The sequence below is a fragment of the Aquarana catesbeiana genome, linkage group LG11 (genome assembly GCF_042186555.1).
Source record: "Aquarana catesbeiana isolate 2022-GZ linkage group LG11, ASM4218655v1, whole genome shotgun sequence".
Lineage (NCBI taxonomy): Eukaryota > Metazoa > Chordata > Amphibia > Anura > Ranidae > Aquarana > Aquarana catesbeiana.
In genome coordinates, this window is record NC_133334.1 from 16,724,998 (window position 1) to 16,797,086 (window position 72,089).

Below are 72,089 nucleotides of genomic sequence, written 5' to 3' on the forward strand. Positions count from 1 at the left end.
ACACTGAGGCGTTGTGCTGGTGGGGCATTGAGAAAAGTACTGCAAGCAGCATCTTTGGAGAAGCTTTTGGGCATTGAAAAGAGCGCTTCAAAAATGCCCCTCTCCTTTGAAATGAATTGAAAGTGCTGTAAAAACGTCTGAATAGCGCCTATAATCCGCCCTGAGCTGTAGAAAAGTCACATGATCTCGCAAAAAGGTAAACATGCAAGCAGAAAAGAGTGCATCTACATGAAGGGAGGTTGGGTTGTTCTTTGATGCCCATGCTTCAATAATGCTTGAAAAATGCTATTAAACCGCCCGCAGCGTTGTGGTAATTTTACCGCTAGCGCCCCAAAAATGCTGTAAAAACGCAGTAAAAACGCTAAGGTATTTTAGGGCGTTTTTGAAGCACCTCAGTGTGAAAAGGCTCTAAAGCACCCATTCCCATTGAAATGAATGGGCAGTGCCACCGAACTGCCGGCAAAGTGCCGCTGCAGCAGCACTTTGTGGGTTGTTTTAACCCTCTTTCGGCCACTAGCGGGGGTTAAAAGCGCCCCGGTAGTGGCTGAAAACCTCCACAAAAACGACAGTAAAGCGCCGCTAAAAATAGTGGCGCTTTACCGCCAATGCCCCAGTATGAAAGCAGCCTTAGTGACACTTTTTGGAGACCAGTGACACCAATACAGTGATCAGTGCTAAAAAAATGCACTGTACAAATGACACTGGCAGGGAAGTGATTAACATCAGGGGCAATCAAAGGGTTAAATGTGTTCCTAGAGGGAGCTTCCTAACTGTGGGGAAGGTCCATTTTCCCCTCTGGCGGAACGGCGGTCTGCCTTGTTTACATAGGCAGACCGCTATTCTGCCTCTCCTCAGAACAAGTGGACCTGCTGATTTGCTCCCATTGTGTCCAATCAAAGTGGGAGTGGGTCACCAGCGGCGTGCACGTGCGCCCCAGACCCTGTGCACAAAATCACATACAGGCACTGTCAAGGAAGGGGACGATCAATGGGGTTACATGTGTGTCTAAAATGTGCCTGGTTACTGGGAGGTGCTTGTACTATGGGAAAGCAGAGATTCAAGTTTCTGGAACACAAGATCATTACTTTGCCTACTGATAGAACGGCAGTCTGCCTTGTTAACATAGGTAGACCATCGCTCTGCTTCTGTTCCAAACGATTGTCAGAGTCCCCCGGACCCGCTGATTGGCTCCCACTGTGTCCAACAACAGAAGAAACAGGTCGTGCGTGCCCCAGGCCCGTACGTGATCCTGCACAGGAGAGCCGCATTGCCGCTGTATATATTTAGTTTACTTTCAACAAGCGGTTACAGTTTACGTTTCAGCTGAAACTTTTTATAATATTGCTTTAAAACAAAAATAGAAACAAGGGTGCAAACAAATTTACAGAAAAATAAATATTTTATATAGATTAAATGTGAAAAAGTACTGATGTAATAAGGTCATTAGCTGTCATGAATGACATTTAGTAATCTGGAATGGTTTTTCATAAATTAAGAGCAGTTGAGCTGCAGATACAGCCATCTTTAGCCATTTTTTCTTGTCCTTGAGATGGGCATATACAGAAATGAGGTAAGGAATTAAAGGGTCTAAGGAGTGTGCTGGTGCCAGGTCAGGGTGGTATATAGAGACAGGTCAGGGTGGTATATAGAGACAGGTTAGGGTGGTATATAGTGCCAGGTTAGGGTGGTATATAGTGCCAGGTCAGGGTGGTTTATAGTGCCAGATCAAGGTGGTATATAGAGCCAGGTTAGGGTGATATATAGAGCCAGGTCAGGGTGATATATAGAGACAAGTCAGGGTGGTATATAGAGACAGGTCAGGGTGGTATATAGTGCCAGGTCAGGGTGGTATATAGAGAAAGGTCAGGGTGGTATATAGGGTTAGGTAAGGGTGGTATATAGTGCCAGGTCAGGGTGGTATATAGTGCCAGGTTAGGGTGATAAATATAGCCAGGTTAGGGTGATATATAATGCCAGGTTAAGGTGATATATAGAGCCAGGTTAGGGTGATATATAGAGCCAGGTCAAGGTGGTATATAGTGCCAGGTTAGGGTGATATATAGAGCCAGGTTAGGGTGATATATAGAGCAAGGTCAAGGTCGTATATAGTGCCAGGTTAGGATGATATATAGAGCCAGGTTAGGGTGATATAAAGAGCCAGGTCAGGGTGGTATATAGTGCCAGGTTAGGGTGATATATAGAGCCAGGTCAGGGTGGTATATAGTGCCAGGTTAGGGTGATACATAGAGCCAGGTTAGGGTGATATATAGAGCCAGGTCAGGGTGGTATATAGTGCCAGGTTAGGGTGATATAAAGAGCCAGGTTAGGGTGATATATAGAGCCAGGTCAAGGTGGTATACAATGCCAGCTTAGGGTGATATATAGAGCCAGGTCAGGGTGGTATATAGTGCCAGGTTAGGGTGATATATAGATCCAGATCAGGGCGGTATATGGTGCCAGGTTAGGGTGATATATAGAGCCAGGTCAGGGTTGTATATAGTGCTAGGTTAGGGTGATATATAGAGCCAGGTTAGGGTGGTACATAGTGCCAGCTTAGGGTTGTATATAGAACCAGGTCAGGGTGGTATATAGTGCCAGCTTAGGGTGATATATAGAGCCAGGTCAGGATGGTATATGGTGCCAGGTTAGCGTGGTATTGTAGGGACAGATTAGGTCTGCATATAGTGACGGTGTGCATTGCTCAGTCACTTACAGCATGTCAGAAGATTCCCGGGCTGCTGTGGCGTGTGGTCTCTCCTCCTTTTTCTTCTTTAGCTGTGAGAGGGGGTCAGCCTGAGGGGAGGAGTCTGTAGGAGGAGTGGAAGAGGCAGCCACACCCCAACCCCGCCCACAACCTCCGGCTCCCTCAGGAAATAGTGAACAACCCCGAGGGACAGCCTAACTTGATGAGATGAAGGGGGAGTTACAGACAGCCTCCCCCCACACCGCTGGGCTTTCTGCTGATCCGATCAATGTTTTTGCAAAGCCGGAATGACAGTGAATGACAATGAAAGTGCAGGGGCCCCAGATACACCTGGGGTCCCTGGGCAGTGCCTGACCCCCCCAATGTGTGTCACCCGGCGGAGCCTGGCCTTAACAATCATCTACACAATGGGCATAGGCAACCTACTGATTGACTTGACTGTAAATAATTCCAATATTATTTGCATTGTTTTTTTGTCATCATAATGTAGTGAACTTTTAAGAGCATCAGGTGGCTTTCATCACATTTCATATTTTAATAGAAAATGCTTTAACTTTTTTATTAGAAAATCTTTTCAGGTAATGTCAGGCGATGAAAATACATAGACCTATTTTCCTCTTTAGTACAACCAAACAAACTCGACGTTCTAAATCTCTGCACTACTCATCTTTATAAAGAGAGCACAGAGGGATCCGACCTGCTGCACCATCAGACACGGCAGCTCACACCATGCAATGTGGTGTACAGATTTCTTGCTCGGCATTTGTTCAGATCTATGCTAACATTTCATTTATAAAACTATGTGGCTTATTTTATATCTGTGTTTAACATTATGCCCGCATTGTATTTGCAGTTTATCACCAGCTTGTCAGCTGCAGATTTTACCAGCATATGAGGATTATGAATATGTTCAGGATGGAGACATCATTATTGGAGGAGTCTTCACCGTCAACTGTCTCATGGCTGGGAGGAGGATCCTTGAGAAGCCGAATGTCATTAGCATGTTGTGTATAAAGTATGTAACTTGAACAAAAAAATAAAAGTCAATTGAGACTCATACCTGTAAGGCAGGGTTCCTCGAACAACAGCGCTGTGGGCCACATCAACCCCTCTACAAGAATTGATATGGCCTGCAGCTCGGGTCAGTGGCCTATCCCTGTACACAGACTGAGGATTCAGATGAGCTGAGATTGCCTATTGTCTCTGCTTTGACCCAATGTAAGGGGGAATGTGATGGGGGGTCTCTGATGTGAGAGGAACTCTGATGGGGATTCTGATGTAAGGAGAGACTTTGATGAGAAGTAGGGGAAGGGGTATAGGTTGTAAGTAAGAGGCCCTTGTCCTCAGCAACATGGGGACAGAGTGCTTTGCCCGTGGGTACTCATGTTGAGGGCATGTGACCTGGTATGGTTCAGGAAGGGAGGCTACCTGCCTCTCTCCCCTCTCTTTATTGGCCAGCCAGGCTGCATAATAGGATTAAGGGACTGGTATGGGTTTTTAGAGGAACCTCAACATATTTTTATTTTTTAATTTAATTTATTTTTTTTGTGTGCGTGGAGTCCCCTTAAAATCTATACCAAAATGAAAGTTTTTTTTTTTTTTTTAATTATTATTATTCTTGCTGTAGGAAGTGCTACAGTAAAAATTACATTTACAATGAAAAATATGATACAGTTTAAATTGCCTGCATTTAACATTCATTGCCAGATTGCCAGGGTGGCTGCAACCCTATCCTGGTCAAGCTCTCACAGACAGAGACAGCTATTCAAAATGGGTAAAAATCATGGACTGTAATTTGTGGGTCTTCCACATTTAGCGGGAAACTTATTTAAACCCCCCCTGCTCTTGTTGTGAGTTGTCAGGTACAAGAGGGGAAGGGCCGCCAGCAGAAAAACATTAAGCGTACAATCCTGTGGTCATACTGCCTGTCCTTCCCCAGAGTGAAACCTTTAAACTCAAGAGGAAAGCAAGCAGTGCCATCTAAGTGCAGCATCAATCATTTTATAAGGATAAAACAAAGGAGAGACACTCACAAGAAAATAAGTGCGCTACGCTTTTAAAAATCATAGAGGGTTCCTCCGCTACCAGGATCTGTGCCACTGCCGAGATGCAGCCGGTAGAGGTGTCGGCGCTGATGGCTCTCAGTGCTTCTGGGCTGTGCGCGCGGGTACACTCTGTCAGTGGAGATGGCGTGGCTGCTGGATCCGAGGCGTGGTGCACGTTGGGAGCATGCGTTCTCCTTCCTCAGGCTTGTCTGAGGGCCCTCTTGCTGTAGGGATTAGTAAGCACTGGTGGGGGCGGGCATGAGAGTCTTGTCCCTAACTCACCATAACAACACATTAGCGGCCATTATAAACCTATGTACACAGTGCTAATGAAAAAACTATTGCTTACTACAGGTAATGACATAAAAAGATTAAAAAAATTGATGTAATTACAATTTCAGAGCACCGGAAAGGTTTAGAGCTTAACAGTCCTACCTTAATAAATAAATAAAAAAAAACATATATTTGTATTAGTAAGCAATAAAAAATACATTAAAACAAACTATTTCATTCATAATATTCTAAAAAGAATAAAAAAAAGAAAATAAAGATAAGAACAGAGAAATCAAATCTAACATACACTCAACGGCCACTTTATTGGGTATACCTGTTCAATGGCTTGGTAACACAAATCAGCCAATCACATGGCAGCAACTCAATGCATTTACACATCGTGGTGAAGACAAATTTCTGAAGTTCAAACCGAGCATCAGAATGGGGAAGAAAGGGGATTTAAGTGACTTTGAACGTGGCATGGTTGTTGGTGCCAGACGGGCTGGTCTGAGTATTTCTGAGATTTTCAAACACAGTCATCTCTCAGGTTTACAGAGAATGGTGGGAAAAGAGAAAATATCCAGTGAGTGGCAGTTGTGTGGAGGAAAATGCCTTGTTGAAGTCAAAGGTCATAGAGGAATAGGCAGACTGGTTCCAGATGATAGAAAGGCAACAGTAACTCAAATAACCACTCGTTACACCCAAGGTATGCAGAATACCATCTCTGAATGCACAACACATCCAACCTTGAAGCAGATGGGCTACAGCAGCAGGAGACCACTCCCGTCAGCTAAGAACAAGAAACTGAGTCTACAATTCACACAGGCTTAAAAAAATTGGACAATAGAAGATTGGAAAAATGTTGCCTGGTCTGATGTGTCTCAATTTCAGCTGCGACATTCAGGTGGTGGTGTCAGAATTTGGTGTAAACAACATGAAAGCATGGATCCATCCTGCCTTGTATCAATGGTTCAGGCTGGTGGTGGTGGTGTAATGGTGTGGGGGATATTTTCTTGGCACACTTTGGGCCCCTTAGTACAAATTGAGCATGGTTTAAATGGCACGGCCTACCTGAGTATTTTTGTTGACCATGTCCATCCCCGTATGATTACAGTGTCCACATCTTCTGATGGCTCCTTCTAGCAGGATAATGCACCATGTCACAAAGCTCCAATCATCTCACCACTGGTTTCTCAAAACATGACAATGAGGTCACTGTACTCCAATGGCCTCCAAAGTCACCACATCTCATCCAATATAGCACCTTTGGGATGTGGTTATCAGAGCTGGGCTCACCCCTTCCTTCTCAAAGCTGGCTGCCAGAACCCCCACAAGTGCAAGGGTTGTGGGGATGAGGCCCATCTCCCCATCAACATGGTGACAAGGTGCTTTGGGGGGCTCTACCCCAAAGCACCCTCCCAATGTTGAGGGCATGTGGCCTGATATGGTTCAGGAGGGGGGGCGCTCTCACGTCCCCCCTCTTTTCCTGCAGTCTGCCAGGTTGCGTGCTCAGATAAGGGTCTGGTGTAGATTTTTGGGGGAACCCCACTCTATTTTTTCCATAATCCATACCTGAAGGGTCTGGTATGGATTTTTGGGGGGATCCCACGCCATTTAAAAAAAAAAAATTGGCACAGAGTTCCCTTTAATATCCATATCAGACCTGAAGGGCCTGGTAATGGAATTTTTGGTGACCCCCACGCATTTTTTTTTTCAATGACTTTTATGTGTATCGTTGGGACCCACAATTCATTAATAGCCGGCACTAGCGCTAGCACTTTTAAATGACTTTTCTTCCTTTAGAAATGTCAAACGTCGTGAGGGGGGCGGTGACCGGATGTTGGAGTGAGAGGCAGCGTGTGAGATCCTCCCCCAGCCCAATGCCTCCATGACCACTTGAACCAGCCTGAAGGATCCAGCCCGGATAGCCACACTTTGTCCCCCCGTAAGGTCTGGCGCTTGCTCAGCCGCCTGGCTCCCTCTCATCTGGCTCCCTCTCATCTAGCCCGTGCTCGCGCTGGACGCCGGAACACCGGCGTTGCCACTCGGACAGCGGGACGATTGGAGGAGGAAGACGCCGGGGGCTCCCCCTTTGGAGTGGTGAGCGGGACACTCGCTGTGCTAGGAGAGGTTGCTGGGGCAACGGCTCCGGCATCCGTGGAGAGAAGCAGTGGAAACCGAGCCTGTCAGTCCCTGTGCTGCCTAGGTAATCTGGCAGCATCAAGGTACAACCTCTGTCTTTTTTTATTTCTTGCTGTGTTTTTTTTCTCCCCCCCCCCTCTGCTGCTTAGGAAGTAGATTGCCTGTCCTCTCCCCTCAGGAGGCGAATTGCTGTAGTTTGAAGTAGTGAGGGGGAGATTCAGGTGACTGGACATACAGTAACATGGTGGCTTGCCCCCTGTGAGGGAGAGAGGATCCCACTGGTCTGTGGAGTTATACAAACAAGGTGCACGCGGCTCTATGGCAATAAAGTGAAACCCCAAACAGCATTGAAATATTTATCGTATTAGGTCGAGTGATAACCCCAATAGTAATTAAATATAAGGACACCATCGGGACTGCGATCATACGGAAGGCAAGGTAAACTTGTCGGTCAATCAAATCTTCTTATATAACCCCCTGGCCTACATAATAAACTATGACCAGAAAAAAGGGTGAGGAGTCGCAGCAGCAGGAGAATATCAGCTCCCAAACAACCCGCACATCTAAAGAGAAGGGGAACCAGGTAGCAGCAGCAGCAGCGGCTAAACTGGAAAAATTTGCGCACCCCTCTACCTCTTCGCCACTTAAAAACACCCAGCAACAGCAGGAGAAACCTTGCGTGGGGGGCCCCGGGGATAGGAAGAGCCTAGGAAAAGGACCGGCTGTAATGCATACCGCAAAAACTGCAAGCAGCAAAAGCTCGGTGGGTGAGTCCTCGGGGACAGTAACCAACAATGTCGCTGAGCAAAACGCACCAGTAACAGTCGAGCCCACACTGAAAGATGTTCTGTGCGCCGTTAACTCCTGCAAGGCCTCCCTAAGCGACCTGTGCGACCAACTGAAGGGACTAAAGGAAGAGCTAATAACAGTAAATCAAGACCTGCAAAGGACTATTGCTAGAACAAGCACACTGGAAGAGAGGTTGAGCCAGGTGGAGGACGATTTAGCCCCAATAAAGCTAGAGCTCAAAGCAATGAAAACGCAGATGGGCCTATATAAAACCAAAATGGAGGAAATGGAAAATAGGTCTCGCAGGAATAACGTGAGGGTGGTGGGCTTACCGGAGAGGTGTGAGGGCCCTCACCCCGAAGAGTTCTTGGAAAAGTGGCTTAGGGGAATATTTGGAACGGAATCTTTTTCTCATCTATTCTCTATTGAAAGAGCCCACAGAGTGCCAACTAAAGCTTCATCGTCAGGGGGGTATCCTAGGCCAATAATCATGAAATTCTTTAATTATAAAGACAAGGCTATCTTGATGCGCAGGGCCAGAGAGATGGGGGAGATTCTGCACAATGGTGCTAAAATCCTATTTTTTCCCGACTACTCTCCCGATCTTCAGAAACGAAGGGCCGAATTTAGGGACATCAAGCGTAACCTACGGAATTATAAGATTGAATATGCCCTGCTGTACCCGGCACGCCTGCGTGTTACTGCCCTGGGGGCTACCCATTTTTTTGATACAGTGACAGGGGCAACAAAATGGTTCGAAGATAATAAAATGGACCTGTAGAGCTATGGGTTGAATAAGGCTGGTTAGGGGTTCCTTTTTTTCTTTTTTTTTTTTTTTTTTCTCTTTTTTTGCTTTTTGGAGCACAAAAGTGGATGGCATGGGGGAAGGGGGGGGAGGGGTGCAACAGACGGAAGCACGGATGAGGGATGCGGTTGCACTAGTTATGTATGTTTTAAGTATTGTTTTGATGTCTTGGAACTGGGCAGTGGGAGGGGGGGAAGGGGGGAGGGGTCTGCAAGGTGGTGCCATGAAGCTTGGTAATAGGGTTGTGGAGGGGGGGGGAGGGGGGAGGAGTTTGGAAGTGTGTCACAAAGTATTTGCTCAGTGCACGAGCCGGGAGTTTTTTCTTGAATGGATGGGAGGGAAGGAAAAGGTCACAAGTAAAGCCCCTAGGGCTAGCCTAGTTAGGCAGGAGAGGGGGTCACATACAAGGGCGGGGAGAAAGGGGGTATATTTTGTTAAGAAATGTCAAACGTCATATAAACACGGGAAACATGCGTTACTACAGGCATACTATAGACACCCCCAGGTACAAAATTTAAAGGAATATTTCACTTTTATTGTTTCACTTTAAGCATTATTAAAATTACTGCTCCCAAAAAAATGGACGTTTTTAAAACTTTTTTTGCATTGATACATGTCCCCTGGGGCAGGACCCAGGTCCCCAAACCCTTTTATGACAATAACTTGCATATTAGCCTTTAAAATTAGTACTTTTGATTGTTCACGTTCTAGTCCCATAGACTTTAACGGTGTTCATGTGTTCTAACAAATTTTTTGCCAGTTCGCATGTTCTGGATGCGAAATGAACCGGGGGGTGGTGTTCTGCCCATCCCTAGCTGTGAGTGATGTAGTCTGATTCTCTTGTGCAATTATGTTTGAGATGACAAAACTGACTTTTGGGATTGTTGTTCACCCAATGGGGGTGATGGCATCTCCTATGATGCAAATAGCAGTTGCCGGTCATAGTCTCCTGTCATGCGAATCGGATGTGGAAAAACCTACATCCAATTCGCATAAGTGTGAACCCAGCCTTAAATTCAAAGCAGCACTCACCACCCTCCTTACCACCTTCCCAAGCCGGCGTGTTTGCTGGAGTGTAAAAATTGTGTTTTTTTCCCAATCCCCACATGCTCAACATCTATTTTCCAGCTTGGCACCTCCACTGGTTCAATATCTGCTGGTTAAAACAACCCTTTTTTTTTAGTTATAGGTTAGGGCATGTAAATTTACCTTGACGAACATGTCATGTCAGAGAGGACCTTCAAGAAAAGAGGGAAAGGGGGGATCTGTGACTAAAAGGATGACTTTTAATAAAATGAATGGGATCTGGATCACAGAGTGCTACTAATCACCTACAGCAGATGGTAATCAAATCAATACATTTATTTTATATATGACACTATATAAAACACCAACTTCAGCCAAGAACAATTAGCAAACATGTCCTTTGAACATAGTGCATATGGAGAGGGAAAGGTTGCAAGGAGGCTGCAGAGCATCAGAAGAGTAAGTCAAAAGGAACATGTTCCCTCTATGGTTTCCTGAGTCACTGGGGAAGCTATCCAATTGGACCTATCTTGGATGAGGCAGAGTCTATTTAAAGTGATACTAAACACACACTGTTTAATTTACATTCTCCCCTAGTGTAGGGCCAGGTCACCCATCTGGTAGAGACAGTGATAAGTGGTAGGGAGAGATTCCAGATGAGTAGGGAAAGCATAGCAACACACCATTCTTCCTGAAGACCTCCCCATTTGGATACAGACTGACCAGGATGCATTTCACCCCTCAAGACAGACACTGTTGGAACATCAGAGACCTGCTCTGCTACACACTGCTGGTACATTGTGTAAGTTTTCCCGGTCGAGCATCTTCCTGTCGGGCTTGTTGTGAATTATTGAACTTTGACATTAATACAAGTTCTGTTCTCTGCAACTGGACTCTAAATGTTTACTGCACCATGCTGCACTTCCCAGCAAACTTTAATATATTTATAAATATATTTATATATATTTAATAACTTTTAACTTTAATATACCATACAATATCTAGGCAGTTATCAGGAGCAGATGTGTCTACTTTTTTTTTTTTATGGGTCAGCAAGTGTAACTTATTATTGAAAAGGATCTACATAACTGGGCAATGGCATTGATGAATTACCATTGTGGGACATTTTTTGTTTTATTTTATTAATTTTGTTAGGTTGTCTTTTTTTTTTTTTGTAAGTGAGTAACCAGTGGTTCCATGTATCCATTACTTATTTACATATGGGTATCTAGGCCACCATTATTTTCAAGGGAGCTTCCAGATCCTGGTAAATTTTCCCCTTACGGACACCTCACAACCAAGAGCCAGGGTTGAAAAGAGGAGGTCTTTGTCCTCATCAACATGAAGACAAGGGTTATGTTCCCTAACAAAGTACCTTCCACATATTGAGGGCATGTGGCCTTGTTTGGTACAGGATGGGGCTCTTTGCCCTCCAATTCCTGGTCAGCCAGGCTGCAATCTCCAATAAGGGTCTGGTGTGGATTTTGTGGGAGACAGGAATGGAATATTCTTGTGTGGTATCTTTGTTAAAATCCATGCCAGGTTTTCATTGGGGCTACAATAGACTGGAATGTATTTTTCTTTTTTTGGTGGTGAACAGTTTTTTAAATGTTTTTATTTAAACTATAATAACCAATGACTGTTGGGCTTTACCCCCGCCCCTTCGCAAATTTCCCTCCCAATGTTGAGGTCAGCCTGGTTCAGGAGGTGGATTTACAGCAACAGAATTTTTGTTCTATAAAGGACATATCAAAATTTGTCTGTGCGTTTATTTACTATTTTTTTTTTTTAATGGGGGAGGCAGAATCTACGGGGTCCCCTTATTTTTACAAGGGATTCCATATTTTGATAAGCCCCCTATCTGCAGACCCCTACAACCACCAGTCTGCCTCAAAATCCATACCAAACCATTATTCAGGTAAGCAGCCTGGGTGACCAGGAAAGGGGTGGGGCAGCGGATCTTTGACATGGCAAAGATCATATGTAAGCAACTGGAATAAGCTCTTTTCATTTCCACTTTGTCACTAAACCTCTAGGTTTTAGGAATCTGATGACCTTCTATAGCCAATGTATTAATTCTCTTATATTAACAGACCTATGCATCATTACTACAAGAGACTTCAAATGTTCCTTTTTGCCATTGACCAAATGAATAGGAACTCAACAATCCTGCCTAATGTTACCCTAGGATATCATCTTTATGACTCGTGTTCTGATCCCGGAAAGGCCATTAAAAGTGTTTTACAGATTTTATCCGGACTTGGAGAGACTATTCCAAATTATTCCTGCCGAGACCACCAGAAATTAGCTGGTTTTATTGGAGACCAGAGTTCAACCACATCCCTGCCTATAGCCCAGATACTATCTATCTATAACCACGTGCAAGTGAGTATAATAGCATAAACTACGTCTCATGTCTTACGAATAAAAGGTACTCGCGCATAGATTTTGATAGGGGGTGTCAGAAACTATGAAATCAGGCCAAGACAGAAGTACAGTTAAATCACACTTGTTTAATAATAAAAGTAAAAAGAACAAACGTAGTCAAAACATAGCCAAAGTACAGTAAACGGAATGGATAGTCAGCCAAGCCAAAAGTCAGGGATCAATGTAGTGGAACAGCAAGCAGGATCTGGAGCTAGAAGGGATGTCAGCAAGGGATGTCTGAAAACAGCATAGTACCGTGGGGTTTGAGGATTCAGATTTTCCCCAACCTTATCAAAATCAATGATTCTCTTAAACAATCTTGGGAGCACAATCTCCAGATGTGCTCTTTTGAAATGATCTCAATTCTATGTAAACAGTATGAATCTGAACTCAATCAATTGGATCTACAGATTGGTAATTGGTACGATGAATATTGCCTTGCTACACCTTCTCCCAGATTTGTAAAACGCGATAAGGAGTTGCGGACACATCTGGAATAATACACTTTAGGGATTATAAACATAAAGGAGGGCAAATTTCTTAGTGACAAATCAGCTCACGAGAATGGTTTCGCCTACAAATGGAGTCAAACCAATCAGAATAGACTTTTCTCCAAACCTCACACTACAGAAGCCCCAAAATCAGACAATGAAGTACCCAATGCAAACTCTGTGACTTTTTCCCCCAGTTCCTCCACCACCTATCGTGAACTTTCTCAGGAAAGATTACCCAAAAAAAGAAAAGGGGACCGCACCACCACCTCCACTGCTTCTCTTCACCGCACGTTTGGCCCTATTTCTACACATCAGTCCTCCACGGTTCATACACATTCTTCCAAAACATTATCATCTACCCCTTTTCCGCTTGGTGGTAGACCTTTATCTACACCCCTATCTTCGAAAATGCCATCACATCTCCCACTACGCAATACCACTCCCATTCCCTCCACTTTGGCCTCCTCAGTCACTGGCCGTCGAGCCAGCGAACCTACCCTATCTTCACTGTTTCCCACCAGTGCCCTCTCCATTGATCCTAAAATGGCACCTATCTTTTTAGGAAAAACCCCGGATTTGACGAATCCACCTCACCCCCTTTAAATCATGGCTCCTTGGGATTGGAAATTGTTAATCTTTCATCTGTGAACTTTACAGATCAGTTTCATGTCTTGAAATTGGGTCTTACCTTCTGCCCCTCCATAGATTTTGACCGTTTTCAACTAATTAGGGCATACACCTATTTGCTAGACGTCTTTTATTTAAGGTGATCTATGATAAAATGCCTTCTTCCACACCTAGTGAACCCACTGTACCCATCTCCTCAGAATCCTCAGGGCCTGAACTTCAGGCCCTGGAGGATCTTATGTCTCTCTGGGTGGAGGGACACACTGATGATGATGAACCACCAATTCTGCCGTGTGGTGTAGTCATCCCCGGTGTTTCTTTCCCTCCACCCACATCCTTTAAACCTAAATCTCGTACCTTTCCATCACTTCAAACGAACCCCAATATATGGGCCTTTGTCCAGCAAACAACCTTTGAGATTGAAAATATGGACTTGCAAAAGGTCCACACACACAATCTATCTTTCCGACATCGGAAACCCCTTTTGAGAATTACAAGGCCATCCTGGCCTGGTCATCAAACCTCCTGATAAGGGTGGCAACGTCGTTGTCATGGACGTCCTCGCATATGAACGTATGTGTTTGGATGTCCTTGACAACGAACGTTGGTACCGCCCCATTTCTAAAACCTAGATCCAAAATTTCAACAGTGAATATTACAGTTTGATTTTTGAGGCTTACCAATCTGGTATCATTGACTCCAGCACTTGGAGCTATTTGAATGTAAAGGATCCAAAAATTCCAACTTTCTATTCCTTACCAAAGGTGCACAAATCTTTGCATAAGTCACATGGATGACCAATAGTCTCTGGTTGCCAAAGTTTAACAGAAAATGCTAGTGCTCTTGTGGATAAATATTTAACTCCTCATGTAACTGCCCTTTTTTCCTAGGTGCAGGATACTATTTATTTACTTCGCAAGGTAGATGGGATACAAGTGCCTCCTAATACATGGTTGGTTGCCTTAGACGTTGAAAGTTTATATAACTCAATCCCACACATTAAGGGTATTGATGTCATCCGCACTCACCTTCATTTGATAGCTATAGCCGGTTTGTCCTTCGGCTGGTAGAGTTCATCTTGACTAGAAACGTGTTTTTGTTCGGTTCCTCCCACTTCCTCAAGGTGCAGGGGGTGGCTATGAGGAACGAAATGTGCCCCCTCATTTGCCAACCTGTACCTGGGGGGGTTGGAGAGGGACCTTTTCTCCCAAGAATCCTTATCAGGACTACTTCAGCACATCGTAGCCTGGTATAGGTACATTGATGATGTTTTCATTTTATGGTCAGGTAGTCAAGATGAACTCTCTGGGCTGATGGACTCACTGGCTATAAGTGCCTACAACTTAAGCTTCACAATGGAATGTAGTCAATCAAAAATACGTTTTTTGGACTTGCAGATACATGTGGGTGAGGATTGCGTTCTGCACTCATCCTTGTACCGCAAGTCCTCTGCGGGCAACACTATTCTACATGCCACTAGTGCACACCCCCAGTCTTTACTAGACAGTATCCCTTATAGTCAATTTTTAAGACTTAGGAGGAACTGTACATTGGATTCGGACTTCCACCTGGCAGCTAACGATCTATATGAAAGACTTCTCCAGCGGGGATACAGTCGTTCCCTGCTGAAGAGGGCCTTCAATAGAGTTACTAAACGAAATAGACATGATCTTATCCATTCAAGCAAGCCTGTTAAGCTAAACCCTTCGGTTAGAATCATCACCCAGTTTTCTAAACAGCATAGCCAGATGAGAGGGATTTTACAAAAATATTGGCCACTTTTGACGGCAGACAACACTATCAAAAAATTTCTGAAACCGTATCCAGAAATTACATACAGACGCGCTCCGTCCATGACGGGCCGATTAGTTCACAGCCACCACATGGTTCGCGGCCCGATGGATCATCCCAGTGCTGGCACCTTTCCATGTGGGGCATGTGACATTTGTCCCTTCATTTCTAATTCTAGAGATGTTGTCCTCCCCAATGGCAGGATCCATCAGGCTAGACAAAGAGTTACTTGCAAGACAATTGGAGTAATATACTTGGCCCTTTGCTCATGTGGTTGTTTTTATGGGGGAGAAACTAAGCGTCTGTTCTTTAAACGTATTAAAGATCATATCGCACCCCTATACAAACATTTAACCACAACTGCTTAAATAGACACATTGCTAGAGAACATCATTATGATCCTGATGTAGTTCGCTTCGCTGCTCTTGAGCATGTACCATCATATGCCCAAGGCGGCAATATTAACACTACTTTGCTCCAAATGGAGACTAGATGGATACACCTGTTGGATGCGGTTAAATTCCCTGGGTTAAATGAGTATATTAGCTTTAAATCCTTTCTCTGAACTAGTTATAAATTAGATTTTTACTCACCCATGTCTGACTATCATATCTATTCTATGCCTCCTCATTGCTTGACTGCGTCTTGATCATTAGGCTCTCAGTATTCTGTTTCCATCTTGTCCTCATCTCTCTCCCCACTTAGTACCCACTGCAATTTTGTCCCTTTAACTAGAGACGTAATGTTTGAATTTCATGATGGATTGTATTATTTGTAACTCTAGTCACTTACATTATGTACGTATCATTACCGATTGTTAAAATACTCTGCTGAAATATGTTTTATCTGTTCATGCAACCTATAGAACTTGAACTTAACATATCTATGATGTATTTTTTAACATTGTTGTTTCTATTATACTTTATTATTTCTCTTCTCTCTCCCCCTCCCAATTCATTGTGAGCATCATGTTCGGAAGATCGCCATCTGGTGGTTTGTATTCCTATATGGCCGCCTTAGTGTTTGTCCTTCTTATTCCCCCCCGCTGTTCCCCTTCACTCCCTGTTCTCGCCTCCGATCTGCCCTGCTGACCCTGGTATAGTCAGGGCTGTGCTTCCGGGTTTCTTGGGGACTCAGTCCTTCCACAGCCTTTGGCTACATGGACACCCAAGGGCTGATTTGTATTTAGTCAGCCAGGGCCTTCACAGTTTAACCGCTGTCCCACTACATCGGCCTCTTTCTCCTCCCTCTTTGATTAGGCGGTGTGTGTTTATTCCTCCCCCTATTCACTGTTAGGCCCCACACCTGCATTGCGTCCCATTGACCATCCTCACTGGCAGCACCATGTGATACGGACGGTGCACGGTATTCTGGGTATTGTAGGCGCTTGACTCCGGCTACTGCACATGCGCCCGGGCCGCTTTTTGTCCACTCTCGATTGGCTAATTGATGACAGCCAGTCGGGTGGGGGACTCTTAAGGCTGCCAAAAACTTCTCACATTCACTTGTTGCTGGGAATGCGCTGTGGTTTGGTTGTGTCTGACTAAGGTAATACCAACATTTTCATCTATATGGAACGAGTGTTTATCTCCTTCCTTTTCATTCAGTTATATACCGCTGGGTGGCCTTTATGCTGACTATTCACACTGAATTTATATTTAGATAATCTTGCCTATTGGATTCATTGGGAGGTCTCTCCTTTATCAGGGGATTCTGTGTTCAGTTCCTTTGATGGCGGGACACTAGAGTATGTGCATCTTATTGTGAATTTTGGCATTTGCATTGTTCATGGTAAGCGCCTTTATTTATTTCTTCACACTTATTCCAAATCTGTGAATGTTATATAAAAAGATGCCCTTATTTTAAGCTCCATTAGCTCCTTAGTAATGCTACTTCTGTGCATTAAACTTCTGTTTCAGCTCCTTTGGCTACGATATAGAGTTTTTGGTCCAAACACAATCAAGCATCTATTTCAATCGACTCAGTGCATTTCCTAGCGCTTTTTATATATCTAACTATGGTACGTAATTGAGGCTTAGTAGCCCACTTGGATCAATGAATAATCATTTCTAGCTAAGCCAAATAATTTATATGTCAATTTTCAGTTCCTATAGGCACCCTTTTTGAGCCCTCTGTAGCCAAATACAGGGTTTGGATCGACTACCATCCCCAGCTGCTTGGTGGTGCTCGCTCTATGTTCTGGTAGTTTGGCACGGTATGTCTGTGATGTGGGAGCTGTGGGGGTTTTTGCTTGGGGGAGCTGGGGGGTTTTGGTTGGACAATACTGTGATTTTTCTGTAACATGATTGCTCGCTTGAATTAATTTAGGAGATTTGGGTTTGACAACTAATGTATTTTCTCTACTCTACTTCTCAACTAATATATTACATCCTAAAAAAGGAAGAATATAGATTAAAACATGATACCCCATTTTTGCAATCAAAATTTAATAAAAAAATTGAGTATTTAAAAAAAACGGAAACTTTGTAATCCATAAAATTTTGCCCAGGGCTATTTTATAATAAACTCTGCACTAGTGCAGGGAAGCATACATTATATTAAGCCGGCAATCACCGATCGCGCATTGCGCGATGTAGCGGTGGTAGCCAGGCAACAGGGATGCTGCATTGCCGGGGGCCGCCGATGCTGTGAAAATGCAGCGTGCCAATTGATTTCTCAATCATGCTATCATCAGTATTGTTCCCTAGCAACAGGCTCTCCCCTTATGGCTCAGCATCCACTTTTACATGACAAATACAGGTAATGTCAGTAGCTTTTTAACCCCTAATTTACATATGTTTGGTGATCTGTTCTAAACATGCTATACTTTTATTATGCACATTTTTGAGTCTTTTCTGGCGGGATTTGTGACGTCATACCCCTCTGGGGGTGAGGGGTTTTGCTTTTTCTTGATTTTTTCTTGATTTTTGATTGGTTGATGGTTATTTAAATTCTCTCCACTGTTATTTTCACATTTATCACATGCCCGATGAAGGGGTCCTGCGTGACTCTGAAACGTTGCACCTCTTTGTGTTGTGATCATGCAATAAACTAAACCGTTTGGACACCATCCTGTGCTGATCCTTGGTGTGCTGGCAAGTATCTACATTGTGAATTGAACCAGTATCCAGCTGGTTGTTGCTACAGCACCCAAACCTTTAGAGCTTATACCAGGAACGTGTGGGATGGGAATATGAAACAAATCTTTTATTGACCTCCCTCGGTATAAGCTCAGGGGGTCAACGACCTCTTGTGAGTTTGGACCTTATAGGAGACACGGGTGGACACAAGGAGTGGAGGAGATTGAAGTGGATTTGCACAGAGCACTAAAACACAGGACTCTAAGAAGATTGCACTTTTATTTTGCACTAAAAAATGGTTTGTTCTGTGTGTCAGTTTTCTGGGCGGTATGCAATTTATCCATAAGCATATAATAGTGTTACAATAATTTACAAATGTGTTCCCATCTCAACAATTGGGTTTTCCCGACATCACTGGATTGTTCAGTACAGTGGAGAAATGCCCCTGCCTGCAGACCACCACAGCCAAGAGTTCAGGGTTGTGGGGAAGGACCCTTATTCTCATCAACATCGGGACAAGGTGCATTGTCAGGGGGGTCTAACTGGCAAGGTACTCCCCCATGTAGCTGTGCTCCACCCAGCACTGAGTAGAAGACAGCTGTCACAATTAGGGGTCAGGCTTGTAGACCAGTAGCTATGGCAGTAGAGTGGCACCCACAAACCAGCAGAAAAAGTCAACAGGCAGGTCACCCCAGCAGATGATGGGCTCATCCAAGATGCAGGGTCTAAGCACTAACCAGTATTCACCAGAGCTCCTGATGGTGTATATATGTTTTTCTGCATGTTAGTACCAGGTCGCAGTCCTCAGGGTCATCGCGCCAGGAGGTGAGCAAGCTGGGGTTCAGTAGCAGATATAGTAGGTAGGGATCAATGCCAAATTCTTATTCAACGAGCACCTTTTTTGTAGCTGGCTTCCACCCCAAACAAGATGACAATATAAATGCTTTTCTACTACTCTGGATCTGGTTTGCTGAACGTATTTACTATTATTAACGTTGAGACAATTGCTAATATAATAACAATGTGCAACATCCTAAATAAACTCAATAACCAAACACAATTTCAGCAAATTGAGTGGAAACGAAGAAACAGAATAATATAAAAGTGATAAGTTTAAGCAACCACCAACATTGGGGCTGCATAAATAATATAATATAAACACTGTATGTGCATATGATGTATACATTTTTTAGATACTGAGCTTATTAGACCAATAAAACATGTGATCAAAATTAAATAACCAGCACAAAATAACATATGAGTGAAAACTCAAAACTTTTGTACACTGTCTGTGAAAAGTCCAAAAAATCCAAATCTTTGTGAAATAATGCATATTAGAAGTTGGCCTTCACCAAAAAAGTAGATTAACAATCTCTGCTTCTTTGAGCCTGATTACATGGGATTTTCTCCTGGAAGATTAAGTCTGCTGGAGTCTTGCTTTGTGATTTAAATGGATTCATGACAGGGGCATATCTGCCACATCGCTGCCCCCCAGGCAACTGCGCTATAGTTGAATGCCGGCTACAGTGTGGTCATCTGGTTCTGGAAGGGTGTCTATTGACACCCTCCCAGAACCACCTCCCACTGTGTGCCTGCTGTGGTGCACACCATCGGACACAGCTGGGGGTAAAGAGTCAATCACAGCATCTCTTTACCACATGATAAGCTGTGACCAAGGAGCTGCAGAGATCCACAGCTCAGGTGGGAGAATCTGTCCACGGGACAACTATTAGTCGTATACTTCACAACTCTGGCCTTTATGGAAGAGTGGCAATAAAAAAGCCATTATTGAAAGAAAGCCATAAGAAGCCCCATTTGCAGTTACTGAAAAGCCATGTGGGGGGACACAGCAAATATGTGGAAGAAGGTGCTCTGGTCAGATGAGATCAATGTAACATTTTAGCCTAAAAGCAAAACATTATGTGTGGCTGAAAAGTAACACTGCATATCACCCGGAACACACCATCCCCACCGTGAAACATGGTGGTGGCAGCATCATGTTGTGGGGATGTTTTTCTTCAGCAGAGTCAGATTTGATGGGAAGATGGATGGAGCCAAAAACAGGGCAATCTTAGAGGAAAACCTGTTAAAGTCTGCAAAAGACTTGCGACTGTGGCGGAGGTTCACTTTTCAGCAGGACAATGACTATAAGAGAATTATTAGTTCCCGTCCAGTGCGCACTCGGACCTGGCTTGCCTTGACTCTGCTTCTGGATCCTGTTTCTGCTCTGACTTCAGGTTTCTGATCCTGGCTTCCCGTTGGACTCTGTTTATGCCTGCTGCCTTGCACTGCACTGCTCGCCTGTTACCAGACCCGGCTATCCATGTGACTTCGCTTCTGCCTGCTGCCTTGTACCCCGCTGACCGCCTGTTACCGAACCTGGCTACATTCGAGACCCTGCTCCTGCCTCTGGCACTTCTCCTTGTTATCCCGCAAGTGCCTGCAATCACAGTCCTGCAACCTGCTGCGACTTCCTGCTGCAAGTATTCCAGGGACTCTACTTCACCTGACGTTCCAGCACCACAGTTCTTGCAGAGTGCCTCCTTAAGCCCAGCTGATCCTTGGCGCAGCACCGCTTATCCTGATCTGATGGTTTATCTACTCATCCAAGATCGCATCCTCAGCCACAAGTCTCTGGGTCCGTAGCTGCAGGCACTCGTGTCCCTCCTGGTCCTCGACTCCCGCTGTTCCACTTCCAGTGGGACCTGGACTGGAGATACAAGAGAGGCCGATCTTGTCATTTAAGTCTCCAACCAGGTACGTGACAATGACCCTAAAAATACAGCCAGAGCTACAATGGAATGGTTTAGATCAAAGCATATCCAACTGAGAATCTGTGGCAAGACTTGAAAATTGCTGTTCACAGACGCTCTCCATCCAATCTGGCTAGTAGAGACATCCCCAAAAAGACTTGCAGCTGTAATTGCAGTGAAAGGCGGTTCTGCAAAGTATTGACGCAGGGGAGCACCATACAAATGCCCCCCCACAATATTTCACATATTTATTTGTATCATTTATCATTTTCCTTCCACTTCACAATTATGTGCCACTTTGTGTCGGTCTATCACATAAAATCCCAATAAAATACATTTAGGTTTTTGGTTGTAACATGACAAAATGTGGAAAATTTCACTTGATACATGGGACCTTAACATCTCATTTTAGAAAGGCGTGTCTTCCTAGATACTTTAAAGCTTAGCTATCTCCTGTAGGTTTATAGGCTCAATGCTGAAACACATCTCCCTGTTTTTTTTAGATCAGTTATGGGGCATTGGATGATTTTGTTATCAACAGAGCTGTTTTTCCCTCTTTTTACCAAACAGTCCCAGGTGAATTTATGATTTATCATTATATATCAGAACTTATCAGACATTTTGGATGGACTTGGGTTGGAATAATGTCATCTCCAGATGACAATGGGCAGAGAGCATCGTTACAGTTATTAAGAATTTTTTCACGTCTTAAAATTTGTGTAGCCTTTATATTAAGATCTCGTATTCAATTATTAATGTCTGCAGAGAGTGATTTGGAAAGTGCATATACGACCATTGAAAAATTATCGGTAAAAGTGATCATACTCTGTGGAACATATCATGATGTAATGTTTGAATCCTCAATGAAAAGATTATTCAGGGATGTAACATTGATCCTCCCACCAGAATGGGCCTCACATATTGCTCTTATAGAAAAGTATCCAGATAGTTTTAATTGTAGTTTATCCTTGAACTTCTGGTTCGAAGCTGATAAGAATTTTAAGAATTTTGTTGATGGTTTCCATCCAATGATCCGCCCAAAAGACAAGTTACTTGAAGATCTGTGGATGACAACACTTTTCTGCTTGTCAGGAAACAAAAAAAAAGATACTTTGTATAAAAATCTTTATCGTATTTCTCTTCACAATTGTACGGGTCAGGAACATTTACCGGACTCCGGAGATTATTCATCTGACAGAACTTTAGATCCTGTGTATCATGCAGTGCAATCTATGGTCTATGCTCTGAACATTCTGCATTCATGCCAAAATTATTCTTATATTAAATGTCACGCAGATGATGAAGAAAAATATAAACAAAAGGTGAGTACAAATGTGGCCAAAAAAAGATTAGACTTTTATTAGAATTCTTCAGTGGACACACAAGTCAATGAGTCATGATTTGTGACAAGTGAACAGTTGCAGCTTACTGTTTGTAGTATCAGGTATAGCAGATAGCCATCCCAATGGCCAACTAGTGCGCACAACAAATTATCAAAGCTGCTGCAATTTTCAAAGCATCAGCTTAGCATTGTCAGCCTGCAACAAGCAGTTTTGTTTCTGGCAGCATCTCTGAGTAAGAAACTTTGCAACAGATTTTACAAAAGGCAGAGGGAGATTAGGGAAGTAAACAAGTGGCTGAAGAGCTGGTGTAGTAAGGAGGGGTTTGGGTTCCTGGAGGACTGGGCCGACTTCTCAGTCGGTAACCGGTACTATAGAAGGGACGGACTGCACCTAAATGAGGAGGGTGCAGATCTGCTGGGAATGAAGATGGCCAAAAAGTTAGAGGGGTTTTTAAACTAGGCGATGGGGGGGAGGGTCCAGAGACAGTGATAGCCAGCGCGGAAGATATTCCAGAGGGTAGTATTGGGGGCATTAGTGGTAGGTTAACCAAAGCGCAAAAACACAAGGTGAGTATAGTAGCAAGTCCAAGTTGCAATCTTGAAACACCCAATACGAGGACAATATGCGACCGGTCTAAACTATGTGGCATGTTCACCAATGCCAGGAGCCTGGCGGACAAGATGGGTGAACTAGAGATACTGTTGTACAAGGAGGATTTGGATTTTGTGGGAATTTCAGAGACCTGGTTCAACAGCTCTCATGATTGGCTGGCAAACATTCAAGGGTATACCCTATACCGCAAGGATAGAGAGGGTAAAAAAGGGGGAGGGGTATGCCTATATATCAAGAATAATGTACAAGTGAATGTGAGAGATGACATCACTGAGGGGGCTAGGGAGGAGGTGGAATCTTTATGGGTAGAGCTCCAAAGGGATGAAGCTAAGGGGAAAATAATACTGGGAGTATGCTATAGGCCCCCTAACCTGAGGGAGGAAGTGGAGACCGATCTCCTATCACAAATTGGATTAGCAGCAAGGATGGGAAGTGTTATCATAATGGGGGATTTTAATTATCCAGACATAGACTGGGCAGAGGGAACCGCGCATTCATTTAAGGCTCGCCAGTTCCTTAATGTCTTGCAGGACAATTTTATGGGTCAGATGGTAGACGCACCAACTAGAAATAAAACATTACTAGATCTACTGATTACCAACAATACAGACCTGATAACAGATGTGGAAATACGGGGCAATTTAGGTAACAGCGATCACAGGTCAATTAGTTTCAGTATAAATCACACAAATAGGAGACATGAAGGGAACACAAAGACACTGAATTTCAAAAGAGCCAACTTCCCTAAACTACAAACCTTGCTAAAAGGCATAAATTGGGATAAAATATTAGGAACAAAGAATACAGAGGAGAGATGGGTTTGCTTTAAGAGCATATTAAATAAGGGCATTAGCCAATGTATCCCATTGGGTAATAAATTTAAAAGAGCGAACAAACATCCTGGATGGCTTAACTCCAATGTAAAAATGCATATAAAAGCAAAGGAGAAGGCCTTCAAAAAATACAAGGTTGAGGGATCATCCACAGCATTCAGAATTTATAAAGAATGCAATAAGAAATGTAAGGGTGCAATTAGGATGGCTAAGATAGAACATGAAAGACACATAGCGGAGGAGAGCAAAAAAAATCCCAAGAAATTCTTTAAGTATGTTAACAGTAAAAAAGGGAGGACAGACCATATTGGCCCCATAAAGAATGAGGAAGGACATCTGGTTACAAAGGATGGGGAGATGGCAGAGGTATTGAATTTATTCTTCTCCTCAGTCTTCACAAGTGAATCGGGGGGCTTCAGTAACCAAAACTGCAGTGTTTATCCTCATGACACAACACAGGAAGCACCTACATGGTTAACAGAGGACGGAATTAAAATTAGACTTGAGAAACTTAACATTAATAAATCACCGGGACCAGATGGCTTGCATCCGAGGGTACTTAGGGAACTCAGTCAGGTGATTGCCAGACCGTTGTTCCTAATTTTTACAGACAGTCTATTGACTGGAATGGTACCAGCTGATTGGAGAAAAGCCAATGTAGCACCAATATTTAAAAAGGGCCCAAAAAACATCCCTGGGAATTACAGACCAGTTAGCCTAACATCAATAGTAAGTAAACTCTTGGAGGGGATGATAAGGGACTATATACAAGATTTTAGTAATAAGAATGATATCATTAGCAGTAATCAGCATGGATTCATGAAGAATCGTTCTTGCCAAACCAATCTATTAACCTTCTATGAGGAGGTGAGTTGCCATCTAGATAAAGGAAGGCCCGTAGACGTGGTGTATCTGGATTTTGCAAAAGCATTTGACACAGTTCCCCATAAACGTTTACTGTACAAAATAAGGTGCGTTGGCATGGACCATAGGGTGAGTACATGGATTGAAAACTGGCTACAAGGGGTGTGTTCAGAGGGTGGTGATAAATGGGGAGTACTCAGAATGGTCAGGGGTGGGTAGTGGGGTCCCCCAGGGTTCTGTGCTGGGACCAATCCTATTTAATTTGTTCATAAACGACCTGGAGGATGGGATAAACAGTTCCATCTCTGTATTTGCAGACGATACTAAGCTAAGCAGGGCAATAACTTCTCCGCAGGATGTGGAAATCTTGCAAAAAGACCTGAACAAATTAATGGGGTGGGCGACTACATGGCAAATGAGGTTCAATGTAGAAAAATGTAAAATAATGCATTTGGGTGGCAAAAATATGAATGCAATCTATACACTGGGGGGAGAACCTCTGGGGGAATCTAGGATGGAAAAGGACTTGGGGGTCCTAGTGGATGATAGGCTCAGCAATGGCATGCAATGCCAAGCTGCTGCTAATAAAGCAAACAGAATATTGGCATGCATTAAAAGGGGGATCAACTGCAGAGATAAAACAATAATTCTCCCGCTCTACAAGACTCTGGTCCGGCCGCACCTGGAGTATGCTGTCCAGTTCTGGGCACCAGTCCTCAGGAGGGACGTACTGGAAATGGAGCGAGTACAAAGAAGGGCAACAAAGCTAATAAAGGGTCTGGAGGATCTTAGTTATGAGGAAAGGTTGCGAGCACTGAACTTATTCTCTCTGGAGAAGAGACGCTTGAGAGGGGATATGATTTCAATTTACAAATACTGTACTGGTGACCCCACAATAGGGATAAAACTTTTTCGCAGAAGAGAGTTTAATAAGACTCGTGGCCACTCATTACAATTAGAAGAAAAGAGGTTTAACCTTAAACTACGTAGAGGGTTCTTTACTGTAAGAGCGGCAAGGATGTGGAATTCCCTTCCACAGGCGGTGGTCTCAGCGGGGAGCATTGATAGCTTCAAGAAACTATTAGATAATCACCTGAATGACCGCAATATACAGGGATATGTAATGTAATACTGACACATAATCACACACATAGGTTGGACTTGATGGACTTGTGTCTTTTTTCAACCTCACCTACTATGTAACTATGTAACTATGTAATATGCTTAAGAAAACTGTATATTGTGAGGTATCATGTGAAACATACCAACAAATAAATGTAGATGTAAATGTAAATGTCAGAAAAATTAATGGTGCTAGTTTAGATGACTGGTTAAGTTAGTAACTTCAAGTAGATGTTGAATGACATTTAGTTTGATAAAACACCCGGTTTTATAAACACTCTAAAACATGCACATACACCCCCATACTTAAAAAGCCTTCCGTGGACCCAACCAAGCTTAACAATCTATGCCCCATCTGCTTGCTCCCCTTTTCCTCTAAACTCCTTGAACGCCTGGTCTACAACCAACTGAGTGACCACCTCATTAAGAATAACCTCCTTGATCCCCTTCAGTCTGGATTTCGCCCTCAACACTCCTCTGAAACTGCTCTTTTAAAACTCACAAATGACTTACAGATAGCAAAATCCAATGGACACTACTCTGTACTCCTACATCTGGACCTTTCGGTTGCCTTTGATATGGTTAACCACCCCTCCTCCCCAAAAAAACATTACTCCTTTGGTCTCTGTGACTGTGCTCTTTTCTGGCTCTCATCCTACCTATCCCACAACACCTTCAGTGTGACTTACAATTCTGCTTTCTCCTCTCCCCTTCCCTTCACCGTTGGGGTTCCCAAAGGTTCTGATCTTAGACCTCTCCTATTTTCAATCTACACCATCTCACTGGGTCAACTGACAGCCTACCATAGCTATCAATATCATTTTTACACTGATGACACTCACATCTCTCTCTCCACCCCTCAACTCACTCACTCAATCAGTCTCCTCATGCATCACTAAATTACTAGCAGACATATCTATCTGGATTCTGGATGAGCCGAACACTCCCCTGTTCGGTTTGTACCAGAACTTGCGAACAGGCAAAAAATTTGTTTGAACACGATAATACCGTTAAAGTTTATGGGACACGAATAATAAAAAGTGCTAATTTTAAAGGCTTATATGCAAGTTATTGTCATAAAAAGTGTTTGGGGACCTGGGTCCTGCCCCAGGGGACAAGGATCAATGCAAAAAAAAGTTTTAAAAATGGACGTTTTTTCGGGAGCAGTGATTTTAATAATGATTAAAGTGAAACAATAAAAGTGTAATATCCCTTTAAATTTCATACCTGGGGGGGTGTCTATAGTATGCCTGTAAAGGGGCGTATGTTTCCCATGTTTAGAACAGTCTGACAGCAAAATGACATTTCAAAGGAAAAAAAGTCATTTAAAACTACTCGCGGCTATTAATGAATTGCCGGTCTGACAATACACATAAAAGTTCATTGATAAAAACGGCATGGGAATTCCCCACAGGGGAACCCCGAACCAGAATTTAAAAAAAAAATGACGTGGGGGGTCCCCCTAAATTCCATACCAGGCCCTTCAGGTCTGGTATGGATATTAAGAGGAACCCCGCCAAAATTTAAAAAAAACAGCGTGGGGTCCACCCAAAAATCAATACCAGACCCTTATCCGAGCACGCAACCTGGCAGGCCGCAGGAAAAGGGGGGGACAAGAGAGCACCCCCCTCCTGAACCATACCAGGCCACATGCCGTCAACATTGGGAGGTTGCTTTGGGGTAGCCCCCCCAAAACACCTTGTCCCCATGTTGATGGGGACAAGGGCCTCATCCCCACAACCCTTGCCCAGTGGTTGTGGGGGTCTGCAGGTGGGGGGCTTATCGGAATCTGGAAGCCCCCTTTAACAAGGGGACCCCCAGATCCCGGCCCTCCCCCCTGTGTGAAATGGTAAGGGGGTACTTACCCCTACCATTTCACAAAAAAACTGTCAAAAATATTAAAAATGACAATAGACAGTTTTTGACAATTCCTTTATTTAAATGCTTCTTCTTTCTTCTATCGTCTATCTTCCTTCGGTTTCTTCCTCCATCTTCTTCTTCTTCTGGTTCTTCTGGTTCTTCCTCCTGTGTTTTCGTCCGGCATCTCCTCCGCGGCGTCTTCTTATCTTCTCCTCCTCGGGCCGATCCGCATCCATGATGGCATGTAGGGAGGCTCCCGCTGTGTGACGCTTCTCTCTTCATCTTTTTCTTCATCTTTTCATCTTCTTCTCTTCATCTTCTTGTCTTCATCTTCTTTTCGGGCCGCTCCGCATCCATGATGGCATGGAGGGAGGCTCCCGCTGTGTGATGCTTCTGCTCTTCTGACGGTTCTTAAATAATGGGGGGGTGGGCCACCTGGTGACCCCGCCCCCCTCTGATGCACGGGGACTTGATGGGGACTTGTCACCTGTTATGTAACCCCGCCCCCTTCTGACGTTACTGGGAAAGCCATAGGGAAGTCCCCGTCAAATCCCTGTGCGTCAAAGGGGGCGGGGTCACCGGGTGGCCCCACCCCCTTTATTTAAGAACCGTCAGAAGAGGAGAAGTGTCACAGAGCGGGAGCCTCGCTCCATGCCATCATGGATGCAGAGTGGCCCGAAAAGAAGATGAAGACAAGAAGATGAAGAGAAGAAGATAAAGAGGAAAAGATGAAGAAAAAGATGAAGAGAGAAGTGTCACACAGCGGGAGCCTCCATCCATGCCATCATGGATGCGGAAGACCTGAGGAGAAGAAGATAAGAAGACGCCGCAGAGGAGATACCGGACGAGATCACCGGAGGAAGAACCAGAAGAACCAGAAGAAGAAGAAAATGGAGGAAGAAACCAAAGGAAGATAGAAGATAGAAGAAAGAAGATAGAAGAAAGAAGAAGCATTTAAATAAAGGAATTGTCAAAAACTGTCTCTTGTCATTTTTAACATTTTTGACAGTTTTTTTGTGAAATGGTAGGGGTACTTTTGTACCCCCTTACCATTTCACACAGGGGGGAGGGCCAGGATCTGGGGGTCCCCTTGTTAAAGGGGGCTTCCAGATTCCAATAAGCCCCCCGCCTGCAGACCCCCACAACCACCGGGCAAGGGTTGTGGGGATGAGGCCCTTGTCCCCATCAACATGGGGACAAGGTGTTTTGGGGGGCTACCCCAAAGCACCCTCCCAATGTTGAGGGCATGTGGCCTGGTACAGTTCAGGAGGGGGGCGATCTCTCATCCCCCCTCTTTTCCTGCGGCCTGCCAGGTTGCGTGCTCAGATAAGGGTCTGGTATGGATTTTTGGGGGGACCCCACACGTTTTTTTTTTAATTTTGGCGCAGGGTTCCCCTTAAAATCCATACCAGACCTGAAGGGTCTGGTATGGATTTTAAGGGGGGACCCCATGCCATTTTTAAAAAAAAAATTTGCCAGGGTTCCCCTTAATATGCATACCAGACCTGAAGGGCCTGGTATGGAATTTAGGGGGGCCCCCTCATCATTTTTTTAAAAATTTTGGTTCGGGGTTCCCCTATGGGGCTACCCCAAAGCACCCTCCCAATGTTGAGGGCATGTGGCCTGGTACAGTTCAGGAGGGGGGCGCTCTCTCATCCCCCTCTTTTCCTGCGGCCTGCCAGGTTGCGTGCTGGGATAAGGGTCTGGTATGGATTTTTGGGGGGACCCCACGCATTTTTTTTTTTATTTTGGCGCAGGGTTCCCCTTAAAATCCATACCAGACCTGAAGGGTCTGGTATGGATTTTAAGGTGGGACCCCACGCCATTTTTTAAAAAAAAATTTGCCGGGGTTCCCCTTAATATGCATACCAGACCTGAAGGGTCTGGTATGGATTTTAAGGTGGGACCCCACGCCATTTTTTAAAAAAAAATTTGCCGGGGTTCCCCTTAATATGCATACCAGACCTGAAGGGCCTGGTATGGAATTTAGGGGGGCCCCCTCATAATTTTTTTTTCTAATTTTGGTTCGGGGTTCCCCTATGGGGAATTCCCATGCCGTTTTTATCAATGAACTTTTATGTGTATTGTCGGACCGGCAATTCATTAATAGCCGCAAGTAGTTTTAAATTACTTTTTTTCCTTTGAAATGTAATTTTGCTGTCAGACTGTTCTAAAAAAACGGGAAACATGCGCCCCTTTACAGGCATACTATAGACACCCCCCAGGTATGAAATTTAAAGGGATATTACACTTTTATTGTTTCACTTTAAACATTATTAAAATCACTGCTCCCAAAAAAAACGGCCTTTTTTAAAACTTTTTTTTGCATTGATCCATGTCCCCTGGGGCAGGACCCAGGTCCCCACACACTTTTTATGACAATACCATGCATATAAGCCTTTAAAATGTGCACTTTTGATTTCTCCCATAGACTTTTAAAGGGTGTTCCGCGGCTTTCGAATTTGCCGCAAACACCACAAATTGTTCGCTGTTCGGTGAACTGGCGAACAGCCGATGTTCGTGTCGAACATGAGTTCGACTCGAATTCGAAGCTCATCCCTAATCTGGATGTCATACCACTTATTCAAACTCAACTTGTCCAAAACTAAGCTCAAATATTTCCTTCCCCACGTGCCTCTTCCCCTGACCTCCCTGTCTAGAGCAATGGCACAACCCTTCCCGGCATGCCAGGGTGCTAGGTGTTATCCTGGACTCTGAACTCTCCATTTGGCCCCACATCCAATCACTTTCCAAAGCTTGCCGTCTCAACCTCCGCAGCATCTCCAAAATACATTCCTTCCTAACCAATGAAACCACAAAGCTCCTAGTTCACCCCCTGGTTATCTCTTGCCTCGACTACTGCAACTCCCTCCTCATTGGCTTACCTTTAAATAGGCTATCCCCTCTTCAGTCCATCATGAATGCTGCTGCGAGACTCATCCATCTTTCAAACAGCTCAGCATCTACTACCCCTTTCTGCCAATCCCTCCATTGGCTGCCACTCACCCAACAAATTGAATTCAAGATACTAACAACAACTTACAAAGCCATCCACAACTCGTCCCCCAGCTACATCACCAAATCACTGCTCCCTCATCACCTCCTCTCAGAATCGCATCCAGGATTTCTCCCGAGCCTCTCCCATCCTTTGTAATTCCCTACCCCAATCTGTATGATCATCTCCAACTCAATCCACCTTTAGGCATTTCCTGAAAACTTTGTTTTTGATGACAACTAGAGTACAGTACTTGGCTGAAACTAATTGAATAGCAGGGGGAAGAGGTTCAGATGCTCATGGAGGACTATTCAAAGAGGTAGAGAAACACAATAAGAAATAATTTCATTGAAAAATTAGTTAGTACAGAGCCATTAAGTAAAGGAAGTGTGTGGATTATTTTTGGAGAATAAGGACATTATTTAATGTCACTTTAAATTTTGTTCTGCCAGGCTGTAGCTAGCTTTAGCTGAATTGATAGTTCTGCTTCAAGTTCATTTTCCCCTAAGCTCTGGTTATTGTTTGCTTCTGTCCGCTGTTGGGTATTGTCCCTGGGAATAGTGTAAGAAATCCAATATTTATATCTTCAAGGCTAACCACTAAGAGGTTTATTGTCAATGGTGCATGCTGAAGAAAGGTATAAATATTAGAGGGAACATTTTGGAAGCTCTCCCTCCATGTATTATCCAAGTCAATCCATCAATCAACTTGGGTACAACCAGCCTGTTGGATGTTTTACATTAAATTACTGTTGGCGGCTATAGTTGCTAGTGACCATTGTGTTCTGACAGTCGGGAAGGCTCTTTATGCCCCTGTGCTGGCAGAACACATTAATGCAGCGAGTGTCATCCCCCCATCAAAACTGACCACACCTGTAGAGGAAAGGAAGAAAATAAAGTCATCTATGGGGTGCTTTATGAGCCTGAAGAAAGGTACAGTAGACTCAAGCCTGGGGACACAAAGGTTGCACTGCCTGGCTGGAGATGTTGCCCAAAGGTAGTGAAGCCAGATTCTAGATTAGATCAATGACCACTGCAGGTATTCTGAAGGCTGGCTCAGTAGGCCTAGGTTCACACATGTGTGGTGCAGGAAACGCAACGAATCTGCTGCGGGTCTCAATACAAAGTTAGGGACACCCCAAATGCGCCATAAATGCAGTTCAGTTTGCCTGCACCGGATAGCATGGTACAAAATGATTGCATTGCTCTCAAAGGTGCCTGTACTTCTTTGGATTTGAGCCAAAATTAATGGGCTCAAATTGCACCGCACTGAATCGCACAGGATTGTGGAGTGGTTCCTGTGCGATTCACATGCGGGTTATGGTGTGAACCGGGGCTTAGTGTAGTGCTGCAACCAACGCTGTATCCTGGCCTAGGCCGACAAGGCAGCACTTTGCAGGGTGGCAGCACGGAAAGAGTCCCCGCCAGCTTGCACTACACTGTTAGTGTAGCGCCAGTCTTATGGGGCGGACTGGGCTGAAAGGCAAATTAGTCTAGTGCCCCCATAAAGCATCCGCCCTGCTTCCGGTATGTGTGCAGCTGGCATTCTGTAACTGTGGGAGGGGGGGACTTCGCTTCTAATTTTGACTGTCCTCTCATCCTGGACCACAAACCTTTCTCACTGTGCTATATGTTTTCTGCTGCACCATTGGCATGGTTATATCTTCTTAGTCCTCTCCATAAAATTATCAGAAATTTGTGCTTAAAGTAGAACTATAGGCAACACTTTTTTTTTTTTCATTTTGGACACACTAAGGGAGGGTTTTAACCCCTGTCATTGTATTTTTTACCATCCCTGTCCTATTGCAGAGATTTCCCTTTACTTCCTGCCCCATAGCCAAACAGGAAGTGAGAGGAAATCTATGCAAATTAAGGGAATCCATTGCACCCCCAGGCCCTCAGAACTATTGTCCCCACACGAAAATTTCAGGGCGGGTCCCAGCAGAGAACCCTGTGGGCCCCACTACCCACCCCTGACCATTCAGAGTATTCCCCATTTATCACCACCCTCTGAATTTGCCCTTGTAGACAGTTTTCAATCCATGTATTTACCCTATGGACCTTATTTTGTACAGTAAACGTTTATGGGGAACTGTGTCAAATGCTTTTGCAAAATCCAGATACACCACGTCTACGGGCCTTCCTTTATCTAGATGGCAACTCACCTCCTCATAGAAGGTTAATAGATTGGTTTGGCAAGAACAAGTCTTCATGAATCCATGCTGATTACTGCTAATGATGCTGTTTTTGTTACTAAAATCTTGTATATAGTCCCTTATCATCCCCTCCAAGAGCTTGCATACTATTTATGTTAGGCTAACTGGTCTGTAATTCCCAGGGATGTATTTTGGGCCCTTTTTAACCAGCTGCTGACTGCCTCACAATGATATACGTTGGCAGAATGGCATGGGCAGGCAGAATCACGTACCTGTACGTGATCTGCCTCCCGCAGGCGGGGGGTCCGATCGGACTCCCCCAGTGCCCGAGGTGGTCGGCATCTGTCCGGGAGCGATCAGACGTGAGGGGGAGGCCATCCATTCATTGCCCCCCCTCGCGATCGCTCCCAGCCAATGAGAATCTTCCTCTGCCTCTGTATAGTAAACAGAGGCAGAGGAAGTGTCATCTCTCCTCGGCTCGGTATTTTCCGTTCCGGCGCCGAGGAGAGAACACATTTATGTGAGTGCACAAACACTACACACACAGTAGAACACGCCAGGCACACATTACATCCCCATCACCCCCCGAACCCCCCCTGATCACCCCCCGATCACCCCCCCTGATCACCCCCCGATCACCCCCCCGTCACACTGACACCAAGCAGTTTTTTTTTTCTCTGATTACTGCATTGATGTCAGTTTGTGACAGTTAGTGTGGTAGGGCAGTTAGTGTTAGCCCCCTTTAGGTCTGGGGTACCCCCCTAACCCCCCCTAATAAAGTCTTAACCCCTTGATCACCCCCCCTGTCGCCAGTGTCACTAAGCAATCGTTTTTCTGATCGCTGTATTAGTGTCACTGGTGACGCTAGTTAGGGAGGTAAATTTATAGGTTCGCCGGCAGCGTTTTATAGGGTCAGGGACCCCCATATACTACCTAATAAAGGTTTTAACCCCTTGATTGCCCCCTAGTTAACCCTTTCACCAGTGATCACCGTATAACTGTTACGGGTGACGCTGGTTAGTTCGTTTATTTTTTATAGTGTCAGGGCACCCGCCGTTTATTACCGAATAAAGGTTTAGCCCCCTGATCGCCCGGCGGTGATATAACTTAGGTTTTAGGGTCAGATAGGGTCTGCGTCACCCCAGGCAGCGTCAGGTTAATGCCAGAACCGCTAACACCCACGCACGCAGCATACACTTCCCTTAGTGGTATAGTATCTGAACGGATCAATATCTGATCCGATCAGATCTATACTAGCGTCCCCAGCAGTTTAAGGTTCCCAAAAACGCAGTGTTAGCGGGATCAGCCCAAATACCCGCTAGCACCTGCGTTTGCCCCTCCGCCCAGCCCAGCCCACCCAAGTGTAGTATGGATCGTTCACTGTCACTTACAAAACACTAAATGCATAACTGCAGTGTTCGCAGAGTCAGGCCTGATCCCTGTGATCGCTAACAGTTTTTTGGTAGCGTTTTGGTGAACTGGCAAGCCCCAGGCAGCGTCAGGTTAGTGCCAGTAGTGCTAACACCCACGCACGTACCGTACACCTTCCCTTAGTGGTATAGTATCTGAATGGATCAATATCTGATCCGATCAGATCTATACTAGTGTCCCCAGCAGTTTAGGGTACCCAAAAATGCAGTGTTAGCGGGATCAGCCCAGATACCTGCTAGTACCTGCATTTTGCCCCTCCGCCCAGCCCAGCTCAGCCCACCCAAGTGCAGTATCGATCGATCACTGTCACTTACAAAACACTAAACGCATAACTGCAGCGTTTGCAGAGTCAGGCGTGATCCCTGCGATCGCTAACAGTTTTTTTGGTAGCGTTTTGGTGAACTGGCAAGCACCAGTGGCCTAGTACACCCCGGTCATAGTCAAACCAGCACTGCAGTAACACTTGGTGACGTGGCGAGTCCCATAAGTGCAGTTCAAGCTGGTGAGGTGGCAAGCACAAGTAATGTCCTGCTGCCACCAAGAAGAAGACAAACACAGGCCCGTCGTGCCCATAATGCCCTTCCTGCTGCATTCGCCAATCCTAATTGGGAACCCACAACTTCTGCAGCACCCCCATTCACATTCCCAACCAAATGCATGAGAGGCATTTTCTTTATGTCCTCCTGAGTACCCCTACCCAACAAACCCCCCAAAAAAGATGTCGTGTCTGCAGCAAGCACGGATATAGGCGTGACACCCGCTATTATTGTCACTCCTGTCCTGACAATCCTGGTCTTTGCATTGGTGAATGTTTTGAACGCTACCATACACTAGTTGAGTATTAGCGTAGGGTACAGTATTGCACAGACTAGGACACACTTTCACAGGGTCTCCCAAGATGCCATCACATTTTGAGAGACCCGAACCTGGAAAGGGTTACAGTTACAAAAGTTACAGGTGATATATGCCGAAGCATGGGGGCAGCAGGGGCGGAGGAGCGATTTGCTCCTACCTTTTGCGGGAGGATGCCCCCTGCTTCGGCATATATAAATGGTGCATGTATGCCCATCATTAGAAGTGGGTGGATGAAGGGAGGTATTCTAATGGTTGGCATACCCACCGATCAATCTCTTTTTTTCATGCAGCCCACAGGCTGCATGAAAAAAAAAGATTACAATATATGCCCAATAAGGACCAGCAACGTACTGGTATGTTGCTGGATTTTGAGTGGTTATACCAGAATGATGCCTGCAGGTTTAGGTATCATCTTGGTATCATTCTTTTCAGCCAGCGGTCGGCTTTCATGTAAAAGCAATCCTATCGGCTAATTAGCCTCTAGACTGCTTTTACAAGCAGTGGGAGGGAATGCCCCCCCCCCCCACCGTCTTCCATGTTTTTCTCTGGCTCTCCTGTCCCAACAGGGACCCTGAGAATGCAGCCGGTGATTCAGCCAGCTGACCATAGAGCTGATCAGAGACCAGAGTGGCTCCAAACATCTCTATGGCCTAAGAAACCAGAAGCTATGAACATTTCATGACTTAGATTTTGCCGGATGTAAACAGCGCCATTGGGAAATTGGGAAAGCATTTTATCACACTGATCTTGGTGTGGTCAGATGCTTTGAGGGCAGAGGAGAGATCTAGGGTCTAATAGACCCCAATTTTTTCAAAAAAGAGTACCTGTTACTACCTATTGCTATCATAGGGGATATTTACATTCCCTGAGATAACAATAAAAATGATAAAAAAAAATGAAAGGAACATTTTAAAAATAAGATAAAAAAAAAAGCACCCCTGTCCCCCCCTGCTCTCGCGCAAAGGCGAGCGCAAGCTTCGGCCTGGCGTCAAATGTAAACAGCAATTGCACCATGCATGTGAGGTATCACCACAAAGGTCAGATCGAGAGCAGTAATTTTAGCAGTAAACCTCCTCTGTAAATCTAAAGTGGTAACCTGTAAAGGCTTTTAAGGGCTCTTTCACACGGGGGATCCATATGTCCGTTTTTCATCCTTCCGTTTTCAGATGAAAAACGGACATACATGTATCCCTATGGAGCATCGGATGTCAGCGGTGACATGTCCGCTGACATCCGACCCGCTCAGATCCGAAAAGTGTAACGGAGGAAAACCCTACTTTTCCATCCGTTTTCGGATCGGGTGACGACAGACTCTACAGTCCATCATCATCCGATCCCCCATAGGGGAGAGCGGCGCTCTGACAGGTCCGTCGCTGCACACTGTGGACCTGTCATCTTCCTGCTCAGTGGGGATCGGCGGAGCGATCCTTGCTGAGCAAGCAGGTGTTCATGAGGTGGATCATCACTGATCCGCCCCATGTGGAAGAGCCCTTAAGGTTTTTTAAAATGTATTTAGTTTGCCGCCACTGCACGTTTGTGCGCAATTTTAAAGCATGTCATGTTTGGTATCCATGTACTCGGCCTAAGATCATCTTTTTTATTTCATCAAAAATTTGGGCAATATAGTGTGCTTTAGTGCATTAAAATTTTAAAAAGTGTGTTTTTTTCCCAAAAAATTTGAAAAATCGCTGCGCAAATACTGTGTGAAAAAAAAAATGAAACACCCACCATTTTAATCTGTAGGGCATTTGCTTTAAAAAAATAGATAATGTTTGGGGGTTCAAAGTAATTTTCTTGCAAAAAAAAATAATTTCTTCATGTAAACAAAAAGTGTCAGAAAGGGCTTTGTCTTCAAGTGGTTAAAAGACTGGGTGATGTGTGACATAAGCTTCTAAATGTTGTGCATAAAATGCCAGGACAGTTCAAAACCCCCCCAGATGACCCCATTTTGGAAAGTAGACACCCCAAGCTATTTGCTGAGAGGTATGTCGAGTCCATGGAATATTTTATATTGTGACACAAGTTGCGGGAAATAGACACATTTTTTTGCACAAAGTTGTCACTAAATGATATATTGCTCAAACATACCATGGGAATATGTGAAATTACACCCCAAAATACATTCTGTTGCTTCTCCTCAATACTCACTATACCTCTCAGCAAATAGCTTGGGGTGTCTACTTTCCAAAATGGGGTCATTTGGGGGGGTTTTGTGCCACCTGGGCATTCCATGGCCTCCAAAACTGTGATAGGCAGTGAAGAGTGAAATCAAAAATTTACACCCTTAGAAATCCTGAAGGCGGTGATTGGTTTTCAGAGCCCCGTACGCGGCTAGGCTCCCAAAAAGTCCCACACATGTGGTATCCCCATACTCAGGGGAAGCAGCTAAATGTATTTTGGGGTGCAATTCCACATATGCCCATGGCCTGTGTGAGCAATATATCATTTAGTGACAACTTTGTGCAAAAAAAAAAAAAAAATTGTCACTTTCCCGCAATTTGTAACAAAATATAAAATATTCCATGGACTCAACATGCCCCTCAGCAAATAGCTTGGGGTGTCTACTTTCCAAAATGGGGTCATTTGGGGGGGTTTGTGCCATCTGGGCATTTTATGGCCTTCAAAACTGTGATAGGTAGTGAGGAGTGAAATCAAAAATTTACGCCCTTAGAAATCCTGAAGGCGGTGATTGGTTTTCGGAGCCCCGTACGCGGATAGGCTCCCAAAAAGTCCCACACATGTGGTATCCCCATACTCAGGAGAAGCAGCTAAATGTATTTTGGGGTTCATTTCCACATATGCCCATGGTCTGTGTGAGCAATATATCATTTAGTAACAACTTTGTGCAAAAAAAAAAAATTGTCACTTTCCCACAACTTGTGTCAAAATATAAAATATCCCATGGTCTGTGTGAGCAATATATCATTTAGTGACAACTGTTTGTATTTTTTTTTTTTTTTTGTCATTATTCAATCACTTGGGACAAAAAAAAATAATATTCAATGGGCTCAACATGCCTCTCAGCAATTTGCCTGGGGTGTTTACTTTCCAAAATGGGGTCATTTGGGGGGTTTTGTACTGCCCTTCCATTTTAGCACCTCAAGAAATGACATAGGCAGTCATAAATTAAAGGCTGTGTAAATTCCAGAAAATGTACCCTAGTTTGTAGGCGCTATAACTTTTGCGCAAACCAAAAAAATATACACTCATTGACATTTTTTTTACCAAAGACATGTGGCCGAATACATTTTGGCCTAATTGTATGACTAAAATTGAGTTTATTGGATTTTTTATATAACAAAAATTAGAAAATATTATTATTTTTCAAAATAATTTGGTCTTGTTCCGTTTATAGCGCAAAAAATAAAAATGGCAGAAGTGATCAAACACCATCAAAAGAAAGCTCTATTTGTGGGAAGAAAAGGACGCAAATTTTGTTTGGGTACAGCATTGCATGAACGCGCAATTAGCAGTTAAAGTGACGCAGTGCCAAATTGTAAAAAGTGCTCTGGTCAGGGGGTAAATCCTTCCGGGGCTTAAGTGGTTAAATATTGGTGCTACGTTGGCTTTTATCCAATCCGCTGGTACCATTCCAGTCAGTAGACTGTTAGTAGAAATTAGGAACAATGGTCTGGCAATTACTTGACTGAGTTCCCTAAGTACCCTCGACTGCAAAGACATCTGGTCCTGGTGATTTATTAATGTTAAGTTTCCCAATTCTAATTCTGTCCTCTGTTAGCCATGAGGGTGCTTCATGTGATAGGGCATTGTTAACTCCCACTGACGCCAGGACATGGTGCAGCCCCTTAAAGTCTGAAGTATAGTAAACTAGCCTCTTGTTTAGAAAGTTTGGAGACCCCTGCTCTAGGGATTAAGGAGGTACAGTGGAACCTTGGATTACGAGCATAATCCATTCCAGGAGAATGCTTGTAATCCACAGCAGTCGCATATCAAAGCGAGTTTCCCCATAGAAGTCAATGGAAACTAAGATAATTAGTTTCACATTGACTCCTATTGCATGCAATACCGCATGTGGCCAGAGGTGGGAGGGGGGGCGCTGGAGAGACTCGGAAATACTCGGAGACCACTCAGATGCACTCGGAAACCCTCGGAAAAGCTTGCAAACACTCGGGAACTGAGTATTTCTGAGTTTTTCTGAGTATTTCCGAACCGCTTTGAGTGTCACCGGTGCCCCTGCACCTCTGGCCAAATGCGGTACTGCACACCGCAGAGGCTTGAATCCTGCTCGTTTTGCAAGACAAATCTCGCAAACCGAGTCAGGATTTTTTTTAAATAATTGCTTTTATTGCGAAACGCTCGTTAACCGCTTTATTTGCAATCCGAGGTTCCACTGTATTACACTTGTTTACATCTTTTTACATAGTTTGTTACATCTGATGTGCTGCAACCTATTTGTAAACACACCCTCTCTGCATTCACTCCAGTGATGGCTGTATGGCATTCCCAGGGTTGGTTTCCTGAGGGTGTGACAAGGTGATAACGCATCAGCACAATTGGGAGATAGAGACAGAGGTTGTCACTCTATAACAAGAAGTACCTAAACAAGGACCTTCTTGGCTGGATCTCCAGGGATTATTATTTACATCAAAGCTGCAGATTAAAAAATGATTGAAAATGGTGTTTGAAAAGACATTGACATGTGAACATATTCTAGTAATTGGGTTTAAAATGTAGTAGTTCAGTAACAGTGATATGTAATACAATATGCAATGTTTTTATCTGGTAGTTTAACCGGCGCTTAAAAACAATATTGGATGAGAATGTCAGTAGAAATCAAGGTAATGGAAATCTTGCTGTACAGTTTACTATTCAGAACCATGTTTTTGTTAATGGGAGTTTGTTTACAAGATCTATTGGGAGTTTCCATCATGATGGGTTTGGTTATTGGAAACTTGCAATTAATTCTACTTTAATTAACTGGAAAAATAAGAAAAATCAGGTAAGGCTATATGAGATTCTGTAAAGTGCTAGAGAAAAAAAGTCTTGAAGATGTGGGTCATTCGTATGCCATAATCTTAACTCAACTATCAGAACGATTGCCTCCCAGTGAAGACTCTTCTTGCCTCAGGGTAAAGTAAGAATAATGTAAGTGAGTCTTTTAGCCTGCATTTTTTCTAGGATAGACATAACATTTTCTTATCTCTAAGCCCCCTTCTGTCTCTTCTGGGCTTTCTGGAAACCATGTGATGAACTGATAAATAATGTGAAGATCAGAGTTCTGTGCAGGCTACTTGAGTTCCTCAACATCTAACTCATAAAATCCAGTTATGCTGAAAGAGAAATGGGCCTTTCCCAACCTGTGACTCTTTGTGGGCTGATAGCAACTTATTCAAAGGATCAGTGATAAGCACTGAAAGCAAGAATACGTATCAAACCTAGAAGTAAAAATAGGAATAAAAATAGGAATAGGGACCAAAAGATGTATCATGAAAATGGTGAAAGTGAGAAGAATGAGGTACCAGGAGGAATAGAGGCAATGGTTACTAACATCATCTTTTGGGTACCATCAGTAGGGAGGCCCCTCATGTTGAGCTAGGTGGGAACCCCCCCTAAAAATGGTGACCTCCACCTGAATATTCCTGTGGAGGTGAAAACCCATAGGAAGAAGAAGCTACCACACATACAGGTGATTTGGGAGCCAGACCTAAACATTTGTCTCAGTCAACATCACCTTTTTTGGTTGCCCTAAAAGGGGTGTGAAGAGAAAAAGAAGAAGAGCGGGACTAGATCCCAACGCCGGTGAAGATGTACAGGAAATTAGTGTTTTACCATTTGGTAAATGCAACTTGGTCTTGCATTCCTGCCTTGTGGAAATTTACATCTGCCCCCACTGTCACACAATGGTTCCATTTGGTGGAAGACATCCTTCATATGTAGAGATTGACTAGCGCCCTAAAGGGAACAGGGGAGAAGTTTCATAAGACTTGATTTTACTGGCTCGAATACATCTGCGCTGATGAATTTGACCAAATTTTGGCAGACCAATCACCTTCTTAGATGCCAAGATGCTGAGCCTATACAGCCATGATGGTGGAGTGTAGAATACTTGTGCTTGAGTGATCAATGACTGGTGGATGCAGAGCAGGCCTGGTCTGCCCTACCATTTTTCCCTCTTTTCCTTCTCCCTGCTCCAACCCCCCCCCCTCCTTTTTAATATTTTTTTTATCCTGGAGTGTCATTTGGACCTTTAAGTTAGATGGGTAAAGTCCAGGTAAGTGAGCAACAATAGGGGATTCCAGTGGAGCCACTCAAACAGCCAGCTGTGCGGGGAGGTGACAAGACCTATTTCTCTCTTGGTTGGATACCTAACATGTTTCATTCGGCCACTGCCTTCATGAATGGTTGTATAAATAGATCCCTTTATCTTTTATGATTGTGTGTCTATTTTGTTGTAAGCCATTGGCTTCTACTGTATTTGGGATTTTGAATGTTTTTCACTTTATTATTACTTGCTTGTAAACTTTTGAGAATTTGTTTTGGTCTTGACAAATCAAGAATGCAAAAAGAAAAAAAACAGTCTTACCGTATAACATAAATTATATTATTTTGCCTTCTCTTTGTTGAACAAATAATTTATTGGATCAAGTTCATTCATGCATAAAATAAAATTTGAAAAATTATTAAAAGAAATAAAGTATTTCAGTTAATAAGCTGGCTTTTAAAATCTACATCTGGAAAGTATTTACAGCGCTTTAGTTTTTCCACATTTTGTTATTTTAAAGCCTTATTCCAAAATGGATTAAATGAACTATTTTCCTCAAAATTCTACAAACAATTCCTTATAATGACAATGTGAAAGACTTTGAAATCTTTGCAAAGTTATTAAAAAATGTAAAAAATCCCATGTGCATATGTATTCACAGCCTTTTCTCAATACTTTGGTGAAGCATCCTTGGCACAATTATAGCCTCACGTCTTTTTGAGTATGATGCTACAAGCTTAGCACATTTATTTTTGGGCAGTTTCTCCCATTCTTCTTTGCAGGACCTCTCAAGCTCCATCAGGTTGGATGGGGAGCGTTGGTGCACAGCAATTTTCAGATCTCTCCAGAGATGTTCAATCTGGGTCAAGTCTGGTCTCTGGCTGGGCCACTCAAGGACATTCACAGAGTTGTCCCTTAGCCACTCCTTTGTTATCTTGGCTGTGTGCTTAGGTACAGTGTCCTGTTGGAAGATGAACCTTTGCCCCAGTCTGAGGTCCAGAGTGATCTGGAGCAGGTTTTCATTAAGGACGTCTCTATACATTGCTGCATTCATCTTTCCTGACTTGTCGCCCAGTTCTTATGCTGAAAAGCATTCCCACAGCATGATGCTGCCACCACCATGCTTCACCATCATGCTTCACTGTAGGGATGGTATTTAACAGGTGAGTGGTGCCTGGTTTCCTCCAAATATTCAGGCCAAAGAGTTCATTCTTTGTTTCATTAGACCAGAGAATTTTGTTTCTCATGGTCTGAGAGTCCTTCTGGTGCCTTTTGGCAAACTCCAGATGGGCTGTCATGTGCCTCTTACTGAGGAGTGGCTTCCGTATGGCCACTTTACCATATAGGCCTGATTGGTGGAGTGCTGCAGAGATGATTGTATTCTGGAAGGTTCTCCTCTCTCCACAAAGAAAAGCTGGAGCTCTGTCAGAGTGACCATCGAATTCTTGGTCACTTCACTGACTAAGGCCCTTCTCCCCAGATTGGATTGCCAGGTGGCACGCTCTAAGAAGAGTCCTGGTGGTTTCAAACTTCTTCCATTTACGGATGATGGAGGTCATTACGCTCATTGAGAAATTCAATCCTGCGGAAATGTTTCTGTACCCTTCCCCAGATCTGTGCCTCCATACAATCCTGTCTCGGAGGTCTACAGACAATTCCTTGGACTTCATGGCTTGGTTTGTGCTCTGACATGCATTGTTAACTGTGGGACCTTCTATAGACAGGTGTGTGCCTTTCCAAATAATGTTTAAGCAACTGAATTTACCAAAGGTGGACTCCAATCAAGTTGTAGAAACATCTCAAGGATGATCAGTGGAAACAAGATGAACCTGAGCTCAATTTTGAGTGTCATGGCAAAGGCTGTCAATACTTATGTACATGGGATTTTTTAATTTTTTGTTTTTAATACATTTGCAAAGGTTTTAAACAAACCTTTTTCATGTTGTCATTATGGGGGATTTTGTCTTTAGAATTTTTTGGAAAATAATTAATTTAATTCATTCTGGAATAAGGCTGTAACATAACAAAGTGTGGAAAAAGTGAAGCGCTGTGAATACTTTCCAGATGCACTGTATTTATGTGTAAGTATAACTTGCCATATAAAAAAAGATCACAAGATGTGGTAATCTGCCAATCATAAAAAATATATTGTAGAACTGCTGCACCGAAATAAAAAGATATTTTCAAAGCAGCTCAGGAAAAACAAGAGTTGCTGAAGTCCACAGTCAGCAAATGGTTTACAAGTTGAAGAATTTTGGCACCATGACTGATTTCCATAAAAGAAGAGATTTTATCTCATAGACAGTAGAATAGTGGTGAGGCCACATCACTTGTAAAGTATCCACCATAGATAAGAAAACTTGGTTTTATAAATACATTTATACAATATATATAACATACTATATGTTGCTCTCTGTTAGGTTCCAAAATCTCAGTGCTCAGAAAGTTGTTTCCCAGGATACCGGAAAGTTCCCGGCTTCGCCATACAATCTTGTTGTCATAGCTGTGCCCCGTGTTCATATGGAGAAATATCAAATACTACAGGTAATGGTTATCAAATATTACTAAGGGCGTTATGTCTTTAACCACCTGATATACAGGGTGACTTAGAACCATCAAACCTTATATATTTTCTAAAAGCAGAGACCCTGGAGAATATAATGGCAGCTCTTGCAATTTTTTATGAAACACAATATTTGTGCAACTGTTTATCAAAACTTTAATTTTTCAGGAAAAAATTCACCCAAATTAATTTTAGTGAATGCAAACGCATTATTATGACCAATTGTTCCATAAAAAAGTGTAAAGAGTAAAGAGACACCAAACATGTCAAGATTTAAAACTGCACACTACTGTGAAATGAGGACAAACTATGTTACCTAAAATTGTCCATAGGTGATGCTTTAAAACCTTTACAGGTTGTCAGTTTAGTGTCAATCATGAATTTAGAGTTAATCATCCCCCCAATCTCAGGAAGCGGGTCCTGAGACCAGATTGGTCAGAGAGTCTTAGGACTCTTGCTCGGACAGGAGGGGAAGTAGCGCCTGTTCGGCCGGGAGGAGAAGCAATGACCCCGGATATTCCCTCAGCAAGCTGGAGCGAGGAGCAGCATGAGCCTCCTAAGGTAAGGCCACTGATCACTATGGATGAGCTTCGTTTTCGAGTCGAACCCATGTTCAACTCGAACATCGTCTGTTCGCCGAATTGCGAACGATATGGGCCGTTCGCGCCAAATTCGTGCGGCGCGTCATGGCCCATAATTGACTGCGGCATCGCAGTGCATTGCTGGCTGATGATTGGCCAAGCATGCACTATGACCCGCATGGTTGGCCAATCACAGCACCGTCTGAACAGAGAGCCGTAATTGGCCAAAGCCAAGGAGGCTTTGCCCAATTATGGCTCAGGGGATTTAGCACACGCCCCACACTATATAAGGCCGCCTGCACGGCGGCCCTGTGTAGTGTGTTCCGGCATTCATAGATAGAGAGAGAGACAGACAGTGTCATTTGATTTGAGTTAGATAGATTAGGCAGAACAGTCAGTCAGTTAGCTACACTTACAGTGTATTGTGTATATATATGCATCCCAGGTGTTGCATATATATATATATATACACTGTATTCAGTTTAGCTAGATCCGTTCTTGTTATCTTCTTACTGACAGGCAGGCTTGTCTTGTTACAGTATTTACAGCTATCTGAAGAAAATTGCTGGTGTTCTTTTGATCCTATTAGTACCACAGTCAGGCAGCTAGACTATTTACAGTTAGTGCAATGCGTCCTGCTCACAGTGTTCAGCTAAAACTACAAGTTAGTGGGGTGCCTCCTGCTCACAGTGTTCAGCTAAACCTACAAGTTAGTGTGGTGCATCCACCTCACAGTGTTCAGCTAAACCTACAAGTTAGTGCGGTGCATCCTGCTCACAGTGTTCAGCTAAAACTACAAGTTAGTGCGGTGCGTCCACCTCACAGTGTTCAGCTAAACCTAGAAGTTAGTGCGGTGCGTCCTGCTCACAGTGTTCAGTTAAAACTACAAGTTAGTGCTGTGCGTCCTGCTCACAGTGTTCAGCTAAAACTACAAGTTAGTGTAGTGAGACCTCTGCACAGTGTTCATCTAAAGCTACAAGTTAGTGCAGTGTGTCCTGCTCACAGTGTTCAGCTAGATCCGTTCCTGTTATCTTCTTACTGACAGGCAGGCTTGTCTTGTTACAGTATTTACAGCTACCTGAAGAAAATTGCTGGTGTTCTTTTGATCCTATTAGTACCACAGTCAGGCAGCTAGACTATTTACAGTTAGTGCAGTGCGTCCTGCTCACAGTGTTCAGCTAAAACTACAAGTTAGTGCTGTGCGTCCTGCTCACAGTGTTAAGCTAAAACTACAAGTTAGTGCGGTGCGTCCTGCTCACAGTGTACAGCTAAAACTACAAGTTAGTGCTGTGCGTCCTGCTCACAGTGTTCAGCTAAAACTACAAGTTAGTGTGGTGCGTCCACCTCACAGTGTTCAGCTAAAACTACAAGTTAGTGCGGTGCGTCCACCTCACAGTGTTCAGCTAAACCTACAAGTTAGTGCGGTGCGTCCACCTCACAGCGTTCAGCTAAACCTACAAGTTAGTGTGGTGTGTCCTCCTCACAGTGTCCAGCTAAACCTACAGGTTATTTTTTTGCGAGCTCTGCACAGTGTTCAGCTAAAGCTACCTGTAGAAGGTTGGTGGTGTTTTCCTGATCCTATCACTACCGCAGGCAGCTAAAAAAGCTACAAGTTAGTTTTTTGCGAGCTCTGCACAGTGTTCAGCTAAAGCTACCTGTAGAAGGTTGGTGGTGTTCTCATACTACAGGCAGGTAGTTGATTTTGCTAGCTGCAGTATCAGTACATATATATATATATATATATATATATATATCCCAGCTTAGTGCAGCTACAGGCCATTAGTATGTCTGGAAGGCCAAGAAGGAGAGGCAGACAGTCACAAGCCAATAAGAGAGGGCAAGCAGGCTCTGTGTCTAGTGCTGGTCGTGGAGATGGTGCATCCTCATCAGCACATGGCCGTGGGACACGCTTGGCCTTTTTTTCGGCAGCTGGCCATGTTGAGCCGCAACATGCGGAAGACTTGGTCGAGTGGATGACCAAGCCGTCCTCATCCTCCTCATCCTCTCTCACCCATGACCAGGGTACTTTGTCTGGCAAAGCAGCGGCCTCTTCCCTTGGCTCAATGTCATCAGTGACTCCTTCCCTATCCCCACCATGTCCTCCTGAGGAGTCCCTCGAACTGTTTGACCACAGTGTTGGGTACATGCTCCAGGAGGATGACCAGTGTTTGGAAGGCTCTGATGATGATACTGAGCTCGATGAAGGCAGTAACGTGAGCACGGACAGAGGGGGTGCCCAAGAAGGACAGACATCTGGCAGTCATGCTCCCGCCGCTGCAGCATACTGCCAGGTTTGCTCCAGTGATGAGGCGGGAGGGGATGATGAGGTCACTGACTCAACGTGGGTGCCTGATAGGAGAGAGGAGGAGGAGGAGGCGGCACATCACCAACGAGGCAGGATGCCCTCCAGGGGCCAGCCTAAGGGCAGCACCTTGACTGCATCACACCCCAAAGCTCCACATGTGCAGGGCGCTGCAGTCTCTGCGCGTTATTCAAAAAGTTCTTTGGTGTGGGCCTTTTTTGAGACGAGTGCATCAGATCGCACAGCTGCTATTTGCAACATATGTCTCAAGCGTATCTCGTGTGGCCAAAACATCTCCTGCTTGGGTACCACATGCTTGACCAGACATATGTTGACCTGCCATGCAGTTTGTTGGCAAGCTTATCTAAAAGACCCACACCAAAGAACAAAGAGGACCTCTCCTTGCTCCTCACGCAGGCAAAAAGATGCCATGCGGTGTTTGAGCTGGTGTGCTTGGGGGACAGGAGCCACACTGGGGCAGAGGTTCTGTCAGCTCTGCAGGGGCAGGTTCAGAGGTGGTTGATGCCACGCCAACTTAAGGCAGGAATGGTGGTTTGTGACAATGGCACCAACCTCCTCTCTGCCCTCCAACAGGGACAAATGACCCATGTGCCCTGTTTGGCTCACGTCCTTAACTTGGTGGTGCAGCGGTTCTTGGGCAGGTACCCGGGCTTACAGGATGTCCTGAGGCAGGCCAGGAAAGTCTGTGTGCATTTCCGCCGGTCATATAATGCCAGTGCTCAGCTGACGGACCTCCAAAAGGAGTTTAACCTGCCCAAGAATCGCCTAATCTGTGACATGCCCACCAGGTGGAACTCAACGTTGGCCATGCTGCAGCGGCTGCACACACAGCAGAGGGCCATCAATGAGTACCTGTGCAACTATGGCACCAGGACAGGGTCAGGGGAGCTTGTTTTTTTTCCCCACGCCAGTGGGCCATGATCAGAGATGCATGCACTGTCCTGTCACCATTTGAGGAGGCCACGAGGATAGTGAGCAGTGACAGAGCATGCATCAGTGACACTGTCCCTCTTGTCCACCTGTTGGAGCACACGCTGCGTGGAATAATGGACAGGGCACTTGAGGCAGAACAGAGGCAGGAAGAGATGGACTTCCTTAGCTCTCAAGGCCCCCTTTATCCAGACAGTGTTCCTGTGTGCCCGCCGATCACACAGGGAGAGGAGGAGGAGGAGGAGGAGGAGGAGGAAGATTGTGTCAGTATGGAGGTGGAGCCTGGCACTCAGCATCAGCAGCAGTCTTTAAGGGATCAGTCCCAAGAAACACATGGACTTGTACGTGGCTGGGAGGAGGTGGCTGCGGACCATGTCGTCCTTAGTGAACCAGAGGACTCCGGACCGAATGCCTCAGCAAACCTACGCTGCATGGCCTCCCTGATCCTGCAAAGCCTGCGTAAGGATCCTCGTATTCGTGGTATCAAGGAGAAGGACCAATACTGGCTGGCAACCCTCCTTGATCCACGTTACAAGGGTAAGGTTGCGGACCTTATCTTGCCATCGCAGAGGGAGCAGAGGATGAAACATCTTCAGGAGGCCTTGCAGAAAGGTCTGTGCAACGGGTTGCCAGAGACTGGGAGGTTACAAACTCCTGTTTCTGAACAACGTGTTGCTGAGGCTTCGGTCAGTCAAAGAAGGAGCGGTGGAGAAGGTGGCCGTCTGACCGATGTGTTCAGACAATTTTTTGGTCCGCAGTCCCAAGGTATGATCGGTTCCAGCAACCATCACCAGCGTCTGTTTTACATGGTGCAGGAATACCTAGGGGCAAGATCAGACTTGGACACCTTTCCCACCGAAAATCCTCTGGGTTACTGGGTCTTGAGGATGGATCACTGGCCAGAGCTTGCACAGTATGCAATTGAGCTACTGGCCTGTCCTGCATCCAGCGTTCTTTCGGAACGCACATTCAGTGCTGCTGGAGGCTTTGTAACCGATCACAGGGTGCGTCTGTCCACCGACTTGGTCGATCGACTGACCTTCATAAATATGAATCAGTCTTGGATCACCACTAGCTACCAAGCACCTGATGCTGATGTAACCAAATAATTTTTTTTGAAATCTCAGATCCCTTCAAAGACTGCCTATGCTGATGCTGAGTGACTATCCCTGAGTAATTATCCTCTTCCTCCTCAATCATCACGCTGATAGCGTGTAAGAACATTTTTGATTCTGGGCGCCACCACCAGTGCCTAAGGCCCAATTTTTCAGCCCCTGTTTAACAGGGGCGTGTAATTACAATTTTTGATGCAATACTTTGCAGCAGGGCTCGTTTCTGCGTTACAACTAGAGTATCTGTGAGAGGTTGCAGTGTTGTGGCACCAGCACCAGTGCCTAAGGCCCAATTTTTCAGCCCCTGTTTAACCACTTGAGCCCCGGACCATTATGCTGCCTAAGGACCAGAGGTCTTTTTCCAATTTGGCACTGCGTCGCTTTAACTGCTAATTGCGCGGTCATGCAATGCTGTACCCAAACGAAATTTCTGTCCTTTTCTTCCCACAAATAGAGCTTTCTTTTGATGGTATTTGATCACCTCTGCAGTTTTTATTTTTTGCGCTATAAACGGAAAAAGACCGAAAATTTTGAAAAAAAATGATATTTTCTACTTTTTGTTATAAAAAAAATCCAATAAACTAAATTTTAGTCATACATTTAGGCCAAAATGTATTCGGCCACATGTCTTTGGTAAAAAAATGTCAATAAGCGTATATTTATTGGTTTGCGCAAAAGTTATAGCGTCTACAAACTAGGGTACATTTTCTGTAATTTACACAGCTTTTAGTTTATGACTGCCTATGTCATTTCTTGAGGTGCTAAAATGGCAGGGCAGTACAACCCCCCCCCCCCAAATGACCCCATTTTGGAAAGTAGACACCCCAAGGAAATTGCTGAGAGGCATGTTGAACCCAATGAATATTTATTTTTTTTGTCCCAAGTGATTGAATAATGACAAAAAAAAAATATTTACAAAAAGTTGTCACTAAATGATATATTGCTCACACAGGCCATGGGCCTATGTGAAATTGCACCCCAAAATACATTCAGCTGCTTCTCCTGAGTATGGGGATACCACATGTGTGGGACTTTTTGGGAGCTTAGCCGCGTACGGGGCCCCGAAAACCAAGCACCGCCTTCAGGATTTCTAAGGGTGTAAATTTTTGGTTTCACTCTTCACTGCCTATCACAGTTTCGGAGGCCATGGAATGCCCAGGTGGCACAAAACCCCCCCAAATGACCCCATTTTGTAAAGTAGACACCCCAAGCTATTTGCTGAGAGGCATATTGAGTCCATGGAATATTTTATATTTTGACACAAGTTGCGGGAAAGTGACACTTTTTTTTTTTTTTTTTTGCACAAAGTTGTCACTAAATGATATATTGCTCACACAGGCCATGGGCATATGTGGAATTGCACCCCAAAATACATTTAGCTGCTTCTCCTGAGTATGGGGATACCACATGTGTGGGACTTTTTGGGAGCCTAGCCGCGTACGGGGCCCCGAAATCCAATCACCGTCTTCAGGATTTCTAAGGGTGAAAAATTTTGATTTCACTCTTCACTGCCTATCACGGTTTCGGAGGCCATGGAATGCCCAGGTGGCACAAAACCCCCCCAAATGACCCCATTTTGAAAAGTAGACACCCCAAGCTATTTGCTGAGAGGCATGGTGAGTATTTTGCAGCTCTCATTTGTTTTTGAAAATGAAGAAAGACAAGAAAAAACATTTTTTTTTTCTTTTTTCAATTTTCAAAACTTTGTGACAAAAAGTGAGGTCTGCAAAATACTCACTATACCTCTCAGCAAATAGCTTTGGGTGTTTACTTTCCAAAATGGGGTCATTTGGGGGGGTTTTGTGCCACCTGGGCTTTCCATGGCCTCCGAAACTGTGATAGGCAGTGAAGAGTGAAATCAAAAATTCACGCCCTTAGAAAGCCTGAAGGCGGTGCTTGGTTTTTGGGGTCCCGTACGCGGCTAGGCTCCCAAAAAGTCTCACACATGTGGTATCCCCGTACTCAGGAGAAGCAGCAGAATGTATTTTGGGGTGTAATTTCACATATTCCCATGGCATGTTTGAGCAATATATCATTTAGTGACAACTTTGTGCAAAAAAAAAAAATTTATCTCTTTCCCGCAACTTGTGTCGCAATATAAAATATTCCATGGACTCGACATGACTCTCAGCAAATAGCTTGGGGTGTCTACTTTCCAAAATGGGGTCATTTGGGGGGTTTTGAACTGTCCTGGCATTTTATGCACAACATTTAGAAGCTTATGTCACACATCACTCACTCTTCTAACCACTTGAAGACAAAGCCCTTTCTGACACTCATTGTTTACATGAAAAAGTTATTTTTTTTTGCAAAAAAATTACTTTGAACCCCCAAATATTATATATTTTTTTAAAGCAAATGCCCTACAGATTAAAATGGTGGGTGTTTCATTTTTTTTTTTCACACAGTATTTGCGCAGCGATTTTTCAAACGCATTTTTTGGGGAAAAAACACACTTTTTTAAATTTTAATGCACTAAAACACACTATATTGCCCAAATGTTTGATAAAATAAAAAAGATGATCTTAGGCCGAGTACATGGATACCAAACATGACATGCTTTAAAATTGCGCACAAACGTGCAGTGGCAACAAAATAAATACATTTTTAAAAGCCTTTAAAAGCCTTTACAGGTTACCACTTTAGATTTACAGAGGAGGTCTACTGCAAAAATTACTGCCCTCGATCTGACCTTCGCGGCGATACCTCACATGCATGGTGCAATTGCTGTTTACGTTTGACGACAGACCGCCGCTTGCGTTCGCCTTAGCGCGAGAGCAGGGGGCGACAGGGGTGCTTTTTTTTTTTTTTTTCTTTATTATTTTTTTGCTTTTTTATCTTATTTTTAAACTGTTCCTTTCATTTTTTTTTTTTTTTTAATCATTTTTATTGTTATCTCGGGGAATGTAAATATCCCCTATGATAGCAATAGGTAGTGACAGGTACTCTTTTTTGAAAAAATTGGGGTCTATTAGACCCTAGATCTCTCCTCTGCCCTCAAAGCATCTGACGACACCAAGATCGGTGTGATAAAATGCTTCCCCAATTTCCCAATGGCGCTATTTACATCCGGCGAAATCTAAGTCATAAAATGCTCGTAGCTTCCGGTTTCTTAGGCCATAGAGATGTTTGGAGCCACTCTGGTCTCTGATCAGCTCTATGGTCAGCTGGCTGAATCACCGGCTGCATTCTCAGGTTCCCTGTTGAGACAGGAGAGCCAGAGAAAAACACGGAAGACGGTGGGGGGGGGCATTCCCTCCCACGGCTTGTAAAAGCAGTCTAGAGGCTAATTAGCCGCTAGGATTGCTTTTACATGAAAGCCGACCGCTGGCTGAAAAGAATGATACCAAGATGATACCTAAACCTGCAGGCATCATTCTGGTATAACCATTCAAAGTCGTGAATGGCGTACCTGAAGACAAAAAAATGGTTAACAATAAAGCACAGTAAACGGTAAAGTATAAAAAATTGCATACCTGAAAAGCAAACATGATAAAACATAATAACAATAAAACATTGCAGAATAGAATACAGTAAAAAAGAGCAGAACAATAGAGAGAGAGAATAGAGAGAGAGAGAACAATGAAACGACAACTATTTTTTTTTTATTTTATATATATTTTTTTTTTTTACACTTTTTTTGTAAATAACTTTTATAACGGTAACCGGTTCCAGGTTCGGGTCTCTCAAAATGCGATGGCATCTTGGGAGACCCTGTGAAAGTGTGCCTAGTCTGTGCAATGCTGTACCCTACGCTAATACTCAACTAATGAATGGTAGCGTTCAAAACATTCACCAATGCAAAGACCAGGATTGTCAGGACAGGAGGGACAATAATAGCGGGTGTCACGCCTATATCCGCGCTTGCTGCAGACACAACATCTTTTTTGGGGGGGGTTCGTTGGGTAGGGGTACTCGGGAGGACATAAAGAAAATGCCTCTCATGCAGCCGACTACATTTGGTTGGGGATGTGAATGGGGGAAGTACGGGCGCTGCAGAATTGGTGGGTTCCCAATTAGGATTGGCGAATGCAGCAGGAAGGGCACTATGGGCACGACGGGCCTGTGTTTGTCTTCTTCTTGGTGGCAGCGGGACACTACTTGTGCTTGCCACCTCACCAGCTTGAACTGCACTTATGGGACTCGCCACGTCACCAAGTGTTACTGCAGTGCTGGTTTGACTACGACCGGGGTGTACTAGGCCGCTGGCGCTTGCCAGTTCAATAAAAAGCTACCAAAAAAACTGTTAGCGATCGCAGGGATCAGGCCTGACTCTGCGAACGCTGCAGTTATGCGTTAAGTGTTTTGTAAGTGACAATGATCGATCGATACTGCACTTGGGTGGGCTGGGCCGGGCGGAGGGGCAAAATGCAGGTGCTAGCAGGTATCTGGGCTGATCCCGCTAACACTGCGTTTTTGGGAACCCTAAACTGCTGGGGACGCTAGTATAGATCTGATCGGACCAGATATTGATCCGTTCAGATACTATACCACTAAGGGAGCTGTACGGTGCGTGCGTGGGTGTTAGCGCTACTGGCGCTAACCTGACGCTAACCTGACGCTGCCTGGGGCTGGTGCTTGCCAGTTCACCAAAATGCTACCAAAAAAACTGTTAGCGATCGCAGGGATCAGGCCTGACTCTGCGAACGCTGCAGTTATGCGTTTAGTGCTTTTGAGAGTGACAGTGATCGATCCATACTGCACTTGAGTGGGCTGGGCGGAGGGGCAAAACGCAGGTGCTAGCAGGTATCTGGGCTGATCCCGCTAACACTAGGTTTTTGGGAACCCTAAACTGCTGGGGACGCTAGTACAGATCTGATCGGATCAGATATTGATCCGATCAGATACTATACCACTAAGGGAGGCGTATGCTGCGTGCGTGGGTGTTAGCGGTACTGGCGCTAATCTGACGCTGCCTGGGGCAACGCATATCACCGCCGGGCGATCAGGGGGCTAAACCTTTATTCGGTAATAAACGGCGGGTGCCCTGACACTATAAAAAATAAACAAACTAACCAGCGTCACCCGTAACAGTTATACGGTGATCAGTGGTGAAAGGGTTAACTAGGGGGCCATTAAGGGGTTAAAACATTTATTAGGTAGTATATGGGGGTCCCTGTCGCTATAAAACGCTGACGGCGAACCTAAATATTTAGGTCCCTAACTAGCGTCACCAGCGACACTAATACAGCGATCAGAAAAATGATCGCTTAGCGACACTGGTGACAGGGGGTGATCAAGGGGTTAAAACTTTATTAGGGGGGGTTAGGGGGGTATCCTAGACCTACAGGGGGCTAATACTAACTGTCCCAACACTGTAACTGTCACAAACTGACACCAATGCAGTAATCAGAAAAAAAAAAAAAAACTGCTGGTGTCAGTTTGTGACAGGGGGGGGTGATTGGGGGGGGATCAGGGGGCGATCGGGGGGATATCGGGGTGTTTTGTGTGCCTGGCATGTTCTACTGTGTGTGTGTAGTGTTGTGCACTCACATACCTGTCTTCTCTCCTCGGGCCGGAACGGAAATTACCGAGCCGAGGAGAGATGACATAATTTCCTTTGCTGCTGTTTAGCATACAGCAGCAAAGGAATGATTCGATTGGCCGGCGGCGATCGCGAGGGGGGGGCCACGAACGGATGGCCTCCTCCTCACCTCCGATCGCCGTGGGACAAAAGACGCCCGCCTCGGGCACCGGGAGGGGGTCCGATCGGACCCCCCACCCGCGGAAGGCAAATCACGTATATGTACATGATTTTGCCTGTCCGTGCCACCTTGCCGACGTACATCGGCGTGAGGCGGTCGTCAAGTGGTTAACAGGGGCATGTAATTACAATTTTTGATGCAATACTTTGCAGCAGGGCTCATTTCTGCGTTCCAACTAGAGTATCTGTGAGAGGTTGCAGTGTTGTGGCACCAGCACCAGTGCCTAAGGCCCAATTTTTCAGCCCCTGTTTAACAGGGGCCTGTAATTACAATTTTTGATGCAATACTTTGCAGCAGGGCTAATTTCTGCGTTCCAACTAGAGTATCTGTGAGGGGTTGCAGTGTTGTGGCTCCAGCACCAATGCCTAAGGCCTAATTTTTCAGCCCCTGTTTAACAGGGGCATGTCATTACAATTCTTGATCTAATATTTCACAGCAGGGCCCATTTCTGCACCCACCAAGAGCGAGTGAGGACTTACAGTGTTGTGGCACCACCACCACCAAAGGCCCAATGTTTCTGCCCTTGTTCAACAGGGGCATGTAATTACAATTCTTGATCTAATATTTCACAGCAGGGCCCATTTCTGCACCCACCAAGAGCGACAGTGTTGTGGCACCAGCACCACCACCACCAAAGGCCCAATTTTTCTGCCCTTGTTCAACAGGGGCATGTAATTACAATTCTTGATCTAATATTTCACAGCAGGGCCCTGTGAGGGCTTACAGTGTTGTGGCCACAACAACACCTAAGGCCCACATTTCTGCTGAGTATATAGGGCAGGCCCCTACTTTCAAACATCTAACTTACAAACGACTCCTACTTGCAAACGGAAGGAGACAACAGGAAGTGAGAATAAATCTACCCCTAGGAAGGGAAATTCTCTCCTGTAAGAGTTAATATGGGAAAAACATTTCTCCTTTCCACTGATTCTTTCCAATCCTTGTTCCACAAAAAACCCCACATTTTCAAAAAACATTTGTCATTGGGACAAAAAGTGAGGTTAAATCTTCTGAAGAGGAGGAAAGACAGCAAAACAAATGTCACAGGGGTGATAACCCTTCCCTATGTTTTCCAAAAAGCTTAAAAAAGATTTTTTTGCTGGAGCTAAACACGTTAAAAATGTACCCGTTCAAAATTACAAACAGATTCTACTTAACAACAAACCTACAGTCCCTGTCTTGTTTGCACCGCCTGTATACTGCTGTTCAGAGTATATAGGGCCTGGTGGCCCCACACCTTTCCTTATTTTAATTTGGGTGCAGGGTTCCCCTTAATATCCATACAAGACCCAAAGGGCCTGGTAATGGACTGGGGGGTACCCATGCCGTTTGTCTCACTGATTTTCATCCATATTTCCAGGACCCGACATTACATTAAACCCGCAAGCAGTTTTAAATCAGATTTTTTCCTTTAAAAATGACATTTTGTGCAGGGACTGTTCTAAACATGGGAAACACGAGCCACTTTACAGGCATACTATAGACACACCCCAGGTACGATATTTAAAGGAATATTTCACTTTTTTTTTTACTTTAAGCATCATTAAAATCACTGCTCCCGAAAAAACGTCCGTTTTTAAAAGTTTTTTTTGCATCGATACAAGTCCCCTGGGGTAGGACCCGGGTCCCCAAACCCTTTTTAGGACAATACCATGCAAATTAGCCTTTAAAATTAGCACTTTTGATTTTGAACGTTCGAGACCCATAGACGTCAATGGGGTTCTAACGTTCGTGCAAATTTTCGGTCCGTTCGCAGGTTCTGGTGCGAACCGAACCAGGGGGTGTTCGGCTCATCCCTACTGATTACCATCGTCTATCTCCTCGCCGCTGTCCATCTCTCATGGGGGGGCACTGATCGCCGCAGTCCATCTCCCGCAAGAGGGTGGGGTTGTGGCGTTAGTGCGGGTGAGGGGGACCGCCCCCCAAAAATATTGAGCACAAGCCGCCTCCATCTGTGGGGATACAATTATCATGGTCTTGCATTTCCCGGAGGAACAATGAACCCAGGAACCACCATGGGTAGCAACCAGAGGCTTTGCAGCGCCCAGATCACTTTTACAAGAAACCGGTTCAAATATTGAAATACACGGTGCCAGGACCATGTTTTAAGCTGCAGCCATGATCCTGGTATAACCAGTTGCTGATGGAATGTTTTAATACATTTTAATACTTACTCTAAAGAGCTTTAACCAGTTCAATACTGTGCCCTTTCACCCCTTTCCTGCCCAGGCCAATTTTCAGACTTCACTTTGAATGACAATTGCGTGGTCATGCAACACAGTACCCATATGAAATGTTTATCATTTTTTTCACACAAATAGAGCTTTTTTGGTGGTATTTAAACACCTTTTTTTTTGCTAAATTAACTAAAAAATACCAAAATTTATGAAAAAAAAAAAATTCTGGTTCTGTTATACAATTTTGCAAATAAACAATTTTTCTTCATGAATTTAGGTCAAAATGTATACTACTAAATTTCTTTGGTGACAATTACCCAAATCAGTGTATATTATTCAGTTTGTAGGAAAGTTATAGAGTCCACAAACTATGGGATATATATATATATACAAATAGATCAATCCTGATGTTCTGACGATCTATCTCATTTCTTGAGGCCCGAAAATGTCAGGTCAGTACAAATACCCCCCAAATCACCGCTTTTTGGAAAGTAGACAGTTCAAGGTATTTAGTAGGATGCATGGCAAAAATTGTTTATTTTACAACTTTTCTTTTTAGATACTGTCACCAATGCAGTACAGCGTCATCATATAACTGGTGTGGCGGTGATCAAGTAATGATCAAGTAATGATTAAGTAATGATTAAGCACACTTGGAGTGTGTGAATGCATCTACCAGCTTTCTGTCTTTTGTCAACCCTTGGGATGTTCTGAATGAAAAAAGAATTTTGATCCAGTACAGAGTGCGGCCATTTCTTCTATTATTGACTGCATGCGGAGGCGAGCCGAGGCACCTGTCTAGATCATCAGACAGGCATCTAATCTCACCTGGAGCAGCAAGTTTTTCTTGTTGGATGTGGTGATCAGGGACACTGACTTGTGACAGTATACTAAAAAAAAAAAAGAAGATTTTTTTTTTCATTTTTTTAAGTTTTTTTTTCTTTTTCGTTACATTTTTTCCCTTTTTTTTTTACATACTGACCAGAGCACTGCAGTGTTACCAAAGTAACATTGTACTACTCTGGGGGGTTATCATGATTTTTTATATTTACTTACAATTGTCAATTTCACTGTTATAAGCAACCATTTTTACAGAATGAAATCTATTAATTCAGTGTTTACTGTTGTGATTAGCTGTGACTGGCCACAGCTAAACACATGATACAGATGAGTTGTGGTTGGCCCTATCTGTACCATGCGATCACTGTGACCAATCACAGAAATCAAAACAATAGTACACAAGGAATAACATGAATGAAAGCCATCCATTGTGTACAATTGTCTTGTGATTGGTCACAGCGATCGCATGGTATCAGCAGGGGGGCGGTACACTGATCTTTCACGGACACAGCGGGTGTCAGATCGCGCCACAGTGTGGCCCTGGGGTGCGCGTGAGGCACATTCTGGGGAGGATGTCATATGACATCCACCAGGAACATCGAATGTACACAACCTAGAACACATGGAAATGCGAGACTAGCTAGAAGTAAGCCAAGCAAGATATCCTGTAAGTGCTCACACTGTTCATTGATTTTATTTTGTTTTCCAGATAGTGAAAACTGCATGAAATGCCCTAATCATGAATGGCCAAATGAGAACAGAACTCACTGTATTCCCAAACAAGTAGAATTTCTTTCCTTCACTGATGACAAAATCTCATTTGTTTTTATAACCTTCTCACTGTTGTGTTTTGGGAAGACTCTTCTAGTTCTCGCCATTTTTATTTCACACCAGGACACACCAATTGTGAAAGCCAATAACAAGAGCCTCAGCTTTGTCCTCCTGGTCTCCATCATGTTGGGTTTCCTCTGTGTGTTCCTCTTCCTGGGTCGTCCTGTGGATGTAACCTGCTTGCTACGCCAAATTTATTTTGGAATTCTATTTACAATAGCCGTATCTTCTGTATTGGCCAAGACTATTATGGTTTGCATTGCCTTCAAAGCTACCAAACCCAACAGCAAGTGGAGGAAATGGATTGGAGTAAAACTTCCCACCTGTATAGTCTTAGCTTGTTCTTCTGTTCAGGTTATAATCTGTGTTAGTTGGTTGACCATCTCTCCTCCCTTCAAGGAATTGGACACACACTCCTACCAGGAGAAGATCATCATTCAGTGTAATGATGGGTCAGTTATTGGGTTCTACTCTGTCCTGGGTTATATGGGGATCCTGGCTGCTGTTAGTTTTATTATAGCTTTTTTTGCCAGGACATTACCGGACAGTTTTAATGAAGCCAAATACATCACCTTCAGCATGCTGGTGTTCTGCAGTGTCTGGATTGCCATGATCCCGGCCTATCTGAGCACCAAAGGGAAATACACGGTGGCTGTGGAGATATTCGCCATACTGATTTCCAATAATGGTCTCTTATACTGTATATTTCTTACAAAATGCTTTATAATTCTCTGTAGGCCAGAACTGAATACAAAAGGCTATCTGCACAGTAAAGGAAATATATAAACTTTCTTTTATTTTAAGACATCAAAAAATGTAGACAGTTATGTAAATGTTACATTACTTTTTTAAATTAGACCAAGGTTGCAAAAAATAAAATAGCTGATCTATTTCCTATACAGTATATTGTGTAACAGAACATCATTCAACAACAAAAAAAAAATCAAATGTAATTCAAAGTTTTAATGAATAATCTAATCATCAAGATATGAATGTTTTGAATGTTTCCAAACCATTAGAAACAGAAAAATAAAGAAATGCAAACATGGCCATAAGACACAAACTTTATACTGGTACCATAAAACCTAAAGTTTAAACTCCATACAGATATAAAAGGCACAAAATAATACAAAGCTGTATTTATTAACATGTCATTTTTCCGGTACATATATGAACACAACAACAATACGGATATGTAAGTGAGATATGCCTAGTCTACTTTGTGTTGTTCTAGCTGTCGGTCTGTTCTTTTTTTTTGCTTTGTTTTGTTTTGTTGTTCTGCTTATTATTTTTTTTTGCTATAGATTTTTATACTTTATATAGGGTTGCACCAATACCACTTTTACGAGTACCGATACTTTTTTTGTAAGAACTCGCCGATACCAATTACCAATACCCATTATGTAGGTAGGGGGTGGTTTGGGAGGGGGATTGTTAGGGAGTTGGGCTAGGCTGGGGTGAGGACAGGGTGGGAAGTAGAGGGGTAAGTTAGGGCAGGGTAGTTAAGGGTGGGGTGAAATAGGGATTGAGGGGTGGGAGAATTGAGAAGAAAAAGGCTGTGATTGCTGGGGGAAGAGGATGGGAGGGTCATTGAGAGACATGGGGGCAGAGGTGACAGTTGGTGGGGGGTAGGCAACATAGGGAGGGCACAGTACAGGGTGTTAGGAAGGTGAAGTACAGGGCATTAGGAGGGTGTTAGGAAGGTGCAGTACAGGGCGTTAGGAGGGTGTTAGAATGGCACAGTACAGGGCATTAGGAGGGTGTTAGGAGGGCACAGTACAAGGCATTAGGAGGGCACAGTACGGGGCATTAGAAGGGTGTTAGGAAGATGCAGTACAGGGCGTTAGGAGGGTGTTAGGAGGGCGCAGTACAGGGCGTTAAGAGGGTGTTATTAGGGTGCAGTACAGGGAATTGGGAGGGCACAGTACAGGGCATTATAAGGGTGTTAGGAAGATGCAGTACAGGGCATTAGGAGGGTGTTAGGAAGGTGCAGTACAGGGCGTTAGGAGGGTGTTAGAATGGCACAGTACAGGGCATTAGGAGGGTGTTAGGAGGGCACAGTACAAGGCATTAGGAGGGCACAGTACGGGGCATTAGAAGGGTGTTAGGAAGATGCAGTACAGGGTGTTAGGAGGGTGTTAGGAAGGCACAATACAGGGTGTTAGGAGGGTGTTAGGAGGGTGCAGTACAGGGCATTAGGGGGGCGCAGTACAGGGCATTAGGAGGGCGCAGTACAGGGCATTAGGTACAGACCAGTCTGTACACTGACACCGTACCTTACATTATTTACAGACTGGTGTGTGTATAACATATACAGTACAGTGTTGGGGTACAGACTGGTCTGTATATACTGTATGGTGCTAGTGTGTAAGACTGGTCTGTATACTGTATGGTGCTAGGGTATAAGACTGGTCTGTAGCCTGCTGACACTGTCCTGTACATACTACACTAACCTGTTTGCAGGACTTGCTCTCCTCCTTACTCGGTTCCGCTTCCAGGGACTATTCCACAGCTGCCTCACATAGAAACACACGTGCTGATGCTGTCCAGCCCCTTTCCCTTGGCGACCCACCCACTCTCTGTTATTGGATAGCGGCCAGCCATCAAGCTAGCTCTCTCTCTCTGTGCAGAAACAGGATGGGAGGAGTCATGACATCACCCACCCTCTTCTTGTTTACAGAGGCAGGAGAGGATCGCAGCAGTGCTGCATAATGAAAAAAAGACAGCCGGGAGCAGGAGTGTCAGTGTGGCCAGTTGTCAGCCTGTTCCCACTGTGCTGTGGATCTTCCCCCACCGAACCCCAATGCCGGAGGGGAGGAGGAGGTTCCCCGCCCCCAACTGACGTCACTTCCGATATCGGTTTTCGGTATCAGAGCATTTCCCTGAGTACCGATACCCGTGAAAATGCCTAGTACCGGCACCGATACCGGTATCGGTGCATCCCTAACTTTATATTAAGACAAATAGCTACCAGCACCCTAACACACTCCCTTTAACCATTTCAGTCCCAGAAGGTTTACCCCCCCTTCCTGACCAGGCCATTTTTTGAGATACAGCACTGCATTACTTTAACTGACAATTACGCGGTCGTTCGATGTTGTACCCAAATAATATTGATGTCCTTTTTTACCACAAATAGAGCTTTCTTTTGATGGTATTTTTGCGGTTTTTATTTTTTGCACTATAAACGAAAAAGGGCGACAGCTTTGGAAAAAAAAACAATTTTTTTTTATTTTCTGCTATAAAACACATCCAAAAAAAATGTAAAAAATCTAATTTCTTCATCAATTTAGGCCAAAATGTATTCTGCTACATGTTTTTTGGTAAAAAAATCCCAATAAGCATATATTCATTGGTTTGAGAAAAAGTTATAGCGTCTGCAAACTATGGGATAGGTTTATTTATTTAGTTTACCATTAACGGCGGTTATCAGCGACTTTTAGTGCGACTGGGCAACATATTGCAAATGTTATCGCGTCTACAAACTATGGGGTGTTTTAATGGAATTTTTATTTTTAATTATTTTTACCTGTAATGGCGGCAATCAGTGATTTTCAGTGGAACTGCAACGTTGCTGCGTACAAATCAGACACCTAACTGACACTTTTGACTAGGGTTGCACCGATACTAGTGTAGCACTGGAATTTTTGCCATCTAATTATAGGCAGTATGTAATGCTATTAGATTAGTGGTTGGGTCCCTCTAGTGGTCAGCTCGTCTCTGTTAATAAGACTGTTGTCCCTCACATAAGAGCATGAGACAAAACATAAACAGGAAGTGACTTCAAAGTTTCGTTTTACAAAGAACTTGCTTACCCACAGTGCCCACTTACCTACCCAGAAGGCCAAGTTGCAGAATTGCCTGGTGGGTAGGGCTATATAAAGGACATGCGTGGCACGTGTGGGTCTCTTCTTCCCAGGACCTGAGACCTGCCTGCAGGGACCTGTGTGGGAGTGTTCAGAAGAGCATGGCCTGCTTGACCGCGGAACGGAGTTGATGCCATCAGAGAGGTTTTGAACACAATGTGCTGGATCCGCGTGTGATCGGGTCAGAGGATCCAGGGAGCCTGAAGGAGCCTAACGGCAGCCATCGTTCATCTAACGGAGCGGTGTGCCGGAGCCCATCTGGCAGCGGGACTGGGATCACAGAAACGTGGCAGTCTGGTGTGGTGAGAGGGCTGTTGCCCAAGATTTAGATAAAGCTCCTAACACGTTATAGACTAGTGCGGAGTATTTCTGAGACCTGCAGTTTTACGGAACGGTCTCACTTAAATAGACTGTGTTTAACCAGGCCCTTAAAGCCTGTACTCCACCAGACATTGACTGACGGTCCGGTCGCATTCTCCAAAGAGGAAGGTTACAAGTGTGTTGCATATTTGAGTTTGCCGTTACCTACTACTTTATATTACTTTGCCATCTTCTCACTCACTGGAATACAAATACTGCAGTATAATGTGGCTAGCTGAAGAAAGAAGATAAGAGACTATACTATTTATTGTAAGGCCCTCTAAGCCTGTTGCATACGCTAAGAACTGCATTTGCAACTCAGGGGGAGTTCTTGAACATCTGTACTGCATTGTATTATGCCCTAGTGCTAGATAGTGTGTTTGTGTGTTTGTGTGAAGTGGGAAAGTGCCCATTGTCAAGGTCTTACCACACTGAGCATCAGTCCCATTTGGAGACGCACCTGCCTACATCATTCCGGTAATGTCTGAGTGATATTATTTTATATGCATTTGGTTTATTATTGTTCTGAATCTGTGCACCAGGATTGTTATTAGAATCACTGTCTTAAACCTGCCTTCAGTAAACTCACAGTCTGATTAAGGTATAAATTGGCGTGAAGTTTATTTATTCTCTAAGTGGGTGGAGCAACAGATACGCAGGTAATAATAGAGGTACAATATATGGTTATTCCTTGTTATTGGGTTTCACACCAACCCTGTTACACAGCTGTGTCAAGTGGGTTGAGCCAATTCATTGGGGGGGTGGAAAAGCAGAGTACAGGCCTGATTAATTACCAGCAGCTCCTTAGGGGGTAAGTGCTACACTAGTATCGGTATCGGTTCCGATACTGAGTATTTGCACAACTATCGGTACCCGTGCAAATGCATCGATACCTGAAACCGATACGTTCAGGCTCGGCTCTCTTCGGTGGGTCTCCCCAGTGTTAAAGAAGTCCGGTAATTGGAGCTGTCAAAAAAAAAGCAGCTGGAAATGTTTATGTATTATTTAACAACATTGCTCAGCCCTGAAACACTAAAATAAAAAGAAACATTGTTTCTTTTTGTATATTTCTGTTTCTTCATCTGCAGATCAAAGGGATGAACAAATGTTCCTCTGTTTAATCCCTTAATAACCCTTAATTTACTCCCTATTCTCTTTTTGTCTTTTGTTCATGTCTATTTTATAAACGATAAACAATTAAAACTTTTTTTTGTTTGCTTTGTTAGTGAATATTTTTGCACATATATTAACATATATTTACACATTTCACATTGAAAAAGCGCTAAATTTAAAAAAGAAAATCAATTTATTTCATTTGTAAATAACTTTTCAGTGCTTTGTACCATTCCTGACAGCTGAAGTTAAACAGTTGTGGTAGGTATCGGTAATTGGCATCGGCGAGTACTAAAAAAAAAAAGTATTGGTACTTGTACTCATTGTAAAAAAAATGGTATTGGTGCATCCCTGCTTTTGACACTTTTTGGGGACCAGTGATACTAATACAGTGACCAGTGCTAAAAAAAAAAGCACTGTCACAGTACTAATGACAATGGCAGGAAAGGGGTTGACATCAGGGCGATCAAAGGGTTAACTGTGTCCCTAGGGGGTTCTTTTAAACTGTGGGGGGGAGGTGTATTGACTGGGGAAAGACAGAGATCCGTGTTCCCTGCTTAGCAGAAACACAAGATCTCCCTCTTTCCCTCTCACAGAAAGACGATCTGCCTTGTTTACATTTTTTTGTGAACGGTCGGCAGGTCCCGGAGGACATCGCGTCCACCGGACCCACCGATTGGCTCCCGCAGTGTCCAATTACAGCGGGTGGCCGGAGACGCGTTTGCGTGCCCCAGACCTCGTGCAGGAAATCCTGTACAGGTATATGATATTGCGCAGTCGGGGCTGCCCCGCCGCAGTATATTGGCACGAGGCGATCCGGAAGCGGTTGAAATGTGTATAAATACCATTTGTCTAAATACTGCAGCGCTAATCCTTGGTTTTGAAATGAGTGAATCTATCTTTTTATCACACTGTGCATCAAAAAACAATAATTCTTTAAACAGAAAAGAGAATAAACATGAATATAAGATTATACTAATTTACAGTATACAGCACAAAAATATGAGAAAATAATCATGAAGCATTGTGAGGTTCTAAGGAAGGATAGGGATTTTTGAGCACTGTTCTCCCCATTCACCCTCAATTTATATACAGACGAGCCCCCTACTCTTAGAGAATACAATAGAAAATAAAAGAATAGAATAAAAAAATAGAATAGAATAGAACGAACCATTTCCCCAAATTCAAATAATAGCAATTTGAATAGAATATAAAATAATAGATTAGAATAGAATAGAATATAACAGAATAGAATTGAAAGAATATAACCATATTCTGAAATTTGAATTTTGAATAGAATTAATTTGAATTTGAATAGAAGAGACTCGAATAAAAAAGAATCAAATAAAAAATAAAATAATAGTATTGAAAGGAATAGAATAGAATAGAATAGAACAGACAGTATATAACAATATGACCATTTTCCAAAATTTTAATTTCGAATAGAATAAATTTGAATAGAATATAAAAGAATAGATTATAATACAAAAGAAAATAATAGAATGGTAAATAAAATAATAAAAGTTCAAAGTAAAAAGACACTCATATGAGAAAAGAGGTAGCTGCACACCCCGGGTAATAATAAAGAAAAGGCATTGTCCCCCGTGAGGGGTTTTCTAGGCATGCCATCTTTGCACACGGTTATACAGTGCCTAAAGTAACATTTACAGCTCTGTACAGGATGCATATACCAGATAGAGGAGGTGACTGGAATACGGTCCAACTACAAAAAGAACAGAAATGGATCTTCCAGTTACAGGCCACGTCGCCCCCTGGCCTCAAACAATCTATCTCGTTTGCTCCTTTTTTACAAGGATTTTCCTCAGGTAAAACACATTAAAATTAGCATTTACTGTATATACATTTGGATCTGGGTCCTTTACCCAAGTATAGATATGCCATCCTAACTAATGCAATTAATGATGCAACTCATTACACTATTTTTCATTTTCCTCTGTTTATTCTTTTTTTATTTTATTTTTTTTTATTTATTTTTTCATTTATTCATTTCATTCTGTTTGGGTTATGCCTCCCTGATATATGCTCTTGCTTATCTGACGAAATAACCTACTTTTGTGGATGGGCATTCTGACAAGAGAGTTTAACCAATGTCGCTTCACTTGTTTGATGTTATGGCACCAATTTTATATTACCTTCTACATATACCTTATTGCCCCTGGTGAGGCAATATGTAGATGCGCTGCTGCACCACAGCAGCTCATAGCTCATAAAGATCCTTTTTCCTGAACCTAAAGAGTTCCTCCTTACTGTAATCCTACCTAAAATATTGTATCATCAATGTTCATGTAACAGATTTTTTTTGTATACCATAATGATATCTATGTCTATGTATGTTCTGTCGTTGGCTTTTCCTTTTTCCCCTCCCTCTCTTTTCCCCTGAGCAGCTTGATCCTTGACCTCCAGCCATTGGCCTGTCCAGTGTGGTGGCCTCTGCCACCACGTGTCTTCCTGGCAGGGTGGGGGGGGCACAAAGGGCCCTGTGCCTCCCTATATGCCCACTGGGTGGCAGCACCACCCGTGGTGCAATCATTTCTTGCAGCGGCATTCCGGATCATTTCCGCACGCCGTGGTGTGTCCACGTGCGTGCACATTCCCGCGCCGTTATGCAATTGCGTCGAAAATGACGGCAACGCCAGGACATCCATCTTCCGGAATGCCGGGGGAGCCACGCGTGGAGTGCCGCCATGCGACACTATCCCTACCAGTGAGGACATTAGGATAGGCGGACCCCGAGCACCTGCATACCATTGGGATGATGCATTAAAGGTATGATACCTTCTATATAAAGGGATGGAACATTCTGAGGATCTTGTCTTGATCCCTAATGTTCCACCTAGGGGGCCACACAGCCGAAGCGCTGACTGACGATTGGTAAGAATATTTTCATACTACCAGTTGTTTTTAGGGGGCATGTTATGGATGCATCCCTCCTATCTTTACACCATGGATGATTTCATCATTCCATTGGCACATTTTTTGATATTGCAGATTTTTCTACACTACCCACACACCTAGTCGGAAGATCCACAGGGCGACTCTTCCCCCTTGTTGGAAATTCTTTCCTCAATATACACCAGGTAATCACTTTATCACTGCTCACGTTTTTGCATTCACATATTCACTCATCCCCCACATCACTTTCCTTTTTTGTTCTGTTTGATTTCAGTGTGTTATTTTTGGCTTGATTGCTTCCCCTTTTTTCTTATATTCCTTCACATTTAGCACATCACATGGCACTATCACATTCACACTGCAGCATCCTCTCTGTTTTTTTTCCACCTACCTTTTCTTTCCCATTTCCCATTTCCCTTCCCCTTTTGTTCCTTCCCCCTTTCCCAACCCACTCTCCTTCCTCCCACTCCCCATCTCCTCCCCTCCCTTCCCTCTCTTTCCCTCACTTTCCTATCCCACCCCGGCTTTCTTTTCCCCTCCTTGCCTGGTTCTCCCCTCCTTACCCTCTGCCCCCCTTTTTTTTTTTCTCCCACCACCACCCACTTTTTCAATAATGATTATTATTAGAGTAAATGTATACAGATACTTAAATTAAACATACATAAATACACTCACACCCTTCAGCCGTCTTCCCTTTTTTATCTTTTCTTACTTTTTTTACTGCTTTTTACCACTGAATATTGAATAGTAAATATACAATATCCTTACTGCAGGCACGACTCATCCGCCCCTGTTGGCCCCTCCCTAGGTTTCTGGGATTGCCTGTAGTGTGACTCCTCGTAAGACACGTACGGACAATTGGCTTCACCCTGCAACTGCACGGGCCACTCAGGAATTATTGGCTCAAGCTAAGGGGCCCTCCTCTAGAGATTCAAAAAACATTGCTTAATATAATGTGATCGGTAAGTACATATGATAATGTTTATTATTATTGTTCTGTTTTTTCTCTCTTTATATCTTCTGATTGCAATTATGAATTTCAACACAGGTTAACATTTCTGCATTCAGCTCAAAAAAATCCTCTGAAGAAGACCTGGTGGGGTTGAAGCGCGTCAGATTCATACATAGGAATTACGCACCATCTTATCCTATCATTTGAGCTCTGTGCATTATTATGTACTGTTATGTTGGCAATGTCATTGTTGTTTTTATGTTAGATCACAGCTCATGCTCTGACCCTATATGTCTAATATTTATTTATTTTTTGATACCTTGTTATAAATAAAAAATAATTTCTATTATTTATAATCTTTTTTAATGTTTTTTCAACCCTTTTTTTGCTGCCTAGAAAACCCTTCACGGGGGACAATCCCTTTTCTATAAAATAATAAAACTATAAAAAACCAATAGGATAGAATAGAATAAAAAGAATATAACCATCATCCAAAATTCTAATTTCAAATGCAATTTGAATGGAATTTGATTCAAATTTGAATGGAATTCAAAAAGAATTTGAATCGATTGGAATTCAGAAAATTTGAATTGATTAGAATACGAATAAACAAAACAAATTGAAAAAATTAAACGAATAAAACAAATTTAACAAAACAAATATATGTAAATTACGAATCAAAACAAAACAAATTTTTTCATTCTGCACATGTCTGGTCATTGATCCCAAAATGGTTAGGGAAAATCATTTGTTTTCTTTCCTTTCTGGTCTTTACACATATGGGCGGTGCTCAATACATTACTCTAATTCCGCGTACACACGATCGGACTTCTCGACGGAAAAATATATGACGACAATTTTGAAAAAAAAAACAAAACAATATTTTTTTACTTTATGCTACAAAACATTCAATAAGAAAATGTAAAACATCTAATTTCTTCATCAATTTAGCCCAATATGTATTCTGCTACATATTTTTGTTAAAAAATCCCAATAAGTGTGTATTGATTGGTTTGCGCAAAAGTTATATCGTCTGCAAACCATGGGATATATATATATATATATATATATATATATATATATATATATATATATATATATATTTATTAGTAATGGCAGAGATCAGTGATTTTTAGCAGGACTGCGACATTGTGGCTGACAAATCTGGCACTAAGACACCTTTCACACTGGGGCATTTTTCAGGCACTTTCACGTTAAGAAAAGCGCCTGTAAAGCGCGTGAAAGAAGCCTTATCTGCAATCCCAACGTGAAAGCCCGAGTGCTTTAAGAGCCCTTTCACACTGCCAGCACCCGAAAAATGCTGGTAAAGCACTGCATAAACTAGCGGCGCTTTACCAGCGTTTTTCAAGCACTAGCGGGGTGCTAGTGGCCGAATAAAGGGTTAAAAGCGTGCACAAAGAGCAGCTGCCAAAAGCGCTCCTAAAGCACTGCAAAGAAGCTGATTGCAGGACCCTGCCAGTGCATTGCCTCAGTGTGACGCACTCAGGCTTTCACATTGGGATTGCAGATGAGGCTTCTTTCAGGTGCTTTACAGGCACTTTTTTTATGCTAAAGCGCCTGAAAAGTGCCCCAGTGTGAAAGGGGTCTTAGGGCCCTTTCACACTGAGGTGTTTTACATGCGTTTTAGCGCTAAAAATAGTGCCTAAAAAACAAAACACTGCCCGTGCATCTCAATGGAACCTTTCACACTGAGGCGTTGCGCTGGCTGGGCGCTGACAAAAGTCCTGCAAGCAGCATCTTTGGAGCATATTTTGGGGGCTTTAAAAAGCGCTGTAATAACGCCCATCCCCATTGAAATGAACGGAAACCGCATGAAATGTGCCCTAATAACGCTTAAAAACCACCCACAGGCTGGGGGAAGGTCACATGACCGCAGTGCAGTGGAGGAAGCTGGGATACCAGGAAATCCAGAGGTGAGATGGAGAGGAGACAGAGAGACAGAAGCATGGTTGCTGAAGCAAACCAGGACATGCAGCCAAGAGCTGAATATGTAAATAGACCTGAAAGAGCCAATGCCTCTATAGAACCTGTAGAGTTCATATAAACAACGAGGGATCATCCAGAGCTGTGGGACAAACATTACCACCCTGAACTTTCCACACTGGACTTCTCTCAACAAGAAGCAGACAACCAACAAAAGTAAGTTCAAATCCAAATCTAGTGCCATTAGTACCTTCTTCCCAGTCCCAATCCCGGAACCTATAGTCACAGAATCCCTAACCCTAATCCCTGTCCCTATAGTCCCAAACCCCTAACCCTAATTCCACCTCCTATAGTACCAAACCCTTAACCCTAACCCTAATCCCACCCCCTAAAGTCCCAAACCCCTGACCCTAATCCCACCTCCTATAATCCCAAACCTCTAACCCTAACTCTAATCCCACCCCCTATAGTCCCAGAAACCCCTATAGTCGCAAACCCCTAACCCTAATAACACCCCTATAGTCCCAGAAACCCTAATCCCACCCCCATAGTCCCAAACCCCTAACCCTAATCCCACCTCCTATAGTCTCAGAAACCCTAACCCTAATCCCTGTCCCTATAGTCCCAAACCCCTAACCCTAATCCCACCTCCTATAGTCCCAAACCCCTAACCCCATCCATAATACCACCTCCTATAGTCCAAAAGCCCTAACCCTAACCCTAATACCACCTCCTATAGATCCAAACCCCTAACCCTAACCCTAATTCCACTTCCTATAGTCCCAAACCCCTAACACTAACCCTAATCCCACCTCCTATAGTCCCAAACCCCTAACCCTAACCCTAATCCCACCTCCTATAGTCCCAGAAACCCTAAACCTAATCCCTGTCCCAAACCCCTAACCCTAACCCTAATCCCACCTCCTATAGTCCCAAACCCATAACTTTAACCCTAATCCCACCTCCTATAGTCCCAAACCCCTAACCCTAACCCTAATCCCACCTCCTGTAGTCCCAGAAACCCTAACCCTAATCCCTGTCCCTATAGCCCCAAACCCCTAACCCTAACCCTTATTCCTTCTCCTATAGTCCCAGAAACCCTGACCCTAATCTCTGTCCCTATAGTCCCAAACCCCTAACTATAACCCTAATCCCACCTCCTATTGTCCCAAACCCCTAACCCTAATACCAACTCTTATAGTCCCAAACCCCTAACCCTAACCCTAATACCACCTCCTATAGTCCCAAACCCCTAACCCTAATCCCACTTCCTATAGTCCCAAACCCCTAACCCTAATACCACCTCCTATAGTCCCAGAAACCCTAACCCTAATCCCTGTCTCAAACCACTAACCCTAATCCTAATCCCACCTCCTATAGTCCCAAACCCCTAACCCTAACTCTAATACCACCTCCTATAGTCCCAAACCCCTAACCCCAACCCTATTCCCACTTTCTATAGTCCCAAACCCCTAACCCTAACACAAATCCCACCTCCTATAGTCCTGAACCCTTAACCCTAACCCTAATCCCACCTCCCATAGTCACAGAAACCCTAATCCTAATCCCTGTCCCAAACCACTAACCCTAACCCCACCTCCTATAGTCCAAAACCCCTAACCCTAACTCTAATCCCAACCCCTATAGTCCCAGAAACCCTAACCCTAATCCCACCCCCTATAGTCCCAGAAACCCTAACCCTAATCCCACCTCCTATAGTCCCAGAAACCCTAATCCCACCTCCTATAGTCCCAGAAACCCTAACCCTATAGTCCCAAACCCCTAACCCTAACCCTAATCCCACCACCTATAGTCCCAAACCTCTAACCCTAACCCTAATACCACCTCCTATAGTCCCAAACCCCTAACCCTAACCCTATTCCCATTTTCTATAGTCCCAAACCTCTTACTCTAACACGAATCCCACCTCCTATAGTCCTGAACCCTTAACCCTAACCCTAATCCCACCTCCCATAGTCACAGAAACCCTAATCCTAATCCCTGTCCCAAACCACTAGCCCTAACCCCACCTCCTATAGTCCAAAACCCCTAACCCTAACCCCACTTCCTATAGACCCAAACCCCTAACCCTAATCCCACCTCCTATAGTCCCAAACCCCTAACCCTAACTCTAATCCCACCTCCTATAGTCCCAAACCCCTAACCCTAATCCCACTTCCTATAGTCCCAAACCCCTAAACCTAACTCTAATCCCAACCCCTATAGTCCCAGAAACCCTAACCCTAATCCCACCTCCTATAGTCCCAAACCCCTAACCCTAATCCCACCTCCTATAGTCCCAGAAACCCTAACCCTTATCCCACCTCCTATAGTCCCAGAAACCCTAACCCTAATCCCTGTCCCTATAGTCCCAAACCCCTAACCCCAACCCTAATTATTATTATTATTATTATTATTATACAGGATTTATATAGCGCCGACAGTTTACGCAGCGCTTTACAACAACATTAGGGCAGACAGTACAAGTACAATACAATTCAATACAGGAGGAATCAGAGGGCCCTGCTCGTTAGAGCTTACAATCTAGGAGGGAGGGTCAAGTTATACAAAAGGGTAATAGCTGTGGGGGATGAGCTAATGGAGAAAATAATGCAGTTGTTAGATGGAGG

At 43.9% G+C, this 72,089-nt stretch overlaps 1 protein-coding gene across 1 annotated transcript; it reads left to right on the plus strand.

The window, feature by feature from the left end:
- Nucleotides 1–1,565: 1,565 nt before the first annotated feature.
- On the plus strand, nucleotides 1,566–59,097 carry LOC141111668 (vomeronasal type-2 receptor 26-like). Its single transcript, XM_073603816.1, has 5 exons — nucleotides 1,566–1,570; nucleotides 3,558–3,719; nucleotides 11,878–12,169; nucleotides 43,670–43,793; nucleotides 58,190–59,097. Exons 1-5 carry the CDS (start codon nucleotides 1,566–1,568, stop codon nucleotides 59,095–59,097), a joined length of 1,491 nt encoding a protein of 496 aa, XP_073459917.1.
- The last annotated feature ends 12,992 nt before the right edge of the window (nucleotides 59,098–72,089 follow it).

Coding starts and splice junctions, on each gene's coding strand:
- LOC141111668 (XM_073603816.1), top strand. Junction 12,170..43,669: donor CTATCTATAACCACGTGCAA/GTGAGTATAATA, acceptor GCTCTCTGTTAG/GTTCCAAAATCTCAGTGCTC. Junction 43,794..58,189: donor AGAAATATCAAATACTACAG/GTAATGGTTATC, acceptor TTTGTTTTCCAG/ATAGTGAAAACTGCATGAAA.